The sequence below is a fragment of the Arachis hypogaea genome, chromosome 3, assembly GCF_003086295.3.
Source record: "Arachis hypogaea cultivar Tifrunner chromosome 3, arahy.Tifrunner.gnm2.J5K5, whole genome shotgun sequence".
Classification (NCBI taxonomy): Eukaryota; Viridiplantae; Streptophyta; class Magnoliopsida; order Fabales; family Fabaceae; genus Arachis; species Arachis hypogaea.
The window spans coordinates 8,987,786-9,059,520 of record NC_092038.1 but is presented as its reverse complement, the minus strand read 5'-3'; the positions used below and the strand labels follow the sequence as shown (position 1 = coordinate 9,059,520).

Sequence of the window (71,735 nt, the reverse complement as noted above, 5' to 3'; positions counted from 1 at the left end):
TAGTTAGGTCTATTTTTTAGATATTTATCCAATTCTAAACTTAATAAAATTATATTATTTTTGAATTACACTAAAATCAGGTCTAGATCAAAAAAGTCTAGATCTTAATAAATTTATATAAAAAATTATGATGTACTTATTTATAAAAAATATATATATATTGTTATCATAAAATTAATATTTATATTTAAACTTAAATTTATCCATAAATTTTAATTTCATATTTTTTAATTTATCAAATGTGAGTAAATTATTAAAAATAAAATAATAAACTTATAATTAATATAACATAATGTTATAATTAATTTAAAATATATATTTTTTAATCTTCTTAAAATATACATAAATTAAGTAAAGTCGAATTAATCTCAACTTAGATCCAAATCTAAATAATAATCGAATTTATTTATGAAATTTTTATTTAACTTTAGATCCAATAAAATTTTACTAAATTAATCTTCAAAATATTTAAATTTAGACCGAATCTTCCAATCGAAACCACATCGTATACACCCTTATCTGATTCTTTATTTTGTGCGTAATATTGCTGAAATATGGACTCATTTTGCGCATTACTAAATATAAGATTTGGTGGACTAACAAAACTCTCGTTCTCATAGTTATTTATTGATTTTGGAGATTTTATTTTATTTTTTATTATTTTATATTATATAATACATGTTAATAATCAATGAAAATTATCTTTTTTATCTGCATATTTAATTTTAACTTTTAAAGATATTAAACTATTTATTTTTTATTTTTTTAAAATTATTTTTATTTTACTCTTTTAATAAAAATTAAACAAAAAAAAAACACATAATACTACATTACTACAAAATTACTTAAAAAAAAATAAATTTACATTCATTCAACAAAAAGAAAGAAATAAATAAGAAAATAAAGAAAAAATGCAGTTTTAAAAAAATATTTTTGTGTATTTGCAGCTAATTTTAATGTAAAACTAAGATACTTATGGGCATTGTTTAAGAACTTTCGGCGTATGTGTACTAATTAATTTTGCATAATTCAAAATTCTTCTTCTTTCTCATCCTCATTTACTACAGTTTTTTTTTTCATCATCATCCACATCTTCTTCTTCTTTGTTTTCTTATTCATCTTTTTCTTTTTGATTTACCTTCTTATTCTTTTTTGTTTTACTCTTTTAATAAAAATAAAAACAAAAAAATCAAATAAAGAAAAAAAAAAATATTTGATGCTGCAAAATTACTTGAAAGATGATGAACTTATATTCATTCAACTAAAAGAAAAAAATAAAAAAAAGGAAAAAATACAGCATTAAAGAAAATATTTTTGTATATTTACAACCAATTTCGGCGTAAAACTAAGATATTTATGTGTATTGTTTAAGAATTTTCAGTGTTTTTGTACTGATAAGTTCTGCATAATTCAAAACTCTTCTTCTTCCTCTCCCTTGTCTTCTGCTACTTCTTCTTTTTTCTTTTTCATCATCATCACCATCTTCTTATTCTTTTTTTTATTCATCATCTTTTCTTTCTTGTTTTACCTTCTCAAGTTTCTTCTTGTTTTACTCTCTTAATAATAATAAAAACAAAAAAAAAATCAAACAAAGAAAAAAAAGGAAATACATAATGCTGCAAAATTACTTGGAAGATGATGAATTTATATTCATTCAACTAAAAGAAAGAAAGAAATAAGAAAAAAGAAGAATGAGAAAGAAATACAGCATTAAAAAATATTTTTGTGTATTTGCAGCCAATTTCGGTGTAAAACTAAGATATTTATATGTATTGTTTAAGAATTTTTTATGTATGTGTACTAATAAGTTCTGCATAATTTAAAACTCTTTCTCTCCTCCTCCTCCTCATCTTCTGCTGCTTCTTCTTCATCTTTTTTTTATCATCATCATCTACTTCTTCTTTTTTTCTTATTCATCTTTTCTTTCTTATTTTACCTTTTAAGTTTCTTTTGTTTTACTCTCTTAACAAGAATAAAAACAAAAAAATCAAACAAAAAAGAAGAAAAAACACATAATGGTTCAAAATTTACTTCGAAGAGGATGAACCTACATTCATTCAACTTAAAAAAAGAAAGAAATAAGAAAAGAAGAAGAAGAAGAAAATGCAATATTATAGAAAAATATTTTTGTGTATTTATAGTAAATTTTGGTGTAAAACCAAGACATTTATGTGTATTATTAAGAATTTTTAGTATATTTATACTGATAAATTTTACATAATTCAAAATTCTTCCTCTTCTTCCTCATCATCTTCAAATGTTTATTCTTCTTCATTTTCTTATTTTATTTTCTCATAATTCTTTTTGGGAGAAAAAAATTAAACAAAGAAAAAAAATGCATAATGTTACAAAACCAATAGAAAGAGAAGGAGAAAAAAAATGCAGCAACAATAAAAAGAAGAAGAAGTAAAAGAAGAAGGAGCGTGAAGAAAAAGAAGGAAGAACACAAAGAAGAAGGAGAAGAAATAAAAGGAGTAAAAAGAGGAAGAACGCGAGATATAAATGTTGGAGGAGGAACGGCATGATTTTATGCGCGAATGGCCGGCCGACCGATCCGACAGCCTCACGCAGCCCGAACCGGGAGGCGATCCGAATGTCACCTCCCCTTTCACAAGGCATCTGACAGCCAAGAAGGAAGGTGGGTTTGCTCATGTGAGGCCCGCCCTAGTATATATTATATAAGCGGAAGGCCCTACCCCTCTCAGGTACGTCACCTACCCTTTATCCTAACTGCCGCCTTTATACACACTGATTGAAGCGTCGGAGTCCTTTTGCAAGTGGCCCCTTCTCTACCTTGAATTGCCAATTTGGCCCTCCTCCGCATCGAATTGCCAACTCGGTGGGAGTGGGATCTCATACCCCAACCTCTTCCTCTTCATAACAATCCGGGAGACCCAACGCGCGAAGGTGAATTGGAGCCCGCCTCCCCACCGTTTCCTAAAAAAATTTGTAATATAAATTGTGTTACTTAGATTATGTTTTAGAGTTATGCTACACATACAAGTCTTTTTGGTTTACAAGTCTTACAAGTTGGGCCAAGTCTAACAAAAACTACATTCACCCATTGGAGCGTGATAACACGCGTGTCACTCAATTGTTTCCAAAGTGCGCTCTCACTCACCATTATGGAAGACGCTTATTCTTCTTCAACGTTCCTCTTTGTCCTCCTCCTCTTCCTTCTTCTTCTTCTTCTTCTCATTCTTCTTTGCGTTTCTCCTCCTTTTTCTTCGTGTATTTTATTTTCATCATTATTTTTTTATTACTGTTGTTGTTGCTGCATTTTTTTCCTCCTCTTCTTTCTATTGATTTTGTAACATTATGTATTTTTTTCTTCTTTGTTTGATTTTTTCCCAAGAAGAATTATAAGAAAACGAAATAAGAAGATGAGGAAAAAGAAGCAGTAGAAGATGAAGAGGAGGAAGAGGAAGAGTTTTGAATTATGCAAAACTTATTAGAATAAAAATGCACCCGAAAATTCTTAAAATACACCCAAATATTTTCGTGTTATACCCAAATTTGCTGCATTCTCTGATGCTGTATTTTTCTTCTTCTTCTTCTTTTCCTTATTTCTTTCTTTCTTTTAGTTAAATGAATGTAAGTTCATCCTATTCTAAGTAATTTTGCAACATTATGTGTTTCTTCTTCTTTTTTATTTGATTTTTTTTGTTTTTATTCTTGTTAAGAGAATAAAACAAGAAAAAATTTGAGAAGGTAAAATAAAAAAAGATGAATAAGAAAAAAGAAGAAGATGGTGATGATGATGAAAAAAAGAGTAGAAGATGAAGAGAAAGAAGAGGAAGAGTTTTGAATTATGCAGAACTTATCAGAATAAAAATACACTCAAAAATTCTTAAAATACACCTAAATATATTTATGTTACACCCAAATATCTTCGTGCTACACCTAAATTTACTGCAAATACAAAAAAATATTTTCTCTAATGCTGCATTTTTTTCTTCTTCTTTTCCTTATTTCTTTCTTTCTTTTAGTTAAATGAATGTAAGTTCATCCTATTCTAAGTTATTTTGTAGCATTAAGTGTTTCTTCTTCTTTTTTATTTGATTTTTTTGTTTTTATTTTTTTTAAGAGAGTAAAACAAGAAGAAACTTGAGAAGGTAAAATAAAAAAAGATGAATAAGAAAAAAAGAAGAAGAAGAAGATGATGATAAAAAAAAGAGTAGAAGATGAGGAGGACGAAGAGGAAGAGTTTTGAATTATGCAAAACTTATCAGAATAAAAATACATCCAAAAATTCTTAAAATACACCCAAATATCTTCGTGTTAAGTCCAAATATCTTCGTGCTATACTCAAATTTATTGCAGAAAAATGTTTTCTCTAATGCTATATTTTTTCTTCTGAATTGAATCACATCTTAGCCACTTGATTGGATTAAAAATAATAATTAATTTTGTTCTGATTCAATTGACAATCTGAATATAAATTATTTGTTATTTTCAACAAGGAGATAACTGATGATGGAGGAGAAAGAGAAAAAGAAAAGAGAAGAAAAAATTCTAATAAAAAAAAGAAAAGGAGGAGGAAGAGGTGGTATTGATGACGACAATAACGAGAGAGAAAAATTACGAAAAAGAAAAAGAAGAGGCACGGAGAAAGAAGAAGAAGAGGAGGAGACACGGAGAGAAAAGAAAAAGAAGAGGCACAGAGAAAAACGTAAAAACGCGTATATAAATGACTTGCATGACTTATATGAAAAAACGCTTGTATGTGGAGAATAACTCTATTTTTTATTAGTTTAATATTAATGATAATTAATTATAGTAAGAGTAAATAAGAAGTACATAAGAAGTAAATAAGGTTAATCACAGTATTTTTTTAGTTTTTGTTTTTATTTATTTTGATATTTTTAAATGAATGAAAATAAAAAATTAAATAAAATATTTTATAGTTAACTTTATGTACTCCTAATGTATTCTTGTTATAATTTAATTATCTTCAACGTTAAATTAAAACTAAAAAAATATTTTGTGATTAATTTTATATATTCCTTACATATTTCTATTTTAATTAATTACCATCAATATTTAACTAACAAAAAAATAAACAATATAACAAATTATATGAGAAGTGCAGCCAATTACAATAAAACAGTGAAAATAACAATTCAAAAATTTAATAAATCCATAAAAGAATAAATAACAGATACAGGTTGAAGAAGCATGGCGAATTGGCAAGTTAGGTGAATTATCCAACTTGCTACAAGTACCTGAAAAGAAGGGAAGTAAAGAAGGTAGCCCACCACAATCTCTTATTTGTAATCCTCTCTCTACTGCTATAAATTATTTGTCTCTTATCCTACTTTTATAACTGCATTATCAATTGAGGAGCTCAATTTATGCCGTTGTTCCTCGTATGTAAAGGTTACAAAAGAAAACTCATAAAGAAAGCTTTACAAAGTAAAAAGAAAATTATGTGATAGCAGAAAGAAGAGAGAACCAAAGAATATAAGAGTGATTATTAAATTTGGATAAATTGAATTATAATATAAAATTACGTACTCTATACATAAGAAAAAATATATATAGACCTCACAATTAATTTTGTTCTTTTTTTTTTAATACTTCTCAAACTGAGGTATGAATTCTAAAATAATTTCATGAGAAAGTTCCTAACATTCAATCAAACGTAAAGTAATGGTCATAATATAAAATAATGTGATAACCAAAATGAAACTACACATATAAGAAAGTATAATGAAATGATGAAGAAGTACTCACCATGCCATGCTGAGAAGTGAAATCAATCCCTGTGTTCATGGTAAGTGATGGATTGAAAATTATTTGTATATATAAAAAAAAATTTGTGATATAAATAATGTTATTTAAATTATTTTTTTATTAGTTTAATATTAATGATAATTAATTATAGTAAAAGTACATAAAGAATAAATCAGGTTAATCACAATATTTTTTTCAGCTTTCGATTTTCATTTATTTTAAAATTTTTAAATGAATGAAAATAGAAAACTGAATAAAATATTTTATAGTTAACTTTATGTACTCTTATTATAATTAATTACCATCAATGTTAAACTAAAACTAAAAAATATTGTGTGATGTATTTTTTATATATTCTTACTATAATTAATTACTACCAACATTAAACTAACAAAAAAATAAACTATAACAAATTATATGAGAAGTGCAAGCAATTACAGTGAAATAGTAAAAATAACAATTCAAAAAATTAATAAATTCATAAAGGAATAAATATCAGAAACAGAAACAGGTTGAGAAAGCATAGTGAATTAACAAGTCAGGTGAAGTATTCAACTTGCTACAAGCAGCTGAGAAAAAGAGAAATAAAGAAGGTAGCCCACCACAATCTCTTATTTGTAATCCTCTATCTACTACTATGAATTATTTGTCTATTGTCCCACTTTTGTAACTGCATTATCAATTGAGGAGCTCAATTCATGTGGTTGCTCTTAGTATGTAAAGGTTACAAAAAAAATTCATAAAAAAACTTCACAGAGTAAAAAGAAAATTACGTGATAGCAGAAAGAAGAAAGAACTAGAGAATATAAAAATAATTATTAGATTTGGATCAATTGAATTAGAATACAAGATTACGTATTCCATATACAATAAAAAATATATATAGACCTCACAATTAACTTTGCTCTTTTTCTTTAATACCCTCTCAAAATGAGGTATAGGTTCTGAAATACTTTGCATAAAGGAATTTTTGATTCATCAAGTCTCTAAGGAAGTGAAGGTCTAACTCTAAATATTTGCATCTGCTGTAAAGTATAGAATTGGCAGAAAGAAGACATGCATTCTCATTGTCACAGTATAAAATAGGTAGGGTAGGCTGACGAATATGTAATTCACCAGAAATTGCTATATTGAGATGATTTCAATTTGAGCTCCACATATATCTCAGTATTCTCTAGACATTCTTTTAGTGTTAAAAAGTTGGATTGTGAACAAATTGAGACACGATTTACAGCAAATATAATATTGGGTCTAAAAAAATTAAATAATACAAAAAAATTAAAAATTATAAAAAATTAAAATTAAAAAATTATATAGGAGTTGCTGTATTGAGATCATTTCAGTTTTAACTCCACACATATCTCAATATTCTCTAGACATTTTTTCCGTGTTGAAAAGTTGGATTGTGAACAAATTGAGACAGACAATTTACAGCAAATATAATATCGGGTCTAGTCATTGTTAAATACTACAAATCCCCAACTATGGATCTATATTTCATTGGATTATCAAATGGTTCTGTATCATTGGTGTATAGTTTTGAATCAGTAGCCATTGGAGTTGGTAATAGTTTAGAATTGGCCATTCCAGATATGGATATCAACTCTCTAGGGCAGGGACGGACTTACGGGGTGAGTGGAGGCCTTGGTCCTCAACTTTTTTAAAAAAAGATTAATACTAATAAGTTATTAAGTATGATTTAATTTTTTTAAAAATTTATTTAGTATTTAGTCTAATATAAATAAAAATTCAGTCTAACCTAAATATTAATGATTTCTAATATCTAAAAAATAAGTAACAATATTAAAAAAAATTTAAAAATATATTATTATTAATATTTTTTAATTAAATAAAATTCTTCAAATCCCATAAAGTGAATTTTTTTTCTTCTGGTGAGCGTCCTTTGTGATTCATTTGGTATTAATTCTCTTTGTTTCAACTACTACAACTGAGGACTCAGCTATGAATATTGTGAAGAATAACTCAGAAACAAAATGAAAGATGAATTTCTTGCTATTTGTCTTTTAATTATATTGAAAAGAAAATTGCTGAAAAATTTGACACAAATTCTATTATCAATGAATATTATGATACGAAGAATCGACCATTTCGTTAATAAAAAATACATACATATTTTTTGTATTTTAAAATATATTTTCTATCGGTATATTTTTATAATACATTTTATATTATATAATTTTTACATAATTTTTTAATATTATATATGTTATTGGCCCCATGATAATATTTCTGGATCCGTCTCTGTCTCTAGCATACTTTATCTAAGATATCATGATATATCCGTGAGAAAGATATGTAGCTTGAAGGACAAGAAAATAGTTGAACCTGCCAAAATCTTTCAAAGAGAATTTATTATTTAATTGAGTTATCAAATACTCAATTACTCTCGAATTGTTACTTGTTACAATTATATCTTTTACATAAACTAATAGATAATTTACATTAGTAGAATCGTTTCTAACAAAATAATAAGACATCAAATTTTTTATTTTTGAAATCAAAATTGTAAAGAATTTCTGCCAAAGTCTTGAACCAAGTCCGAAGTACTTGTTTCAAACCATATATAGTTTTGTTGAGTTTACAAACTAAAGTATTATTAGTATGAACATATCCTTGGAGTTGAACCATTATAAACAGTCTCTTCGAACTTGTCATTCAAGAAGACATTATTGAAGTCAAACTGTCACAGTGGCCATCCCAATAAAATTGCAATGGTCAAAATAATTCTCATTGTGGTTGGTCTAACTACTAGTGAATACATTTTTGCATAATCCACTCCTTGTTTTTGATAGAATCCCTTTGCTAACCAGCCTAGCTTTGTAAAAAATATTTTTTACATAATAAATAAATAAATAAGTACTTTTATCTTATTTTATCCAAACATAATTGATAAATAAAAAGATCTTTTTACATGAGATATCCAAATATAAAATTACTTTTACTTTTGTAAAAGATCTTTTAAAAAAATATCATTTAAAAAAAGATTTTTTTTGAAAATAGTACCCAAACAAATCTTTTATCTATCAATTATGTTTGGATAAAATAAGATAAAAGTACTTTTTGTTTATTTATTATGTGAAAAATATCTTTTTTTTTTAAAGAAAAAAAGATCTTTTAAAAAAAGATGTTTTTTATTTTCTAGTGCTTTTATTATTACTATTAGAAATTTGTCAAACACACTAGAAAATAAAAAAATTCATTAAAAAAACTCTTTTTTCATCAATTTAATGACGCTCAAACAAGCACTTAATATAAAATATTTTTGTAAATCTTAAAAATATAATTAGTATAATTAAAATTTAAAAAATTATTTTAATACAGGTGGTCAATTTCAAAATTTATTTTAGAATTTAATTTTTTAAATACTTTTTTTAATTTGTTTCTATTAAGATTATACAAAATTAACGAGATAATATCAGATATAATTAAATTGTCTTAATACTTATGGTGGATGAACGATGATGATCCAATTTGGAAATGAATCATCATACACCGCTATCATATTACAAATTATTTGATTTATGGTCATATTATATATATTTTTAGATATGATTTGATCTTATTTTTTTTATTAAGAAATATACTATTTTTATACAATTAGGACGAAAAATGAATTCAATCGAATCGAACTTTAATTATGATGAATTTGACTCATATTATAAATAGATGGTCTAAATTTAGACATATTATTTTTCTTATATTTTTTTAGATTTAAATTTAGCCTATTTAAAGTCTGACAAGCTCACGAGCCTATTTAAAAAGTCTATTTTATGAATTGTAAAACTTAAAAATTCTAAATTGATTCTTTTTAATTTTGTTTAACATTTAATATAAGTGAAAAGTTGAAAGTCTAAACAAAGAATAATTTATTATTAACAAAAAATATTTTGACGAGCCGGCTTAATAAATTTTGTAAGCTTTTTTAAAAAACCTACGGTCTGGCCTTTTCAATTAGAATAAAGCTCTATATTCAAACAAAATACTTAACCAAATTATTATAATAACTTTTCAAATCACGCACGTCCTTCTCCTTCTCCGTTTCCTTCTCCTTCTCCTTATCTGTTTCTTTTTTCTTCCAAATTCGTGCAAACAGGTTCTTCTTCTTCCCTTCTTCTTCTCCTCCTCCTTCTTCTTATTCTTTTTCTTCCAAATTCGCACACGCAGGTTCTTCTTTTTCTTTTCTTTTTTCATTAACGTCATCACTAATAACACCAACATTTTATTAACATCTTTATTAGTTCTGATTTTCTCTGATACCATCATTAAATAACTTTGGTTTTTTCTTAGTTTATTTCGGTTCATTTGTGTGTTAATTGAGGTTCACTTGATACTGCTAATAAGCATTGACCAAATTTGTTTTTTTTTTAAGTAGTTTCGGTTTATTTCTTAGTTTAATTGAGGTTCATTTGGATCCAAAAATGAATTCAATGTATTTTTGTTAATGATTGAGTCTTTTTAACTGTTTGTTCAAATTTGAACTAATTTCGGTTTATTTGTGTGCTAATTGAGATTCAATTGCTGGCTTGCTGCTGTTGATAAATATTGACCAAATCTTTTAGCAAAAAAGAATGAAATTATTCATTATCACTTTATTTAATGGCATTAGATTCCATTCCATTTCATTCAATTAGTTCAATTTTGAACAAACAGTAAAAAAGACTCAATCATCAACAAAAATACATCAAATTCATTTCTGGATCAAAATAAACCTCAAATAAACTAATAAATTAACCGAAATTACTTAAGGAATAAAAAACTTGGTCAAAACTTAACAACATCATCAACTGAACCTCAATTAACACACAAATAAACCGAAATTAGTTCAGTTTTGAACAAAACAGTAAAAAAAACTCAATTATCAACAAAACACATACAATTTATTTCTGAATCCAAATAAACTTCAATTAAACTAAGAAATGAATCAAAATTACTTAAGAAATAAAATATTTGGTCAATACTTATCAGCAGCAACAAGTGAACCTCAATTAATTTGCAAATGAATCGAAATTAGTTAAATTTTGAACAAACAATCAAAAAGACTCAATCATCAATAATACCACATCGAATTCATTTCTAAATCCAAATAAGCCTCAATTAAAAGGAGGAAAAGAAAAAACACAGCGATAACAGCAATAATAAAAGAATGACGATTGAGAGAAAATATGCGAAGAAGAAGGAGGAACACGAAGAAGAAGAATAAGGAATGTGAAGATGAAAAAAGCAAAAAAGCGAAGAAGAAGAAGGAAGAATGCGAAGAATAAAAAATGCAAAGACGAAGACGAAGAAGCGTTATTGAAACGCGTGTGTGTACACGCTGGTGTAATGAAAGTGGTTTTTGTTCAATTTGGACCTGTTTGGTTGGACTTAGACACAAAAATACTTGGCTTAACCAACCAAGTCCAATGCAGCAGAAGCCTAACATAGATGGCATATCTGTATGCCTCTTTAATGCTACACCTGGGTTCAAGTCCCAGCTAAAGCTGGATGTAGTTTAAGAACCCATAGTGTGTGTGACTAAAGGGTGTGTGAGTAGTGTATAATGAGCTAATGACAAAAAAAAAAAAAAACCACCAAGTCCAACCAAGTAGCTTTAAACTAATTCACCTCCACGCACCACTACCTCTAACAAACTATTGACTTAAAGCGTGAATATATATAACTGTCTTTTTTATACGAATTTTGTTTTTTTTTTTTTTGAATTTTCTCAGTATTTTTTACGTTTTCTACATTTTCTTCCTTCTCTATGTTCTCTTCTTTGTTCTCTGCGTTCTCTTCGTTTAAGATCAATGATCTTTTATCTTATTTGAAGATTTGGATCAATTTTTTTAAATCAAGTAGTGAAATTAACTTTGAACAGGTATTTCGTTCTCGAAGACAATGAATGATTCAAGTTCAGACTGTTAATTGAATCAGAGAGAATTAGATTATTGTTTTTAATCGAATTAAGTGACTGAGTAGTGGCTTGAATCTAGTTAATATAGTTTGTTACTAGTTTATGATTCTGTAGTTGAATAATTTTGTTTTTATTTATGAAAATTGTTGCTTATGGTTGATGGTTTGAATTTGAATATAATATAGGAGTTCTGAATCTGAATTATTACTTTGATGAATATGTTTTATTCCCAATTTTGGTGTATTTAGAGTTATAAATTGGTTTGTTTTGGAAATGCTTTCGGTGTATTTTCAAGTTTAGATTGTCAATTGAATTAGGGTGAATTGCATTATTGTTTTGAATAAAATCAATTGGCTGAGGTATAGTTTGAATCAAGTTAATATAGTTCGTTAGTAGTTTATGATTCTGTAGTTGAATAATTTTGTTTTTCTTTGTGAAAATTTCTATTCATGGTTGATGATTTGAATTTAAATGTAATGTAGGAGTTCTGAATATGAATTATTACTTTGATGAATCTGTTTCGTTCCCAATTTTGGTGTATTTGGAATTATAAATTGGTTTATTTTGGAAATGCTTTCGGTGTATTTTTAAGTTTAGACTGTCAATTGAACCAGGGTGAATTGTATTATTGTTTTGAATTGAATCAAGTGGCTAAGGTGTGGTTCAAATCTAGTTAATATAGTTCGTTAGTAGTTTATGATTCTGTAGTTGAATAATTTTATTTTTGTTTGTTAAAATTGCTATTCATGGTTGATGATTTGAATTTGAATGTAATGTAAGAGTTCTGAATCTGAATTATTACTTTAATGAATCTGTTTTGTTTCCAATTTCGGTGTATTTGAAATTATAAATTGGTTTATTTTGAAAATACTTTCGGTATATTTTTAGTTTATTGTATAAATCAAATGAATATGTCAATTCTTTTAGGAGCTTATGCGACACATTCAAAGCAAGGATATGCGTCATAGCAGCAAATCCCAATTCTTCGACAATAGCTTTCTTGTCATTGCTCATGTTGTGAAATAGATCATAAATGGATCTTGTAGAGCATCTCAAATCATGAGTTTTCTGTAAATAAATGAGAATTACATTATATAATTATATTTATACAAAAAAATTTGAGTTGTTCTAACATATATATGCTTACATGATATTTTGGTTCTTCTTTTTTTTGTGGTGCTCCTCTCAACAACTTTTCTTATTGTCATTTTTTCTGTAAGGAATAAAAAAATTAGGTTAATAGGTAACAATAACACTAAGTACACCTCAATTCACATGAAATATACCGAAAGACAAGCCAAATACACCGCTATTATTTCTTGGTTGCATCACCCAATGTCAGTTCAAAAATAGATACAACTCAATCAAACATGCACAAAATGACACCAAAAGTACTACAACACAATTCCATGAAAAAAAATCCCTAAAAAATGGACAAAAACATATGCAAATGACTCAAACATGCAAAAAAAAAGTAGAAGCACTACAATAACATTTTGTTGCCTAGTTATAACAAAAAAATAACAACGACACCAAGTATACCTCAATTCACATGAGATACATCGAAAGCGAAACCAAATACACCGGTATTATTTCTTGATTGCATCACCCAATGTCAGTTCAAAAACACATGTAACTCAATCAAACATGCACAAAATGACACCAGAAGCACTACAACAAAATTCTATGGGCTAGTTACCACACTTTTATTAACAAAATCTTTCAAAAAATAGACAAAACACATACAAATGACTCAAATATGCAAAAAAAAAATAAAAAATACTATAACAACATTCTATTGCCTAGTTACAATAAAAAGAGGACAACAACACCAACTACACCTCAATTCACATGAAATACACCAAAAGATAAACCAAATACACTGTTATTATTTCTTGATTGCATCTCCTAATGTTAGTTCAAAAACACATGCAACTCAATCAAACATGGACAAAATGACACCAGAAGCACCACAACAAATTTCTATGAGCTAGTTACAACAAATGTATGAATGAAATTCCTCAAAAATAGACAAAAACACATGCAAATCACTCAGACATGCACAAAATAATATCAGAAGTACTACAACAATATTCTGTTGCCTAGTTACAACCAAAAGAGGACAACAACACTAAGTACACCTCAATTCACATAAAATACACCGAAAGTAGTTACTGATTACTACACACAAACTCAATTCAAAACATGCAAATACTCAAACATGTACAATAACACATTCAAATTGCTCAAACACATGCAGATATATGTTAAACTATAGGAGAAACACTACGTAATATTTTTATACCGACCTAACAATATTATCACCAAATAAACAGTATAATGAGAACAGTAATATGTACTTTAACGCAAGAACACAAAATGAATCTACTAAATAAATAGAAATATGATTATCTAGTGTTTCACGATCGAAAATGCGAAAGAGGAAAGTAAAAAAATTGGACGATTAGTGAATAGTACTTTCAATAATCTTTTGTCTTCTGTTTCTGTGTTTTTTGGTGAAGATTTGGAACGTAGCTTTGAGATTTTCTTGAGTTTTCGCGAAGATTTTGAGAGATTTTGAGTTTGATAATTTCAGTTTTGATCGAGGGAGGAGAAGCATTTTCCATATTAACGTTTGCGCTATTGAATAGTTGCGGGACCGCGTGTTTACACGCTCTCTAATCTGAAGTTGATTTTTGTTGAATTTAAACCAATTTTATTGGACTTAATTATCAAAAAGATTTGTATATATACCATAACTGTATTAATATATAGCATTAAAGTAAGGTCTACAATTTTGTGATTAAAATTAATCTAGCATTAAAATTAGAATAATATATTAATGATATTACAACTAATTAAAATTGGAATTTTTAGCATGACATTAAAATTGGAATAACATATTGATGACACTTCAACAAAATTATATAATAAATAACAAATATCAAAAATAGAAAATATATATATATATAAAATAAATTAGGTGCAATTTGATCAATAATATTATTCTTATTTAAGAGCAAAATCTAAAAATATCAATTTAATCATCATTCTAAGAAAAGAAGACTTGAATTTAAAGATAATAAAATTTCCTACTAACAGTTAAATATATATTGGAATAATGCTTTTAGTACTTGCTTTATTGAATTCAGTTTCGGCCCAACCCAACAAGAGTAGGGGCGCTCTTGACGGACCTACGACCCGATGGGTTGCCGACCCGTTTAAACCATTATGCCCTTTGCATGACACGATACCATTCACTAACGTCTAGTCAGCTGGCAAAAGCTTCTAAATAGATGGGCCTGAACAGAAGGGCCTACTCGATAAGCAAGGATAATGGGGAAGGACCTAGCCCTTGCCCCAGCTACGTCACATCTTACCCTAATTTGACTGCCTCTTCGTACGGACGTTTACTTTAGTATCAGAGTGTCCTTGAAGGTGGTCCCACCCCTTGACTTGCCGACAATCGTGGATGCCCCTCCTCCTCGTGGCACTCGCATCCAGGTCATGTTTCTCACAACCAACCGTCTCACTCAGCAACCGAGTCAACGAACAATCGAAAACAATGGCTCCATCTGTGGGGACCTAACGTGAGCGAAAAATGGAACTTATTCCTCGTCCCGAGGAAGTACGAGAGGAAGGAGGTGCCACCGGGAATCCAGGGGGTCTCCTCATGAGTAAAGTGGGCTTGAGAAATTCTCGAGGATGTCGAGAAACCCCTTCTCGCTAAGGCAACTCCACGCTCAATCCCCAAAAAAATGCCCATTCGGCGGTACTAGTAGCGATAACTCTCGAATCATGCAGGAACTCAGACATAGAGTCCAGAACCTCGCGAGAGAACTGGCGGCGAGAAACCGCTACCACCTCGAGTACAGCTGGGACTCTCGCTTGAGCTCGGAGGCCAATCCGAGATACTCCCGCACCCAGTCTCTGTTAAGGAGATCGGAAGAGCGGTAACAGAGCAGGGAGAGGGATGACGGGCACAACCAGACTGACGATCACACCCTCACCCACTCCCAAGGCAGATTAGGAACCCGAGGCAAAAGAAAAGGAGAGCGAAAAAGGAAACCCCCAGACCCTGTTGTAGTGGGAGCTACTCTTTTCCACTCCTCCATCCTCAAGATTTGGCTACCGAAGAACTTTGATAAGCCAACGAACATGAAGTACGACAAAACCAAATATCCACAAGAACATTTGACGGCTTTCGATGCCCAAATGAACTTGGAAGGTGTGAGAGACGCCGTCAGATGCTGCCCGTTTCTCGTGACCCTAACGAGACCGGAGATCCGTTGGTTCAACTCCCTTCCACAAGGGTCCATCACGTCCTTTGCAGATATCTCTCAGAAATTTTTTGCACTGTTCACCACCTGAATAGCCAAAGTGAAGCACCCAATCAACCTGCTGGGGGTGACCCAACAGGTCGGTGAGCCCACGAGAAAGTACTTGGACCGATTTAATATGAATGCCTGGAAATTGACGGCCTCACAGACTCTGTGGCCAGTTTGTGCCTCACTAATAGCCTAGTGAACGAGGGCTTCAAGAAGCATCTAACCCCCAAACCTATCTGGACGATGCAAGAAATACAAGGTGTGGTAAAAGAGTATATAAACGATGAGGAGGTCAGCCAGGTTGTTGCTGCCAACAAACGGCAGCAAGCCACCGCACCGACACATCAGGCTGGCAACGTCGAGAAGCCAAGGAAAGCAACAAGAAAAGTGACATCCGGGAGATCGTTCAAGCCCTTTCCTCGGGTAGGAAAAATTCACGAACTACACTCCCTTGACCGCTCCTATAGTGGAAGTCTTCCAACAGATCAAAGACAAAGGCATCTTGGCCAAACCAAGACAATTGAAAGATCATACTGGGGGAATAAGTGCCTTTACTACGATTATCACAAAGATTTTGGGCATAGGACACATGATTGTTTTGACCTGAAGGACGCGTTGGAGCAGACTATCCGAGAAGAAAAGCTAAATAAATTCTCACGGTTCATACGAGAACCGAGAAGGAGAGAGAGCATTTTGAAGAGGACCGGAGTTGAACTATCAAGACAAGGCAAGACCCTCCCGAGAATCTAGACACAACTCTAACGGTGGTAGTGACTATGGTGATCGGTAGAAACGCCCACCAAAGTCAAGATCAACAGCAAAGAAAGATGCCAAGGTGCTTGTCATGTCATCGGGCGTGGCAACAAGCGGCCTCCCAGGGAGCTTTCCAAAATATTATTCAGCCCTGGAGACCCCTGGTGTGACGACCTCCCGAAGGATCCGCCAATGGTTACGGCGAGAATCGGGACCGGTCTAATCAAGCGAATCTTGGTTGACATAGGGACCGACTCAAACATCATGTTTCGAAACGTGTTTGATGCTTTGGGTTTCAAAGAAAGTGACCTCAAGGACCATCGTCATGGGGTCGTAGAGTTGGGTGACAACTACATCAAACCTGACGGTTCCGTCTTACCGGTCTATGTGGGCACTGGGGCGAGTAGGAAGTCTACGATATTATTGTATAAATATAGTTGGTCATTTTATAATGTATAACTATCTGTTACTTCTAACTCTGAAAAAAAATGCAAGTTTTAACTCCTATACCACCTTCTAAGATTATACTTTATATTAACTTTTTCAATATCAAAAATCCCGGTAATGATTTTTTAGATGTTAATGAGTCAAAGGATAATCTTTAATGAATATTTAGAAATCGTTTAATGTTCCGTTTTAAATTCATAAGTTTATAAAAATGTATTCTGAAATTTGAACTAAAATACAAAAGTTGAATTTCTATTATTATTCGTTTTGATTTTTTCGATATTTTATTTGAATTCAAATGGAGATATTTTTTATTAACATTTATGTTTTAAAATTAATACATAATAAGTAAATAATATATGTCAATAATCTATTACAAGTAGTAAATCAGATCAGGCTTATTCGATTTATATTGTTCCATACTAATTCAAATCACATTTATTGGATTTAGTACTATAATATATCATTCGAATTTAACCAATTTGATTTATACTTAAAATAATGTTTCCAAATAATTTGAATCTATGTGTTTCGATTTACTACTATATTGTGTAATTTGAATTAGTTTAATCCGATCTATATAAAAGTATGATTGGAGATATCTATATAACATCATTTGATTTAGATAATTCATGTAATATTAACATTAGTTTAGTTTATATAAGTGTTTTTTCCTAAAAAAAAATCTACATCAAGTCATTTACTAACTTTATCTGCATTGATTACTTTTTCGACATGTGCAAGATCACTTTTGGCGAGGATTTTGGCATATCACATTTTTTTCCCATTACTCTACGAACAAAATAATATTAAATGATTATGTAGTTTGTTCTTAAAAAAATTGGAATATTTTTCTATTTGTGCTCATGTTTATTGATTAAGTTTTATAACTAAATTGATTCCTTACATAATTTCATAGCCATTATGCAATTTACAGTAAATAATAGGGTTAAGTATGATTTTAACTTTTACAGTTTAGGCCAAAAATTTTTTTTATTCTTTTTTATAAAATCATCTCTTCAACGTAATTTTAAAATTATCTTTTTGGATAGATTAATTTTTTAAATAACAAAAATATTTCTTTTCTTTTTTCACCATCACCACCTTCCACTCAATACCACTCCATCACTATCTTTCATAAATCCAAAAAGAAAATTTAACTTTCAACAACAATTTCGAGTAAATTAAAATCAAAATAACAATTCATCACAAAAACCATCATCATTAATAAAAAATAGGAAAATCATCATCATTATTGTCAGAACAAACATTAACAAAAAAAGATTAAATATTAACAAGAACAACAAATACTTGTTTTCTTCCTTTAATTTTTTACCAAAACCAAAGAATCAATAAAAATAACAACAATTTATGTTCAGAAATTAGGGCTTGTTCTTCCTATTATTCTTCTTTTTCTATTAACAAAATTTATAACCATTAACAAAATTCAGAACTAAAATTCTTTTTCTTTCATTAACAAAATTCAGATCTAATTACAAAAATTAAAAATCTCCAAATTTATCTTCAATTACAAGAACTAAAAATTCATAAATCTAATTACTAAGAACAGTCAAATACAAGTTAGTAATTTATTAATTTGTATTTATATCTGGATCTGTAAAGTGAACGATTATACATATATTTAAGAAAAAAATTATAACAAAATTAGAAGAAAGAAGAAAACAAAAATAAAATTTTTTTATTTTTATTTTGATTTATATCTAGCATTTTTGGAAGGTTACACTTTTTCTTAGTGGCTAATTTTAAAGGTTACGGTCTGATTGCCATAGAAAGAGACATAGCTTTTTCTCTTTACAAATCTAAGGACATTTATCCTCTATAAAAATTTCAAAGATTTGATCAGAACCTTCAACTTCATCTAAGGCGGTAGCGATGTGGACGTTGTTGGTGGAAGTAGAAGCGTCGCTGGACTGCTGGAAGATGCGAGGAACACGACCACCACCACCACTTTCCAGAGGAGACGATGAACATGAGCAGTGGCGGAACCAGAAATTTTATAAGAGGGGGGCCAATTAAATATAAAATATAACAAAAAATTAACAAAATATGATTTGTAGCATATATATCAAAAAAGTAATTATATTATATAAAAGTCAATGTTCAACTACATACTAAAACTTTATGGTCCAAACTTTATGTATGCTCTACGAATTTCATCTTGTTGATTGATAGGATAATTCCAAATTTGCGGACGCTTTCCGGGATCACGCATCAATGTATCAATATTAACTTGATCTATTTCAGTCCTTGCTATTTTGGAAGCAGGGGGTTGAATATCTTGCTCAACAAGTTGTGTCACAGGTTGTTCAATAATATTTTGAACATTACTCAAAGAATCTGAAGCTGAATTTTGTTCATCATATATTCTCTCTTTTCTCTTGAAAAATGAGTAAATTGTTTTCATCTTTGACATTTTTAACTTAACTTGAACTATCTAACAAAAAAAAAACAAAAATAATTGCATATATATTATTTTCTTAAAAAAAAATATTAAACCTATTGAGCAATAACAAATAATTTTAGAAACACAAATATATAATAACCAAAAATAAAGTTATTGATTTACCTGATTATTTTTTGTTCCAAGTCTCACAAAAAAATAATTCTATTGAGTTTTGTCCTCACTTCAATCTTTGAACACTGTCCATTATAAAAAAAATAAATTAATTATTTTAAATAAATAATGTAAATAATACTTGACATTGTCATTCACTTAAAAAAAATTGAAATATACCTCTTTGAATCTTTGTTGTGCATTCAATGGTTAATATTTTGTTGTTCACTTCTCTTCAATGGTTTTTCTTCATATGTCTTGTTTTGGTATGGAAAGAAAATTAAAATGAGAAGAGTAGAAGACCAAAAGTTTGGGAATCACTAAAAGAGAGAGAAAAGTGACGCTATGCCTATGATAGTTTGAAATAAATATTTGAAAAATGTATTAGGGTTACTTTAATTAATAGTATGGGCTTGGGCTAGTATAATAGAACCATTTTTATTAATTATTAGAATGAGCTATTTGTTAACCAGAACAACAATAATTCAAATATCCAATACATAGTGCAGTTTTTAGTTATTTTAATTTATAAAATTTTGTAACTTATATTTTTTTTAATATTATATATAAAAAAATTTAATATTATTAATTATTACTATTTACTATTTTTTTTAAAAAAATTTGGGGGGGGGACCATGGCCACCTTAGGTCCCCCGTGGATCCGCCACTGAACATGAGGGCGAGGGCAAGGCGCGTCGCGACGATGTACCTTGCTTGTGTTTAGCGTGTTTTTTTTTTTTCTATTTTTTGAAATATCGCAATGTATTTTATTGCAAATGAGATAGGAAACTTCTTCACAGCTGTTTAGCTTGTTGAACCGTTTCATTAGATAGCTTTCTGAGATAAATAGTTTTGTGCCTTCATCAATTTTGTATTAAGTAATAAGACTACGTTCTTCTGAAGTATATTATGTATGTTTCTTCTGAGTTAGCTTGACTTCTTCTGAGGTAGCAAGATTACTCAGCTTAGCTTCTAAAGTTGTTTTCATAAATGTTCCATTTTTCTTAGTACGTAATTTGTTTATAGACACACTTGAGCAAATGTTAAGTAGCACATTAATAAAATTGTTAAATTATTAATTTTATTAATTATCAAAACTTAATTTGAGATATATTGGAGCGAACAATTTAGATAAATGGGTTGCCTATTAATTGAGGCATCGGAATCACATTTTATAGCCAAGAATATCATAGTCTCACTTTAAGCGTTTTTAAGCATTCATATCAAATTCTATTCAATTCAAAGTGATTTTCATACAAAACTTGAAAGCGATATTCAATTTTTTTGGTTCATGGAACTTTATTTGTATTCATTCACTCTTTGAAGAGGTTGCTCAAATTTTGTTTCATTGAGATTGTTAAGAGAAGAATTTTGTAGCTCTTCATGTTGTATTACTTAGAGTGTGATTCTTTAAGTAGTAAGACTTTTAGAATTTAGATCTTCTAAATTTTTTATTTTTATTTTAGAGAATGAAGTATAATTTCTCACTTTTGAATAGTTTCTCTCTCATGTTCTTTTTGTCTTATTTATAAAATAAATAGTGAGAGATCATATTTTATCCTCTAAAGTGAAATTCAAAATTTAGATGATCTAAATTTAGACTTTTGTATATATACTATAGTCAAAGAGGATGTTGAGAAAAGTACTTGAATTTGAAATTGCTTCAAGTTCTTAGAGCTAACATCCCTAAATCGAGTTGACTTAATAAGCGGTAATAGATCATGCGAGATGTATAAAAAGTGCTTGTTGTTGTAGTAATTTATCAAGAACCCATTAAAGCTTGGTGACTAGTGAATAAATTTCTGGCACATTTGTGAAAAGGACCGAATGTAGGACACAAAAAGAATGAACATAAATAAAATCCATTATTGAGTAATATCTCTCTTTCCTTATCTCTTTATATTGTATTTATATTTTAAGGTGGTATGAAAAGTATAGCTCATCATAAGTGCTTGAAGTTCTCTTGTAAACCCTTGGAAAAAGTACTACTATGAAATCATCGACGCATTTGTTTACTATGTGTTTCGTTATTCGAAAATTTATCATTGATTTTATTTACTCAATTCATCCCCACTTTGAGTATTTTGTACTTATCGACCAACAAAAGTGATCCGTCACCTTATAACTCAGTCTTTATTATGCATTATGAGTTATAACTCGGCGTTAACTATCATTCATTCTTTTTCTTGTAACTGACAACTTTATTACCGACTTAATGACCATCATTTCTATCTTAATGACCAAACGGTCATAACATCAATTCTATTCATCAATTTTATGCCTATAAAAAGAATCATTATATAGAATTATTATATACCTCTTAAACACTTACTGACTTGAGCGTCGGAGTGTCTTTTGCAGGTACCCACCCCCTTGTTCTCTCTTTGCCGATGTATAACTCATCCCGACGAGAAGCTTGAAGACATTCATCGATGGACGAGCTATACACCGGCCAAACTCAGCAAGAACAAAAAGCAATTTCAACTCAAAAGGCAAACGTCCTTCGTACCCAAAATAAGGAGCAAGATAATAGTGAAAGAAGAGTGTTTCCAATGTATCGTTAATACATCCATATTCTTCAAAGAAGATAACATGAACGAAGCGCTGCAAAAATAAAAGTGATCATATTTTTCAAAGTTCTTATCTCTTCTCCTCTTTTTTAACTTTACTCATCTCAAAAGAGATTCAAAAGTTTCTAATCTAAGCATTTTAAGTTCGTATCTTATTCTAAATTTACATTTGAGATAGTTCATACACGTTAAAAAATATCTTTAAATAAAATTTCAGAAGCTGTAAAGGATATTTGAACTCATTCTTACAAAGCTTGCTGTAAATTCATTCTTAATAATTTTTAGTTCTGAGAAGATTTTAGAAAATAATTAATATCTAAAGATTTTAGAATGGTGTTTGATCCTATCTGAGTTATTTTTAGGTCTAAAAAGGCTTGTGAAAAAATATTTGAAGTTCTTAATTAGTGTTTAATTTAATTTGAATTAACCTTAATTTTCAAAAAATTTATCGAAAAAATATCTAAAGTTTTTAAGTTGATATTTGATCTAATCTTGAAAAAGCTTTTAAAAAAAATATTTACTTGCACACTCATTCAAATAATAAAACTCTTCATATTTTTTGAGGATTAAACATAGATATTTTAACTAAACCAGTATATATCTCTGAGTTTGTTTTCTGAACTCGTTCTAGCTCTCTTTATTTCCAAGTTTTATCAAACACTTAATTTAATTTAGAAGTTGTTTTAAAACATTCTTTTAATTCTTTTAGTATACCTCATAAGCTTTTCTAAAATTGATCTGAGTTTTGTAAAAATCTCAGAAGTTATTGTGCAAAAATTAGTAACTTCATAAACAGTTTTAAAGAACTTTATTATTATTATCATAAAATTTTATAAATTTCAAAATTTTGCTACTCACTAGTCCAATATTATTATATGATGAGTGTCATAGGTTGAAATGTCTGCAGGTTCACAATAATATAGCTTTATGAAAGCATGCATTTAAATATGGTTATGTAACCAAGGAACGTGTTATGGTTGGATGATTCAAACAGAGGAAACTTGCGTAGGCTTATATTATTATTTTTTTTGAAAAGAAAAAATGTACTTATAGGGATTTCAAGTTCCATAGTGATATTACCGTTATTAATCAGTTAATCTTATCATGGCATAAAGTAAGATTGGCTTAAGGATGAAGAGTGAAGACGTTACACGTGATGTGAATCCCCACACCACGAATTTCTAGCCTTTTCCAAATTAAAGTCCACCATCCACATAATTTCCTAAAATTACAGGTACATTTCTCATAATATAACAGGTACCTAGGACATTCTACAATTCCAAAAATGCCTATCGAATGAGATGGAACGTTATAAAAGTGTAAGATTTATAAAAATAATATTATTTATTCTAGAATAATTTTGAAATTATTTATAAAATATATTTTACTATTTAAAAGAAATTAGTAGTCACTTCTAACTGTTGAAAGATATAATCCATTTAATCATAGTGATAATAAAAATCTCTTTAACAAATAAAGTATAATAAAGAACTAAAATTGTAATATATATTTAATAAGTATTGAATACATACCAAAAATCAATAACCAAATTAGTTATTAAGTAAAAGCTGTTTATCCTCTTAACATTCTTTGAGAAAATATAACTGTCCTTCTTAAGTTTAAAATCTGAAAATTTTAGTTTTATATGATAAGTTAGAATTTATTACCTAAATGATTATCTTTTCGATAATTTAATATTGATGATAATTAATTATAATAAAAATATATAAAGAATACATTAATTACCATAATTAATTAAAAGAAATTACTAGTCACTTTTGACTATTGAAAGATATAATCCATTCAATCATAGTGGTAATAAAAATTTCTTTAACAAATAAAGTATAATAAAGGGCTAAAATTAAAATATGTATTTAATAAGCATTAAGTGCATACCAAAAATTAATCACCAAATTAATTACTAAGAGTTACCAAAAAAATTAGACACTAAATGAAAGATACGCCAAGACCTTCATCTAACTTATCCTCTTGAAATTTTTTGAGAAAATATATTTTACTATTTTATAAAACATATTTTACTATTTAAAAGAAATTAGTAGTCATTTTTAACTATTGAAAAATATAATCCATTTAATCACAATGGTAATAAAAATCTCTAACAAATAAAGTATAAGAAAGACTTAAAATTGTAATATATATTTAATAAATATTGAGTTATTACCAAAAATCAATCACCAAATTAGCCACTAAGTAAATGCGCCAAAATCTCTATCTAGCTTATTCTCTTAACATTTCTTGAGAAAATGTAACTGCCCGGCTTAAGTTTAGGATATGGAAATGTTAATTTTATATGATAGGTTAGTATTTGTTATTTAAATTATTTTTTATTAATTTAATATTAATAGTAATTAATTATAATAAAAGTACATAAAAAATATATTAAGTATTATTATTTATATATTTTTTATGTGTTTTTTTATAATTAATTATTATTAATATTAATCTAATAAAAAATAATCTGTGTATAATTAATATAATTTAGTTGTATCAACAAACTTTTTACTTATGACCGTCACACAAAATTTTAAAGAATACATTTTATGTAAATTTAATTTTCAAAAACAAAATGTAAAAGATATTTCAGAGTAACTAATAATTAAGTAAAAGTATAATATACAAAAAAAATTAAACTCTTATTTGTCTGTTATAGTGTCATCAATTGTATTTGTATCTTTTCAAACATTTTTAAAAGTCACCTAATGGAAAAGTTTTAAAATCGTGCAACATCTAGAATCGGAGTCATATCTGATTTAATGTGGTATCCTCTAATCGAAAAAAAATTACCAGATCCAGACTGTAATTAAATTTTAAATGACATTAGTATTAAATATAGATATTTTTATAGGGCAATTCAATATTTGTTGTTAATGAATCTATACAGTATACACCTGATTGAGCGCATAATGATGATATGATAAAATCAGATTAATCACATGTCTTCTAAAATCTTCAATAGTGGTGCCACTTGCATAAAATGGTTAAACCTTAGTTCCCCTAAATTGGGCAGAATACACAAAATTACCTAATGTGATCCCTTACTTTTTCACATTTTCAAAGGATTCGCAACAGTCTAGCATAATCTCGTGAAACCATCTCCATTGTCCTATGCATGAAGAAATAACTAAATAATTGAACATAATTTTCTTAGTTTCATCAATGATAGAAGTAGGATATAGAACTAGCAATACTCAATACTGAAAATCTGTTGCTAGTAACAAAACTTTCTACAATTACTCTTGTTATATAGATTTTTTTTATTAGTTTAATATTGATAATAATTAATTATAATAAGAGTACATATAGAATACATTAATTACCATAATTAATTAAAAGAAATTACTAGTCACTTTTAACTATTGAAGGATATTATCCATTTAATCATAATGGTAATAAAAATTTCTTTAACAAATAAAGTATAATAAAGAACTAAATTGCAATATGTATTTAATAAGTATTGAGTACATATTAAAAATTAATCACCAAATTAATCATTAAGAGTTACCAAAAAAATTAATCACTAAGTAAAAGATGTGCCAAAATCTTCATCTAACTTATCCTTTTGACATTTCTTAAGAAAATATATTTTATTATTTTATAAAATATATTTTACTATTTAAAATAAATTAGTAATCATTTTTAATTATTGAAAAATATAATTCATTTAATCACAGTGGTAATAAAAATCTCTTTAACAGATAAAGTTTAAGAAAGAGCTAAAATTGTAATATGTATTTAATAAGTGTTGAGTGCATACCAAAATTTATCTAGCTTATCTTCTTAACATTTCTTGAGAAAATCTTAAGTTTAGAATATGAAAATGTTAATTTTATATGATAAGTTAATATTTTTTACTTAAATTATTTTTTTATATTAATTATAATAAGAGTACATAAAGAATACATTAACTACTATTATTTATGTATTTTTTATGTACTCCTGTAATTAATTATCATCAATATTATTCTAATAAAAAATAATCTAAATACACAATTAATATGATTCAGTTGTACCAACAAACTTTTTAGATATGACAGTAAATCACACACAAAATTCTAAATACTACTAATTTTTAATCCAACTGTGTGTCATCACTCTATGTAAATTTAATTTTTAAAAACAAATAAAAAACATATTTTAGAGCAACTATTAATTAAGTAAGAGTACAATATACAATAGATGCAGACAAAAATTAAGGCATATAAATATATGAGAAATTACCTCCCTTATTTGTCTGTTGCGTCATTAATTGTGTTCATGTCTTTCCAAACATTTTTAAGAGGCTCCTAATGGGGGAGTTTTAAAATCGTGCAACATCTAAAATCAGAATCATATCTTATTTAACGTGGTATCTTTCAATCCAATCGAAAAAAATGACCAGATCCACACTGTAATTAAATTTTAAATGATATATTAATATTAAGCATATATATTTTTGTAGGGTAATACAATATTTGTAGTTAATAAATCTATGTACCTGATTGAGTACAGAATGATAATATGATAAAATCAGATTAATAACATGTCTTCTAAAATTTTTAATAGTATTGCCGCTTGCATAAAATGGTTGAACCTTAGCCTAACAAATTGGGCAGAATACACAAATTTTCCTTATCTGTGATCTCTTTCTTTTTCACATTTTCAAAGGATTCGTAACAGTCTAGCATAGTCTCATCAAACCATCTTCATTGTCCTATGTACGAAGAAATAACTAAATAATTGAACATAATTTTTGTTAGTTTCACCAATGATAGAAGTGAGCTATAGAACTAGTAATACTCAATGCCGAAAACTATAGTATTTAAAAAAGTAAATCCGTTGCTAGTAACAAAATTTTAAGATTTTGTTATCTAGATTTTTTTTATAGTTTAATGTTAATGGTAATTAATGATAATAAGAGTACACAAGGAGTACATAAGGTTAATCATAAAATATTTTTTTTAATTTTCTATTTTTATTCATTTGAAATTTTTAAAATAAAAAAAATTAATTTTTTTTCATCTCTCAACTTTCACTCTTTCTCTCTCTTCTAGTTCATCAAACTATTAATATCACAGTTTGAATAGTTTAGAATATGAGATTTTTTTTGATGGTGCGGTGAGCGTGGGGAGCAATTAGATTTTGAATCGAATTAAAAAGTTGTGTGTTGAGTTTAAAAAACTAAAATATTGTTAAGATAAAGACTAAACATTATTGGGTTATTAGCCAAGAATATTTCAGTTTAAACAAAGTACTCATAACATCTCTCTCTTTTGATCCAAAGTTTGAGTTACCGAAATAGTGATCTATATCCAAACCCATTCATTCACTTAGATGATAACTAAGTGATTCAAGTTCCATTTCATTTGAACAAATCACTTCACACCACTGAAACCAAATTCTCCCTTCTCTCTCTTCTTTCTCTTCCAACCCCACGGGATTTCTCAAAAGAAAAGAAAGAAAAAAAAGCTCTGTGCTAGGACAAAATCAAGAAACTAAAAGTAGTTTACCAATTCAATCAAAGAAGAAGAAAGTCAAAGAGGCTAGGGCTAAAAGCAAACATAACTTTTGAAGTATCATCAGAGACGTATTCTGTAAAATTTATAAAATTAATAAGTAATTAGCCAATAAATTAATAATTAATTAGAAAAATTAAAAATATGAATTTTATAGTTTAATAAGATAGAGTTAATTAAAATAAGAATTTTGACACTAATTTTAAAAAATTTAGCCTAAAATTAGAACGAATGGACCAAACTGATTGGACCGAGCCCAAATTAGGCCAGGGCCCATCATATAAATAAGCCAACCCAGCCTTCTTCCTCTTCTAATACCCCATTCACGCTGAAGATGAAGGAGATGCAAAGAAGAACAAAACCTAACCCTTGCCCAAATTTCAATTCCAAATAACATTTGATTCAGAACTCCGATTGACGAGCCGTCAGCAGTCATGCGTTTGTTTCTAAATTCTCTACAAAATCCAATGAGAATTTTGGCAAGGACTTTGCGTTTTCTCACCCAAATCTTCTCCATTCAGTTTCGATTTTTGGGATTTTGGGTATTGAAGAATTATATAATTTTGATAGTTTAGGTGAACTCTAGCAGTGGGTAATTATTGGATTTTGCCCGTTTAACTCGTGGGCGAGGTGAGAATTTGTTGAACCCTAATGAATTATTAAACTAGTGAACCTTATGTTGATTATTGTGATATTACGTGGATTAGATTGTGTTTATTGTTAATTTGGAGCTTAATGGGTGGTGTGGGACGAAGTTCCAGCATTGGAGCTTGAAGCTTGTGGAATGGGGGAAATTTTAAGTGTCGCTGGCTTAAGGAGGAACCGGCCAAGGTATGGTTTTGATTTCTCGTATTTAATATGTAAGGTTTTGTGAAAATTTAGGCTAGAGAACCATAGGATAAGCTGAAATGATTATGTGTGTTGGATGCTTAGTATTAGAAATATTGACTGATGATATAATTTAAGTATGTGTTGGTTATCATGGTTAGAGTGGGACTATATGCTATTGGGTGTTTGATTATTGTTTGATAAGTTGAAGTCATTGATTGTATATGTATGATAGAATGTTGATTATTTTGTTGGTGGAAGTGAAGAACTTAGGGTGTGTATTGGGTGGAATTAAAGCATGATGCGAATGTGATTGTGGATGGTGAAAATAGTTTTATGAATGATGAATTAGAAAAATGAATATGAGTTTGTAGTGGTTTATTGATGTTTCTTGTTGATTAAGAAATGGATGTTTGATATGAGAATATGTGTATATTGAGGTATATTTGTTTGAGGTAAGGTGTGGAGGTCTTGGCATTTTTAAATGGTGTGTGGTTGTGTTGAATATGAGTAAAGAAAGTGGGATTAAGTTTAGTCTTTGTGAAAATTGAGGTTTGAGCTTTTTGTGAAAAGTTGGTTTTTGGCCGAACTTCGGCGAGTCATAACTTGGCTTCCGAACCCCAAATGGTTTCAAAATTTTTTTTTGTGAAAATTGGGTCCGTGAAGCTTAAACCGTTCGAAGAACAGATGAAAAATGATTTAAAACAAAAAAGTTATGCGTGTCAAAAGTTTGAGGTTAGAAATTAAAATTCTGCAGCTTTTGAAAGTTAGTGAAATTTTTGGAGAAACGCATGTCCATGCGTACGCATGACATGGAATTTTTGCGTACGCATATACCCCCTTCGCGGACAAACGCTACTGCCTAGTTTGCATGCGTACGCGTAATCAGGGGATGCATACACGTCTTGGCCTAAACGCGTATCGATCACGTGTACTCGTGGCCCCTGTTTCAGCAAAAACAGATTTTATATTTTAAAGCTTAAACTCGAACCTCTAGACTTCTAATTTTCGTTCCTTTGGCCTAAATATTGTCAGTAAGCCTAGTCTTAGGATGAAGATAGGAAATTAAGGAAACTTGGAGATGAAGTAAAAATTTAAAACAATAAGATTAAGCTATGAGAAGGAGGGTTACTTGGAAGTAAAGGAAGGTCTAGAGTAACTGAACTAAGGTGTTAATGATGAGATTGGGGATGACTATGTGTGGCCGGAATGGCCGAGATGTGTGTGTGGCCGCAATGGTCGAGATGCGTATGTGGCCGGAACGGTCGAGATGTGTGTATGGTTGGAATGGTCGAGAGGACATGATTTGGGTGCAATCCCGCTTGCTCGTTAACTTGAAAATGTATTCGGATGGCAAGTTAAGGACAAAAGTTCCCTCTCTTATCATGATAAGGGTGTGGGGAATGTGGAAAGGCACACTCCTTCATGGAACTATCCTTCCCTTCCCCCAATTCAGTTTTTCAACGTGTTTCATTGTGGTAAGGGAAAGGAGGAGCTGAAGCTTATTTGATTTAGTGTGATGGGTTGGGCTTGGGCCAATACGGGCCCGGTTCACCTGGTTCGGCCCAATTTTAGACCAAATCCTTTAAAATTGGTGTCAAAATTTTTGTTTTAATTTTTTCTATCTCATTAAACTATAAAAATTCCATTTTCTAATCACTTTGATTAATAATTAATTTATTCGCTAACTAACTATTTATTATTTACATAAAGTCTAGCGAAAAAAATACATGCATACATCACTATTATTTTTTTTGCATTTTTTGCTGCACACAAATTTTTATTGGAGAGCATAAGAAGTTATTAGTATAGCACATAAATTTTTGAAACATAACACTGAATTTTGCACATAACACAATTTATAGATATAGCACACATATTTTTACGCATAACACATATTTTTTTTGCACATAACACACAAATCTTTATACATAGCACAAATTTTTTTTGTTAGTTAAGTGAATCAATGTTCTAGATATGTAGCTCTCCAAAAATTTCTATGCTGCACATAAAAAGCAATATGCTATGCACACAAAATTTTTGTGTTGTTTACAAAAATTTATGTGTTGTACGTATTTTATTGGTTGGGTATTTATGTTTTGGCCATGTGGTCCTTAAATTTTTTTTTTTTGTGCTATATACCAAAATTTATATATTATGCATCAAAATTTCTGTGATCTAATTTTCTAAACATTTATAAGAGAAAAAAAGAAGTGAAGACGATGATAATGACATAAAAGAGGAAGAAAAAGAAGACAGTGGTGATAGCGACAATGACGACGATGGCGCTGTGACGGCAGTGGCGATAACGACGTTGAAGAAGGAAGAAGAAACACGGCAGTGGCGATAACGACGTTGAAGAAGGAAGAAGAAACGTAAGAAAAAGAAGAAGTAACGATGATTTATTTTTAAACAATTTGGTTAAACTTTGTTACTCAAAAGACTTGTACTTTAAAATATATTTTTCTATCCGTATATTTTCTGTAAAGCATTTTATATGATATAATTTATTTGTATAAATTTTACTTTAATATTATATATGTTATTGACCCATGGTAATATTTTGAATTCGTCTTTGTGTATTATATTTTGAAAATTTGTGTGCTATATTTTAAAAATTTGTATACTATGTGCAAAAATTTATGTGTTATATTAATAAATTTATGTTATGTAAAAAATTGTATATACTGTGCTTTAAAATTTGGGGCAATCTACCTAATTAAATAAATTCTGTAAATTGTTTACCTGAATACACAAAACAGAAACTTCTTACGTGCATGTGCAATTTCAATTTTATGTAAACCGTGGGAGCTAACCACGGTTTCTATTTTGTACGTAAATCATTGGAGGCTACAAGGTTTTATGTTGGGCATAATCCGTGGCGACCTACCACGGATTATGAAGGAAAAAGCTTAGGCATAAACCATGGTTGCTTCCCACGGTTTATGAAGAGGAGGACTTGAATGAAAACTCCATTGGTTCCCACAGTTTACATGCAAAGTGGTATAAATACATAATCTGTTGATGGTCATGGCGGATAATTTGTACTGAAACAAAAATTGAAAGAGCAAGGGGGTTGAGAGAGTTTCAGAGAGAGTTTTGGAAGGTTTTGGTGAGATTTGAGTGGTGGAGTCATGGAGGACGAAGCTCGCTTGTATCATGGTGCCTATCGTATAAAGTCACAGTGAATCACCTTGAGTCTCTTATGTTCCGATCAATAGCCTTGACCAACGCCTGACAAAATTCATGCCTAGATTCGAGTTGTGCCTCTGCTGTCTATCCGCGAAACACGAATAGTTCAGCAAGCCTCCCGTAAGTAGACTTAACCAACGATGTGACCGGGAGGTTGCAAGTTCCCTTTAACACGGAGTTCACACATTTACTAATGTTGGTTTTCATGTGCCCAAATCGTCTACCACCATCCTCATGTTGGGTCCATTTGTCGTATTCTATCCGGTTGGCCCATTCACACATTGCCAGATTCTCAGTCCGCATGATCTTAAACCAGTAATAAAACTCTGCTTCTGTTTTTGCGTAAGCAGCATTGACCAACATCATCCTAGCATCTTTACCTTTGAAGGTAAGGGCGAAATTTGCAGCCACATGATGAATACAATATACTCAAAAAGCGCGTGGAGGCAGCCATCCAGTCTCAGGGGCCTCAAGTGCAGCCTTGATGCCATTATGCCTGTCAGAGATAACAATGAGACCCTCCTGTGGCGTCACATGCGATCGTAGGTTGGACAAGAAGAATGCCTATGACTCTGCATTTTCTCCCTCCACAAGGGCGAAGGCTATCGGGAGGATGTTCGAGTTCCCATCCTGCGCTATCGCCAGCAGAAGCGTGCCTCCGTACTTGCCATACAAGTGGGTACCGTCAATACTCACGAGGGGCTTGCAATGCCGAAATGCCTCGATGCATGGTGGAAATGTCCAGAAAAGTCGATAAAAGTACACAGTTGACCCATCGACCTCACCCCCAAGTTGAACAGGAGAGGTCTTCAAGACAGTAACTGTCCCAGGCATGGTCGATTGTACCCCTAGCATCCAACGTGGCAACTTCGCGTACGACTCTTCCCAATCTCTATAGATCTGTGCCACTGCCTTTTGTTTCGCCATCCAACAAACCTTCCTGTAACTAGGCCTGAAATCGTAATCGGCTTCTATAGCTTGTTGCAAGACCTTTATGGTAACCGCAGCTTCTGCCCTAACCAAGGGAAGAATCCTCGCACAGATAACGTGGTAATCCAGCTGACGGTGATCGCTGAAAATGGAGGTTGCCAAGCAAGTGTGTGGCCCGTTGTACCTCCTAACCTCCCAAGTGCCCTTTCGTGCACGCAGCGCTACGCGAATCAACCAAGTACAAACCTTCCCGAACTCCTTGCATTTTCCATGATACTTCAGATGGTCTGATTCGATGAGTCTGTACTGAACACCTCGACAGATGATGTAGTCTTTCACACTCAAAACAACCTCATCTTTATTTTGGAATGATTGCCCAATCTGAAATTCTGTAGAAGAGCCCCCAACTGTAGGACCACCGTCTGCCTGTTGACCCAGAGCCTCCAAGTTAAGAGTGGAGAAGTGTGGAGGGTACTGCTGAGTGCCAGAACTTGAATGCCCATGCTCTGTATGTGGATTGGCACCTGTGTCATCATCGCTGTCCCCAACGATATCTACAGGCTCGTGGTCAGAGTCATCGTCACACATTGCATTCTCTACTTGATCAGGTTCTCCAAAGCCTTGCGCATCATGGATCAAGCCACCACTGGTGCCCACCAAATATGCCTGCCCCATAGACCCCTGGATTCTCCAAAGGTACAGAACCCTAGTATCTTCATCAGCCGCTAGTACAAAGTATCATACTTAACACTGATCGAGACAACTGTGATGGGAATCTTGTAGAATAGCTTCTTCACCCACTTGCTACCAAATACCCCAAACTTCTGCAAGATGTTGTTCTTCAAATCTGACAAAGTGCTTGATGAACTGATGAAAACACTCACTGGTTCTCTATCAGTGAACTTCACACCATATTTTTTGCTTCTTTGGATTTTTCCAGAGCAATGCACTAAGACAAGTGTACTATCTTCCTCACTTGCCATTGTGACAATAATCTCTTCACCAGCTTGAATCTTACTCACATATATATAGATTTTTCCTCCTCATAAACCGTTGCAGCTAACAAAGGTTTATTCCCACTCAAACTTTTTCATAAACCGTTGCTGCTTACCATGTTTTATGTGCATTTTCCTACCTTAATAAACCGTGGTAGCTTGTCACTGTTTATGACAAATTCCATTCACAAGTAAACCGTGCCTAGTAGCAACGGTTTATGTATTACATTGAAATTGTGGTTGGCTCCCACGGTTTACATAAAGATGAAATTGCACATGCACGTAACAGGTTTCTGTTTTGTGTATATAAGTAAATGATTCACTCATTTTATTTAATTAGGTAGATTACCCTAAAATTTGTGTACTCTCTAATAAAAAATTATGTATTACAGAAAATACGAAAAATGCAAAATGCGCTCTAATTGTGTACTAATGGAGAACATGTGCACTTGTGTTATTTTAAAAATATTTTTTATTATTAATAAATTAACTTAATATTGTTAAAAAGACTTATTTAGTGCTTCAAATTATACATATAGCATAATTTATAAATATATATACATTTCAAATGCATAAGAAATTTGAGATTTGATCTATTTGGTGCTTCAAATTTTAAATTTGTAAATAATCTAAAGATTGCATGAATATGTTAAATAAAAATATTATTTTATTTATATATAAAAAAAATTCTTAATCCAAAAGATTCTTATTTTATCTTTTTAAAGTGGTTATTTCGCTATCATTAATTTATTAAAAAAGATATGTTTAATGAGTATTTTTATTTTTTAATATGTTTGATAAAATTTTAATAGTAAAAATAAAAATATTAAAAAAATATATTTTAAAAATTATAATTTATATTTTTTTAAATTATCTAAACAAATATTTTTAACATAACAAACAAATAATATTCTTATATTATTATTTTTAAATATAATTACTGAATAAAAAATATTTTTATATAAAATATTCAGAGATAAAATTATTATTTTTTTAAATTAAAAAAAAGAGAGTCACTTAAAACATTTTCTTTTCGTAAAAATTCATTCCAACGTGTCCAAAGTCAAGTAAAGAAAAAAAAAAAAAAACTGTTTATAAGATAAATACTGGGAAGGTTGGTTTTTGTAAATGTTGAATTTAAAATCGGTTCGGAGAAAGAGTGTATCTGAGGATAGATTTTAATTTTGATTTAGGAAGTTAACGCGGGTAGTAGAAATTACGCATTGTTTCAGACGTAAAACCCCAAATCTCAATGAGAGACCTTTGCAGAAACTTCCAGCGTGGCAGGTTCTTCTTCTTCTTCCTCTTTTTTCTTCAAATTACCCTATTTGTTTTACTTTTAAGCTAATTTTATTCGTAAAAGTGTTCCTTTGTTTTGTTCATAGGATCCTAACGTTCTGAGAATACAGTGTTTCTGAATTCTGATTACTGCTTCTGTTTATTTATTTATTTATTTTTTCTTTTTCAGCTGTCAATACGGAGATAGGTGTAAATTTATACATGCTGTGGCACAACAAGGGAAGCCTAATAATAGTTTTCATGGTTTTGGGGGACAGAATAGTTTTTACCAACAGCAACAGCAACAGCAAAATGTTAACCCTTTTGGATTTGGGTCTAAATCTGCTTCACAACCACACCAACAGCAGCAAAAGACCAATCCTTTTGGCTTTGGGGTGCAGAACAACATCAACAACTCACAATTCAAAGGGACCCCTCAACAGAACCAATTTAAGGTTGTTACTTACTTGTTACTCTTTCCCTTGTGCATATGGAGTTAAAAGGGAGTGTTTTTTTCTTGAGGAGTTCTTGTTGCTCTGTGTGGTTTCAGTTAATCTGATCAACTATTGTTAGTAAAAGATGCTTTTGTTTAATGTTGGTCTTGATAGTGTGCTTTTCTAATTTGAATCAGCCTTTTGAAAACAAATGGACTTGGGGTGGCGCTTCGCGGCAATCTGATAACAACCCCCTACCGGCGAATCATGAGTAAGTGTTTCAATCCCCTGTTCCCTTCTCTTAATGCATTCACATTCGTGTGATGTCGTATCAAATCAATTTGGGAATCTAGGATGGCACATTGTTCCGCATATAGGTCTAGGCCTAAACGTCTACGATGTGCATAAAACATAGAGAAATATGTCTAATTATGTTGAAATAAATTCTGTAATCTTTGGTTGAAACTTGAAAGCCTTTGACCTATTTTGAAGATTAATTTGGTTTCTTAATGTTTACTCCAATAAGTTTTATGGCTTCTCTTTTGGAGGATACCTTATCATTGCTGCATTGTATGGTCCATATCAATGCCTCTACAGATCATGTGTTTTGAATGTCTGTGTTTTGCATTGGGTTTGCTTTGTTTTAGTTAAGTGATATACTTTACTAAATGTTTGTTGATGCAATTGAAGATGTACAGATCCTGAGGTCTGCAAGCGCCAGATTGCTGAAGATTTCAAGCAAGAGAGGCCACTCTGGATACTTACATGCTATGGTCATTCTAAAGGGTATATATATTTCTTGGACATATAATGGTTTGAAAATCTTAACGCAGACAGTAGATCATGTAGAGTAAGATACTAATTCGTCCAATTGGCTAAAGTTTATCAACCATTCACCTACTATGCAGCCCATCAAAGTTTGAAGATGAATTAACTCAACGCTGCACTTCTAAGAAAGTTAAAAACTGTGATATATTAATGCCTCTTTCAATGCATGCAGTGCACCTTGTGACATAGTTGGTGATATTAGCTATGAAGAACTGAGGGCAGCAGCTTATGAGGATGCGAAGCGAGGGATGAACTTGCAATCAATTGTAAGAACGGATGTAGTATTCCTACACTTTAAATGGATTTCCAATTTACGATACCCAGTGAGACTGGATATCTTACGCTTTTCTTTTTTCCATTGTTTCTGTTCTCTTTTTTGCGGCCCCCACCTCTCCCCCCTCTCCTTTTTGTTGAATGAAATCTTATCCACTCCATGACAGTAATTGCTTATTTTTCTGTAATAAAAACTCATTTTCGATTAAAAAATAAAAACTCTTTACAATTATTTCTTTTTGTGCTGATGTTTCAAACTATTAGGTGACATTCATACAATTTTATTATTTCTAACTTGAAAATATTCTTTGCAGGTTGAGAGAGAGAGAAATACACTGAATTCCAAGTTGGCTGAGTTCGAGAAACTACTTTCTGAACCCTACAGAATGCCATTTAATCCTGCTGTTAACAGTCAAAATCATCAGAATGCAAATCCGTTTTCAATGCCTATGCAAAATAATGGCCAGCATAATGCAAATCCATTTTCAATAACTACACAAAACAATGGTCCTGTGTCAGTCTCAAGCTTTAGCCAACTGGGTGCTTCATTGAACACGGGATTTGATAGGTAATGACCTGCTCATAATTTTTCCCGCGATGAGTTTTTTTTTTTTTTTTTGGTGGAGGGGGGGGGGTGTTCAAAGGTATTTAATAGTTTGTGCCCGGGTTTATTAGGTTATTGTATTATACCTCTACATGCATAGCTTTTCTAGCATTTTATACTATCTGGCCTTGGTGGTTCAAAGTATGGTGTTACTAGAGTGAGTAAAACGCAAGTTTGCTGTCATTGCTTTCCATTCAATGACTTTGTCCTTCTTCCTGTAATTTTCTCTTTTGATGTATTTTTTTCCTTTTATGCCTGCCTTCGCCTATAGTAATCTGTTCATAACATTCTTGCTAGGCCCTCTGCACAAGCACCGAACACTCCGCCACAGTCTAGTTTCTTCGGAAGTGGAGGTATATATTTACTTATCTAGTGTACCACAACTACAGTTTTCACTTTTCAGGTGCATATCTTCCCCATTTATGTGTGTTTAATTATGAAATGTTATAATAACTACTAGGAAACACTTTTACACCCAACACTGCAAACATAAGTGGCAGAGGCTTCTCAGGTGCTCCAAGCAGCCCCTTCTCTACCCCAGCGGAGTCAACAATGTTCCCGAGTTCAACTTCTCAGCAGTCATCCTTTGGCTTCAATGACTTGAGCTCCACTCCAATGTTTCAGACTACACCAGATGTTCAATCTTCGTAAGTCCTTGGTTGCATTATGTTAATTAATTCAGAACTAGTTACCACAATTTAACTATTTTTAATGTCACTGTTCACCCAAAATTAGCTCAACTTTTCTGTGTATTATTGCCTGGCCATATACAAATAGGGCATAGATAATCCCCTTCTAACTGTTCTATTATGGACCTTTTGATGAAAAGAGGCATAGCATTAAAATTTATGTTGCAAGTCACATCTCTTATTATCTCATAGATGAAATGTATTTTGTTTAGCCATCTACTTACAGTTTATAGAGTAGAAAGGCTCCTATTTACATTAGTATTAAACCTGGATGGAAACGTCAAATTTTGTTTAATACAGAAGCTTTTTGAGGTTATCTTTGTGGAATTTCAAAATGTAAATGGCTTCATATGTAAGTTACAAATTACATGGCATGTATTCTTGTTTTCTATTTCTGCAGAAGCATGTCCCAGGGAGAGAATGTTTCAACAGATCTCAGTATTTGGTTAAAAGAGAAATGGAATCCTGGAGAGGTAATCATCATCTTACACTGTGTTCTAGCTGTTAATGTTGGCAAACAAAATGGTCTTCTATTTTAATTAATTTTTATTCAAATCTCAGATTCCCGAAGAAGCTCCTCCAGATTCAGTTGTTCGGTAGAAATTCACAAACACAGCACTCTGTACTATGTTAACAAGATTCTACAGTGATGTTAGATGTATTTTTATTATGTTTGATTATGTCAGATCAAGAGCATATTAAAAATTGCTCTGGCTTTAGGATAGTTGATTTATATCAATTGATTTTGCAAAGAGCAAAGGCCTTTAATGTAATTCATAACTGTTAACAAAATATTCTGATCTCATTTTGAGCCAGAATCATAAAATATATAGTTCTTACATTGGATGCCATGGTTACAATGATATATAGATTGAATCTTCTTTTTTAATTTTCCAAATTTCATATTACGAGAATAAAGAATGTACATGAACCAGAAATGGCTATGCTGAAAATGGAAGACTTAATTGAAGCCTAAGTAATTCCATTGAAAGCATGCCTATTTTTACAACTAGAGTATGTACATAACTTTGAAATATGCTAAACAAAAGGAAACTACATATATCTAGATCAAAGAATATATTTTTTTTCTTCTTCTTCATAATCAAATGCAAAGAGCAATCTGATTAGACACTAGAAATGTGATCAGTGCCAATATGAGTAGATGTGTGAAATGTGAAAGATTCAGCCAATTTCACTGCATCTGAAACTCTAAGCCTTGTTCCTTGTTGACCTACAACAGTGGCTGCAACCTTAGCTGCTATTGAACCTATGCTTTTCAAATCAGACATGCCTCTTAGAACACCATAAAGTATGCCGCATGCATATGCATCTCCGGCACCACAAGTATCTACCGGAACACATGGAGACGGGGGAATGTATACGGCTTCACCCTTTAGACCGATGTAGGAGCCTCTATGACCGTCAGTTACCGATACTAGCGGAACAAAGTGGCTCAGATACCTTGTAACCGAAGCAGAGCTTTCCTTTGCGTCGAAATTGCAGAGCGCTCTGGCCTCATCACTGTTTGCGAAGATTAAATCCGCATGATTCCCGATAATTTCCCTGATGGAAGAAGAAATTGCAGCATGGAAAGGAATGAACTCTAGGTCTACATAAATCTATGGAGAATAATGTCAAGTAATAATAATCTTACCAGAAATCATCATAGTGTCTCTCAATGCAGGAGACATCTGAGGCTGTTACTGCAACTAAGGCACCGTTACTGCGAGCTTTCTGACATGCTTCTGTTATTGCTCTAACGGTATCGGGTAGTTCAAATAGATACCCTTCAACAACAAGTATGTTGGTCTTGGTAACCGCATTAGCCAAGATTTTGTCATAGTTAACAGTTGATGATGTACCCTGCCCCCAGATTACAAATATTAGCATCTTCACCATTGATATGGTGACAGAAAATAAACAAGTTGGAAGAGAAAACTAGTAGAAAGCCAAGATAACCATTTTCCACTCCTAGATTGATGCTTAAAAGTAGAAATAAATAATAGTGCATGAAAGAGTAACTGCTAAGTCTTTTGTTTCCTTCAATGTACAAAATGGAATACAAAGTGAACAATTCAACTCCAAAACAAAACTCAAGAAACTTTGGGCAACCTGCATAGCTTAACTATTCAACATGCCATTTAGATGTCTCAATGTTCTTCTCATTCTATGGATATACATAAAAACAAAGAGGATCAAAACTATACAAACCAATCCACATATACTTAGAAACAGATTATCAGTTAACAAAGAATCTACAAACTCTTCTGCAATTACCGAACCTGATATGCAAGCATTGTGCGTTGAGCATCTGGTGTTGTGAGAACTATAACTGTTCCGGTAGTTCCATCCTTGATAGGCTCAGAAAGAAATTGCACATTTGCTCGCCGTAATTTTTCCCTATAAGAAAGTTTGAAATAGAATGTAAGCAAACAACAAAGGAACTGGAAGAAATTTCATGTGCCGAGAACAAAGCAGATAGAATCATTGTCACAAGAACCTATCTCCAAAGAGTGTGTAAGCAGTATAGTGGGAGAAATGTGACACTTGATATTCTTTAGGTAAACACTTGAATACAGATATTAACACAATCTGAACTATACTTTTCCAAATAATGCAGCAACAAAATGTAGATCACAGTAGATAGAATATGTAAAATTGTGAATTGCGGCATCATAACATGATTGAGCTCCAAAGGAACACAAAAATTTTCGTCATTTTTCCCTCTTAGCATTGTCTTCCCCTATGTTATGGCCAAGGATTGTACTCTATCGTTATCCTATCTTTTAAATGTACAAAAATATCATTGCAAATTGATGAGAGTACTAAGTTCCAAATTAATCAATCTCTTTTTGCAAAACTAGATCAGCTACATCCTAAGTAAACTAGCACAATTTGATCAAACAACTAACGAAAAGAGCTCAGCAATGAAGAAGGCCAACCTGTAGAAGCCACCCAGGACATCACTTCCAACACTGCCAGCCATTGCCACGTTTATGGCAGGAGTCGTGGCAGAACGACTTCCAAGCCTGGCGAGGGCAACCAAGCTATTAGAAAGAGATCCACCAGCAGCTGCTTTATAGGTGCAACCATCCATAGCCTGCAAGACTCTACCCCTTTCCTCGTGATTCACAACCTTGCGCGTTCCCTTCTCCAATCCTAACTTGTTAAGGAACTCGTCATCTACTATGCCCGAGAAGTCTACCTAGAAGAACAAATCCCAGCAACAACAACAAACACATTAACCTTCACTCCCTCCTATTCTCAAAGCATCATAACTCATAAGAATTTCAATGGTAAATTATGCTTAGCTCCCTAAGTTAAGTGATATTATATATGCCATGTATTGATTTGTCATACCTACACCGAGCTCTCCAAAAAATACTACGTGCATACCAAAAATCAGCTACTAAATCAGACACCATTATGTATAAATACAGGTATTGTTTAACTCGTATTTCATATGTATTTTATACTGGTGAATGATTTGCCGACTGATTTTTTTTGTGTATATTTAGCATGGTTCCATTTTAAAATATCTAAAGGTACTTAAATGAATGTGAGTGTTTCGAATACACAAATCTATTTCTATCCCTACTCTTCAATTCATATCAATGAGCAATGCAAATGATAAATTTAAAATAAACAAAGAAAGAAAGGAAGAAAAGAAGGAATCACCATGGCTTGACCAAGTCCCAAAACATCCCATCTTTCAGGCAAAACCAACGAAGCAATAGCTTTGTCTTCTTCCTCTTCTTCATCATCCATTTGAGGACCCTTCATTCGTTGATTATCATGTTCTTCTTTAGAGGTGGAAAAGCAACGTAGGGTTAAAGGGGAGGGTTGTCTGCGCCTGAAGCGGCATATAAGGAAATGGCCATTTTGGAACTTGGGAGGAACAAAACATAAGAAAGAAGGAGGAGTTGGAATTTGGGGAAGAAAAGAAGAAGATAAACGCAGAGACAGAGACATGTTATTGGAAATTCCAATGTAAGGAACGAAAATGTGAAAGTATTTGTATGTCTCTGTGTCTGTTAACAGAGACACAGAGAAGAAGAAGAAGAAGAAGAAGAAGAAGAAGAAGAAACAGCGTTGCCCCCTTTTGATTGTTGCTAAGCCAACGCAAATGGAAGACACGAAAAATACTAACTAGATAAGGAAGTAGGCCACTAAATTACGTATTTACCCTTGGTCCCACTCTTTCTGGAAACAAATTCTAGAACAAATTCTTCTTACAGCCACCAAAAACGAACCTATATTTCTTTCTTTTTCTTTAATGTTTAAAAGATAAAAAATCCTTATTTACTAATTTTGGTAAAATTAAAAAATAATATACAAAATTGTGGTTTTTCTTATTTTTAACTAAATCATAAAATAGGAAATTTTTTATTTTCTTAAAAAATATTTCTTTGGCTGAAAACTGGTATTTTGTAAATGGAAGTAATTCTATTCACATTAAAAAAATAAAAATGTCTATCATTCTTTTTCTATTGACGGCGGGTTAGTTTTTAAGAAAACTAAGCAGTAAGCAGTAACAAATTCAAGACGAACAAAATTTGGTAAAACTTTGAAGAGTGTATTACTATTACATTATTTGGTATTGGACTACTGGTGGAGACTAGCAATACGTGTTGCGTTTTATCCTCTCACAAGTAACATCGGATTAACTCATTAGTCATTAAGAGTTTATTTATTTATTGGAAATGTTATAGAACTTTTATTTCTATATATCTTAATACGAAACTTTTTCAAAATGAATTTTAAATTTTTGGACACACACTAAAATGGGATGCCTTAATTCAAAGAAAGTATTTGTTAATTGTTATTGAATGTTTATCTCACTTTTTTATTATTATTACGTATTAAAAATTAATTTATTAGAAACTAATAAAAAACCAGTTTTTTACAATTAACTAAATTTTAAGAGACATTTTTTGGTTTTGCATATAACAAACCGAATTCAGAAATTCGGGTCGGATTTGGGTCGAACTCTTGGAAGCAGAATCACTCAATCACGCAGTGACACACTTTTTTCCTCCTTTCTCAATCATCTTCCGCCACGTGAATCAATTTCGAACCTTCGTTTTCCTTCCAACGTTGAAATTGCCACCACAGCACTGAAGAATAATCACAATCTGATTTTTCTCTGACACGATCGAGTTGAATCGATTCCATTCGATCTCATAAGCGATGATGTACCTGAAGAAGCCCTTGTGGAGCCAAGGGAAACCCGAACCGGATGCTAAGACGACGACGGCGGCGGATCGCGGCGGCGCCGTGGAGGAGCTGGTGGATTCGTTGCAGCAGCAGAGAGTGTACAGAGAAGTTACATTGGCTCTTAGAACAGGACTCAGAGACGCGCGTGCTGAGTTCTCGTTCCTCCGTGTGCGTGGCCTCCGTAACATCCTCAAGTTCCTCCGATCTGTCGCTGAATCTGATTCCACCATTGACCTCTTCAATAGAACACAATCCATTCCCCAATTGCAAGGTACCTGTTTGTGAATTTGCCATTGAGTATGCGTGTGCATTTATTTACATTCAATTTTGTTGAATTTGTGTTGTATTGATTGTTAGATGATGGTGAATGGTGCGTGGTGTTTGTGCAGTGGTTCCGGTTTTGTTTGAGCATTGTTTGAGAGAGACAGGGGATTATGAGAATGAGAATAGGGTGAGAGATTTGAATCATATATTTGGTGTTGAGCCTCTGAAGCTGACGAGTCCAGCTACTGATGCTGAAGTTGCACTTGCACTGAGGGTATTGGAAGGTTGTTGCTTGCTTCATCCGCAGAGTACAGCGCTTGCACATCAACACAATGCTATTCCGGTAATCGTTCATTTTTCTATCCATGTGTGTGTCTGTGTCTGAGTCTATGTTGGGAGGAGGAGGAAGATTTGGTAGTAAAGGGATCAAACTCGAGTTTACGTCAGCTCCATGAGCCTAGGTGAACTTGAATCCTATAGCTCGGATTGTAAACTTGAAAGAGATTATTTGTAAGATCGTAAACTCGATTTTGAGACCTAAGCTATACTCGAGAGTTTAATAACCTTATCTGGAAGCATGTTTCATTTACCTTATTGCACCTATGAGAATGGATTCTTTCCACTGTGATTCGTAGAGTCTTTGCTGTTGTTCCGGGTTTCATGAAATAGGTTTTCATCTATGCTTATTCTTCATTGAGAGTGAAATTTGCAACATGCTAAAAGTAATTTGTATCAAAGAGAGTAATAGATTTAAAAGAACAGTGGCATGAACAATCCGAATAGGAGACAGCGAAATTTACATGACAAACAAACTGTTGCTTTCTCTTGTGCTTATGGACGGTCTTGTGCTGATTAGTTCTTACCAAGTTACCATCAGCACATAACATTAACATAAGCTACAGCAACTGTTGCTACTCTGTCTTGGTGTATTCCAATGGGTTTATGACTTCATGTGGAAGACGCTTCAACCTTGTGGCAAACATTACAGTTCCTGAGTATATTGTAACCCTTTCCTCTTCTTCAATTAAGATAAGAACAATGTACCCTCGAGTTTCTTTGAGCATTCAATGCTAGACACCTAGTGATTACTGAAATGTCTACTAAGCCAAGAAACATATTTTGTTCATATCAATGGCCAACAAAGATGTTTATCCATAAAAGTATGAGACTTGCACTCCAATTAATCAATGCCACAAATATTGGCAAATTAGTAAACACCTTCATTAGGTGATGTGCATGTGCCTCTGTACTACCAAAGCCTTGAAACTTGCAAAAATGAAACTATTGGATACCAATATGTAATATTGTTACTATCTTCTTTGCAGGTTTTAATGAATATATTATCCACTCGCGGAGTACTTGAGCAAGGTGCATGCTTAGATGCTCTAATCTCATTGATGGTGGATTCATCATCTAATCAAATGGTACCCTAACTGTTGTTTACATGTAGCTTAGTTGTTCTATTTTTCTAGTTTGATCATCATGATTCTTTCTTTATCCAGATGTGTTACCAATAATTTGACATTGTTCTTTCTTCAATATTTGTTGTTTCTTGGCTTAGATTTACCAACTATTTTTTCTTGCCAGAGAACATTTTATTTGCTGTTCCGTTTTTGAAAATTTATCTCTTCTGATCATAATTTTTTAGGATTTTGAGAAATGTAGTGGTATTATGGAAGTTGCTGACCTTATCAGGGACAAACAAGTGGATGAGAATCTCAGGTACTGCTTTTTATCTCCAGTCTCGTTTGTATTATAGCCGATATACTTGTCTGCAATGGATCTTCATTTGCCTCTTTTTGAATTTTGATGTTAATTCTATAGGTTCTATATTTTCGCAGGCCGTGTTTTGTAGTTCTAGTAACATTGTTGTAGCTTAACTTTTCATTCCTTCGAGATATTATGCAGAGACTTGTTCCACTATCTTGAGATAACAAAGTAGAATAATGAAGAAAGTGGCATTATTCAGGTTAAAATGTGGAGAGTTTCTGTTGCTGCTCATTGGACATGTCAATGGAAGAGATGCTCCTCCTTTGGCAACTATACATGAAGATACAAGGCATCTACTTGGGGAGAAATCAGCCTCCTTGATATGGGCAGCTAGTCAGTTTGGCTCGACGCTGGATCCTGAGCAGAGGCTAACTGCTCTGCAAATCCAAGCTCGTAGGGTCCTTGAATCATTGGATTTGTACTGAATGATAGTGATACCGGTAACTTAGGAAAGCTTTCATCTTGTGATTTGAAATTATTGGCCGACAATGTAGTTTTTTTGCTTTCAATTACTGTATTTATGCTGCTTTTTTTTTGTAATTTTTAGCCACATTTGTAGTTGTTTCAGCATGTGGTTAAGAATTTAAGATGATTATGATTTCTTCAGCATTTATCGATGAAGAAAAAATTGCATCAGACCTGTATTGTATTTATATCTTCCGTACTTATGAATCCAGAACTAAATTAAGTTATACAGATTACGCTCTTTTGTTCCTCGTATGTTGGATTATGAAGGTTCTCCTGTGTGGACTAATAAGAGCAAGGTTAGAGATTTTTGTGTGCTTAAGAACTAAAATTAAATAAAAAATAGATTGGGGGGTTGCACCTATTGTAAGCAACTATGTCATATACATAAAAGATCAATCACTCGTATAAAATGCATATAGAATATGAATACACATTAAAAATATATAAAATAAATAATATATGTATATACATAAATATATAACTACTTTATTAACTAACTTTTATTGGGCACATTATTTTTTAATTTTTATTGCCAAACAAGGCTCTCAAAGCCGGTAAATAAACTGTTAGTAAATATCGAACATGTGAAACTATTGGACAATTTGATTTAATAACCCAGAAAAGGAATTTTATATTGATTTTATTTTATAGCTTTGGTTTCTAAATTATTAACCAGTTTATTCAATTAAGTAAAATAATTGAACCCATTCATTCATTTTTGTGTTATAAATATATATTTTAATTAATAGTTGTGGCTGTATTTGCAAGCTGAAAAATCAAAGTAGCAGAAAGAATAGAAGAGAGCGGTGATGTGAGGTTAGGGGGTGTGGCATTCCTGCAACTCCAATTTGAATCACCATGTCCATAAACTCTCTCATCTTAACCACACACCAAAGTTTCAATCTTTGCCTCAAAATCAGACAACCCACTTTTTCCACTTCGCGCCATATCCTTCTCATCTCAACCAAATTCAGGTCACCGCACTTCTTTGCATGTTCTTCATCAAATAATGGATCCGAACCCATTGTTATTCAGAGTGATACCTTTCAATTTCACACCCAAGTGGGTACCCCCAAAGTTTCCTCCTTTTCTTCTCCAGTTCCCAAGTTCAGTTTGAGTGACCAAGCTTTCTTTCTCCTCGCATTCATTGCCTGCACGGTATAGCCCCTTTTTGTTTTCACCTGATAATTTGGATTCACTTTTGAAGTTTTAATTTTTTGTTTTCCCATTCTAGATTTGAGTTCAGTTTTGTTTGTTGATCCTAATTGATGTTTTGATTCTTTTCTGTTTTTTTGGTTTCTGCAGACCTCAGTGGCATTCACTAGCCTTGTTTTTGCTGCTGTTCCCACTCTAGTTGTAAGTTTTATATGACAATGCTTACATATAATTATCTAAACTTTTTAAGTTGTTATGAATGTTGAATACAAGTAGTCACAAATATAAGAATCTATGATACTGATGCTTCCTTTTAATTCTGTAAAGCTTAATGATGTATTGAAGGTTTAAATTTTTTTTAATATTTGTTTAGGGTTCAATACTTTGATCTTTTATTTGGTTCTGTATGAATTTGGCTTAACAATGGTGTAAATGGTTGTAAAATTTGTTATGTTGTGCTTTTAAATTTTCCTTTCAGCTTTAGACATACCATTATGTCATCCACTATTTGGATAATCATTTAAGCTAAACAAACTCTCCAAATATATTGCATATAAACTCTTCCATATGTTTCACCAGGCAATGAGAAATGCTGCGATATCCCTTTCGAAGCTAGCAGATACTGCTAGAGAGGAACTCCCGAGTACCATGGCTGCTGTTAGGCTTTCGGGGATGGAAATTAGTGATCTGACACTAGAACTAAGTGATCTAAGGTGACACTGAATACATTGTTTCTGAATCACTTCTTTTAGAACCAAGATAGATATTTTATGTGGTTTTACTGATTTTGTACATTGTTCTAAGAAACTTTATGCTACCCATTCTTACATCAACAATACCATAATATAGTTAATATATTTTACCTGAAGTGGTTCTCGCTTACTTTCATCCTAGTTTCCTATTTGGCATTAATCACAGGACTTGAATGTGGTTTTCTTTGGTAATCCATTGACCCTGGTGCTTCATATATTTAGCCATGAAAGACTTGTGAGTTGTAATGAAATAGGGCCTAAGATGAAAGCTTCTAGACCTGTTATAAATATTGTTCCTTAAACGGTTTCCTTGAAGTAGTTCCAGATGGTGGATATCTGTACTTAATTTTGAGTATTTGAATTCTTGAGGAAGACTTTTTGTTACCTGGTTCCATTTATTTCTTCCTTTTTCTCATTTTCTATTCTTTTACATGCAACACTTAAAGTTGATAAGTTCTTTATAGTTCTTGTGGTTGGCTTCCCCACTGAAGTTGAACACTTGAACTGTCTGGAGTGCAATCCTTGTACTGAATTTTGTATATTTAATTGTCGGCTTTTAAATGAAAACTTCAAACATTTACTAGCTACTAGTTTGAAAAGCAGAAGCCCCCATTTATATAAATTCTTTCAAAGCCATAACTTAAAATAATGTTGCCTATGTGGATCTAAAATCATTTGGTGTTTGGAAATTAGCCAGGAAATAACAGAGGGAATAAACAAGTCAACTCAAGCTTTGCAAGCCGCAGAAGCTGGAATTCGGAACATTGGTTCAATGGCACAACAGCAAACCATGTGTATGTATTATGCCATAATCCTTTTATATTCCTTTTATGATTAGTTTTGACTACCACATTTAGCAGCTCTCTTACTTATCTACACAAACTTGAACATAGGAATAAGAGAAAACTGGAAATGGAAAAGAAAACTCAGAAATATTTGTGTTCATATTTCAAAGGACAAATGATACTTAAGTCTAAATTGTTCCTCCTATGGATGAGTAAAACTCTATATCATCTTTTGCCCTCTTTCTGCTAGGAACATGTTAAGAATTCCACAATCTCAAATTATGCAATAACATTCAATCTCATTCATAAATACCAACTAGATTCTATGGTTTGGTGTGATGCAGCAATGATTCAAGAAAGGGCAAGCTTGCCCATAATATCTTTGCAACCTGCTGTTGCTGGAGCTGCAAGGAAGACGTCGAGAGCGGTCGGGCAAGCCACAAAGAGCCTGATCAAAATCATATCAGGAAAGGGAGAAGTCACAGCTGAATATGATGAAGATGACATAACTTACATGTGAAGAAACCTCTCCATGGCCATGCCATGAGTTCTCAACGTTGTGAATATTCCATTTTCTCAATTCCTTCCACCCCCAAATACAGTAGTGTAGGTGTAGGAGCATATATACTGTGAACCAAATGAAACTGAAATACAAGTTTAGAAGTTTATAGGACTTGCTTTATTTGTGTAGCTTGATGCTATTCAGAATTGTTGCTACATAAAAGTTCTCGCACTTGCAAATTACAATGGTGCTGCATTACAAAGAAAGTTGTCAAAATTTAACTTCATTATTATTTTCTTAGAAAAATATTAAGAGTCAATACTTTAGTTTAAAAAAAATAGAAATTAGTTAATATTAGTTTAAATGCAAGACAAATATAAGATAAAAATATTATTGTTTTCCAATTTATATTATATACACATAATAATAATAATAATAATAATAATAATAAACTTATTTTGGTTTGATTTTATAAGCATGATTATTGTAGTTATTGATATTTTAAAATTAGCCTTTTAATTTTTTGGAATTGCAATTTCACTTATTATTTTAGTTCTCTACACCCCTTCACACGTTACATATTACGATATGACACTTCAACAATCCATGAAACAAGTAAGATGAATACTATCAACTTTACAGAAAAATAGTTGTATATGAATTTTTATTAATAAATAAATATTTTATTTTGCATATTTAAAACTTGACTTCTATAACTTACTAATAACTAATAAAAAATTTCCAATATTAGAATAATTAAACGTTTTATATCATAAAAAATCAATCTTTTTAGACATAAGGCAAAGTGGGGATGCATGCTAGTTGCCTAAAAGCGAAGTGAAGATATTAATTTAGGGTTTGGATCCGAGAAAGAGAGAGAATGGAGAAGAAGGAATCATGGAAGATATGCAAGAGATGCAAGGAAACTTATGATCCATCTTCCAACACCTCTTCTTCTTGCCGCTTCCACCCTTCTTTCTTCGTCTGTCGCCGTCACGACGACCAGAAAAGGTACCCCCTTTTTCCTTCCATTTTCATACCTCTAATTCTTTAAGGTCTTTCATTCATTTCCCCATTATTGCCTCAAATTTCCCCTAACTACCTTCAATTATTATTTTTTTTTGTTGGACATGACCTTCAATTCTTAGTTATTTGCAAAACACACTTCTTCTGCTTACTCTACTTGCTAGAATTTCATATGCTATATAGCCAATCACCATTTTTCTGTGTTGTGTTTAGTAGTCGAGACAAGACATTTGTACAACATTTTTGTATGTGGTGTGTCTTTGTCTTTGTATTTGTGTTTTGTCCCAATTATGGAGCATGGCATTCATGACAATGTTTCTATGTGAGTGATTTAGTTCATGTTAAGGCCTTAAAGCATAAGAGCCAATTTTATGCATGCAAAGCTATAGACCTATAGCATATAGGAGTAGTAGATTATAGATAGGGCTGTTCAAGAATACCCGGGTTGTTGGATAATCCGATGATCCGAACCAATCCAACCCATTCAGGCAAGATTGGTTCGGTCCATTGGGTTAACCCGAGCTAAACCGAGCAAACTCGGTTCGGACTTCGGATTTGGATGTGTATCCATGTATTACATGGTTTTTGTTGTTCCTTGGTTTCAAGAGTGGATACACACCCTGCTGCTTGTTTTTTCTATTTCTAGGAATATGATTGTGTCAAGCCATGCAATTATATTTCACATTTGGGATCATTGCTAATACAAGTTTAGGTAAATGTTGACCTGGCTTGATCTTAGGGTTAGCTAAGCTTCACCTTATCAGGCTAATAAACTTGAAAGTTCTTTTGTTCATTTAGCTGAAATTTGGGTTCATATGATGCATGCTATGTAAAATGGTCAATTAGTTTGTTGTTTCTTACTTATGAAGATACTATGAATTGGGACCCAATGATCCACCATATGCTGCCAAATTCTATGACTGCTGTGGGGCTGAGGACCCTGAGGCTTCTGGCTGCACCACCAACTTTCATGTCTCTTATGATGATGATTGATGTGTATATTTGCTAATCTCTCTTTCACATCCCATTACTCACTCCCACAATTCGTGGTATATGATATGATTTCCAAACTCACCTCTGTTACTCTTGCACAATCTGAATGTCTGATCAAAATGTTTTGTTTATTCCTCTAGTCATTATTCCGAAGTTGTGTGTAAAGAGATATAAGTATATAACTATTAATGAATACTCTCCTGTCAGATTAAGCTTTTAGAATAAGTAGTTTCATAACATATTACCATAGTTTTTATGACCAAAAAGTATAGAATTCGATTATTATTTATCTGAAACGAAAGAATTTCAGCATACTCAAAAGAGATTTTTATTTGAGGGGATGTGTTAGAAATATAACCATTTATGTATTTTTTTTATCTATTTAAATTTTTGAGACAAGTGATATCATTAAAACAGACATTCACACCTCATCTAATGGTAGATTAAATTTGAGTGGGTGGAGTTTTCCACACTTAATATATTCCCATAATGTTTCTCACAGGATTATGATCATAGATCATATGATTAAAGAAATATTTTTTCCCAAAAATAAACTAGTACTTGTTTTACTTTCTCCATATATTGAAATTTTAAATAGCGTCAATGTGATTCTTTTATGTATGTTATAAACACACTCCAGTATAAACAAGATTAGCATTTCAAATTTAATATTAATATCTGTATTTATAAGATCGTTTCTTTGAGAATTCATGCATCTATCATTGTTTAAGTTCTAATTATTTTACATTACAAAATTTGTGTATAATTTGTATTTGTTTAAAAAGCTAACGACCTGAGTAACATTTACATACATATACAAGTCAGTCATCAGCAAGATTTTCTTGATTAATTCAAAAAAAAAAAAAAACTTGAAGTGTTACTTAAATCAGAATTTTTGGTTCAAATTTACTCAATCTCAAATGAATAGCCGAATATCAATGTTTTTATATTAAAGTAGTTTCACAGTCAAATTGGAAAGAAAAAGTGTCATTGTTACACCTTAGCTGTTATGGTCCCACATTTAACAATGAAAATTTGATCGGCTAAGTTTATCCAAAATAATATTGAAAAAATAAATAATAGAAGAAAATCAAGAAGTGCAAGAATGTACAAAAATCCAAGTAGGTGTATATTGATATAAGCAAAAGGAATATAACAAGAAGGTTTGACATGTGGAATGGATGTGGTAAAATCTTTTGGCAGCTTGTTAATGAAGAAACTGCTGCAAAAGAAAAAAGAAATTAAAAAAAGGGGGAATATTAATTTAGGATTGTTGAAAAGAGTTTCAAGAAGATAAGAGAGGCTCATCAAAATCTGAAACAAAATAATGCAACACAGCATGCTTCCCATCTCAGAATTATGTTTATTGTTTACTTGTGCACCATCTGTCCTTTCCTCAAATCTGAATCTGAAAATCTCACTATTTTCAACTCTTTTTTATTTTTAATTTTGATCCCATGTGCATGCCAGTTGTATAAAACTACCTTGCTTGCACAACCATATATTTGTGCATATAAATGACGTGTTACTAGATTTACTATCCTAATTTATAACATTAATGTAAGGTCTTGTAATTTTCACACTTATGTCTAGGTATCTTTTTTATGATAATAAATTGCATATGCCTTTTATTGGTCTTATTTTTTATGAGGTCAAGTTGGTAGCAAGGAAGAGATGATGAGAAGTTACTACATAATGCAAATAAGCATTATTGGTTTTTGGGGCATGACATGTGTGTGGTCATGTGCATGGTTTTGTAAACAATGACTTCTAACCTAACCTAATATCTATTATCCATTTTGACATTAGTACTATTTGCATTACTAAATCATCATGTGTTGTTTTGGAAAATATATAAATCTGAACAACTCATGTTGTTGAGCTTATTGCCATGAGAAATAATTAATGATAGAAAATGGGGAACTGTTTTTATATAGGTTTTTTTAGGTGTCTTGTTTTTATATAGATTTGTTACTAGATCCTGCCATTTTATCATATTTAATTTTCAATGGAACCAAATTAGATGCCTTTATATACTTTTTTAAATGTTTGTAGATAATAATAATAATAATAATAATAATAATAATAATAATAATAATAATAATAATAATAATAATAATAATAATAATAATAATAATAATAATAATAATAATAATAATAATAATAATAATATAATATAACAACAACAACTTGACAGAATTCTGAAGTTGGATGATGGATGTATATAAAAGTAAATTAGCAGAATTCCAAAGGAAAAAATTTATTTTAAAATTAATTCGTATAAAATTCGTTAGTTTTATATTTTATCAAATGTGACACCGTTTTTTATTATTTATAAATATGACATTAACCTCTCATAACTCATGTGTTTCTAACTACCTATTTAGAGGATGTTATCAGTATAATGATTATATCTAGATAGAGTATGTTTATTAGACTGTAATTTGTCTGTGCAATTGTGGCAAGACATTGAACGAATTAAACTATGCTTATTAAGAGCAGCTTCACAAATTTATATATGTTTTTGAATTGGATTGTTACTTGAGACAAACTCACTCGCTTAATTTGTTCATGTCTAGAAAATAGAAACCAATTACCAACATTTTCAGCAAATATTATTTCATCTTTTCCTGATTAGAGAATATTAATTAGGTTATGAAATAACTTTTTTTGGTTGTCCACGGTATTTTTCAACCCGACAGGTCAATGACTAATCTGTCGCGAATAGAAGTTTCATTTAAGAGTTTGTTGCTGGCCAATGGATTGCTGCATGTACAAAGCGGAATTCAAATCCCGACACTTATTTATGCCAATAAATAAGCTAACCATTCGATTAATTCAAGTTGTTGCGATTATGAAATAACTAATATTGGCTCTTCTGTAATTCTACTTTAATTAGATATATTTTTATTAAAAAAAAAAGCAAAAGAACTCAACTTGTGGCAATAAACTTTTGTGTCACATGGAAATTGTGATTATGTATTAATACATACATACGTGTACATGCATGTGCACGTTCAACAAATAAATAAGATCAAATTGAAGGGCTTGATATTTCTGTTCCCAACTACTTCGCTTGTACCTAAAAACTCATTCTTACAATTTGAAGGAAAATGTATCTTTGCTTTTTTTTTTAACATAAGTATAGACATTATTTTATATACGTATTTAAGTACATGCTACTTCGATAATAATAATAATAATAATAATAATAATAATAATAATAATAATAATAATAATAATAATAATAATAATAATAATAATAATAAATTAATAATAATAATAATAATAATAATAATAATAGTAGTAGTAATTCCAAGTTATAATTATTGAGTATTCTGCTAATTTCAGAGAGGGGGGGGAGAGAGGGAAGAAGAAAGAAACAACTAATGTACAATCTCAATTATTTTCAATAATTAGCTTAATCATTAAATGAATATATAGATTAAAAGTCTACACATCCTCTCCTATATATATACTCATAAATGAGTATATTTAATTTTAGGGTCTGTATTTTGTTTGGTGACTATTTTAGGGTCGTCCCTATACTCATTGTCAAATTGATACAAATCAACTTTGAGTCAAAAGTCAACGACAGATCAGATTATAGATTATATAGTATAGTAATAATTCGAACGTAATAGGAAAAATGAATAATTACTGTCATTAATAATATAGCAACTAGCAAGTACATGTTAATGTTTGTACTTGATACATCTTATTTAAATAAAATAAAATAAAATTCCTGTAAAAAATATATATGAAAATGTCAATCATCGTGTCTAAACGGATCGACACTTGTAGTAAAGGATAATAATTAATTTCAAGTTTTCAACACATATAGTTGATTATATCAAATTAAAGTAAGACATTATTTACTTTACTTGATGATAAAATTAACTTCAACTCCAACACATTGATTTTGACTTCAAGACCGTTTTATAGTCATCAAATGCTTTTGACTTTGAGATAACTTAGAAAAGAATAATGAATGATACTAATTAAAATTAAACGGTTAAAACACACATTCAAAATTATAACAAAGGTTAACACTCACAATCAACATATATTATATATTTGTTATGCTGTCCATATATTCTTGAAGTGAAGGTGGCACCACTTATATTATAGGAAGAATTTTAATTAAGTATATTGAGAACGCCGGTGTTCCAATTATTTTAATCGTTGATTTGAATTATAAAAAATATATATAATATATATTAATTAAAATTAACGGTTAAAATAATTAAAATATTAGTGTTTTCGGTACATTTAATTTTTTTTATATTATATATATATAATTATATATAGATTCACATTCAAATTCTACCTAATGATTTTAGCGTAGTAATCATACTATTTGCAATCAATTTTGCCATAAGATAAAGGAATTGAAGTGTTGGTTACTAGTCAGCTTCCCACCATACCAAAGTTGATATATAAGCTCCACTTTGAGTAATTTAAACTAAATTAAATTAAATTCGTTTATTAAACTGTTTAATATCACACAAATCAGCTAGTTGTTTTAGTTATTCAACAGGAAATCCAGTGATGACTACCATAATCATTTTAATAATAAACCAGAAAATTTATGGGCAGCTGGAAAGGATTTGATTTTATATATATAATGCTTTAGTTAGTTAAGGCATCACTATATTTAAAAATGGAGAACTTAAATTATTATTTTTTTCACCATGCATATGTGATGTATGTGGCAAAATTTCCGATCCATAATAGACTGAATTATGCTGATGGTGATTAATAATTGAGATATTTTATATATTTTGTGGAGTTAAAAATTCTTATTCAATTCAGTGATTTTATCAAAAATAAAGAAAAAGAGGGATAAAAAATTAAAGATAGATAAATAATGGAGAAAAAGAAAATTATTAATTCTCATACATAAATAAATTGAATAAAAAAAAATTATACAGATATTCTAAACTGAATTTAGTTACATGTATATTTGGTTTTGATTTCTTATGTAAATCGAATCAAATAATTTAATTTATATTTTTTAATATTAGTTTATTCAATTTTTTATGTATATGTTATACTAATAATAAATAGTAAATTGAATTTATTTTATTTGATTTACATTAAAAATAAATAAATTATGCAAATAATCAAATTCAGTTTTGGATATGTGTATAATTTTTTTTCGATCAATTTATCTAGGTAAATTATCCAAAAATAATAAACTATATAAGAATTTTGAGAAATATTAAAATAAATAAATTAGCCAATGCATGGCTTATAATAGAAAATTATGTTACACAGAGAGTCACACACTAACAGGTCCTTTCTTAGCTTTGCTTCTGAAAAAGTTACTCAGTTAGTCAGTTGCTTTTTTGACAGATTGGGATAAAGGAAAAAGAGAAGAATCCACACATAATTAGGGTTACTTTTGTCAATTCACAATTCATGATTCATCTTATTGCACCTCAAAATATACCCACCACTCAACAAAAAAAAAAAAAAACGGTTGAGAGAGAGAGATATTGAAGAATGAGAAAAAGACAGAGACACCATTGCTCTGTGTGTGGCCACTCTGGAGACAAAGAAAACCGCCTCAAATTATTAACTTTTTTCTGTTCTCTCTCTCTCTGAATTCAAACCCCATCATCATAATCATCTTCTTTCTTTCTTTCTTTCTTTCTTTCTTTCTCATTCCAATAATTTCCAGCAGCAACAACAAAATCATTTCATTTAACTTCAAACTCTCTCTGATCCCCCCAAGAAAAGAAAAAAATTCCTTGTTCAGTTTCTCTGTTTCTTCCTCTTGCAATGTCAGAACTCTAGCATTCTCAGTGCAGTCACTGACCCTTTTCTCCAAAGTTTTCAACTTTTCTACTTTTGTTCTTGTTGGGACTACTTCCTCCACCACCCCCAACCATGGCTTCAAAAGCTACTAAGTAAGTGCAGAAGCATTTGAAGCATGCTTTCTTGGTGTTTGTGGTTATGCTTCTATGAGTTTCATGTGAAGATCTGAAATTTGGTTCCTTTCTTTTTCTTTTTTGATCTGTTTGGATGGTTGGGTTCTGCTTTATAGGGTTTGATCCAGTAGTTCTGATGTGCTATTGTGGAATTTTCACCTAAATTTTGTAACTTTTTTGTAAGTTGTATTGTGTTTCTCAGTTTCTTCTTTTTCTCATGTTTGATTACAGTTTCAGCTTGAGTTTTCTGTGTTCATGTTAGCTTAGGGCCTTTTGCATTAACTGATTGTTATATCACTGTCATTTTCACTCCGATTCTCATTTATTTTTGGCTTGCCAATGATTCTGGATGCTGAATTTTGGATTAGGGTCACTTTCCTTTTTTGTTTAGATCCATTAGTTGGAGTGCATATAACTATGCCATTTTGTGTCTTTTTGTTTCTTATGTTGTCATGTTCTGTTTTGTAAAATGAATTATTGATCTGTTACTGGCATTACAATTCTTTCTTATGGTAGATCCAATTTGTCTGAAACTCCCAACAAAACATCACTAGCAACTCCAAGAGGCAGCAAACTTAGCAGAGGAGTGTCCAAATCGGAATCCGAATCACCATCACCCTTGCAAAATCTGCGCCATTCCATTGAACGATCCCCGCGATCTGTGAATTCAAAGCCTGCTGCTACTCCTGATCGGAAATCACCAAAGCTTGCCTCCAACCCACCTGATGTAAGTTGTAGAATGCATTTAAGTATATGGATTACAAGTGACTAAGTGACCAAGTCTTTTAACTAATGTTACAAGGAACCGTTTTTGAGATGTTTAAGAATATTATAGTCTTCCAATTAGTGCTAATTATTCGACATTTTTGTATAAGAATTGAAATTCTAGATAATGCATGACTTTTTAACTGTGATTCTGAGATGTCTAGCATTTTTTAGGAAACTGCCAGAGATGTTTCTTTCATTATTCTTCATAGTTGATTTGGCAAACTATTTTATTTAATTGTGCTTTCCGTTAGAGATTATACGTATATGTAGTCTGATCTCTGATTGTGTGTTCCCTTGTTTTTCAGAAACAACCAACAAGAGCTGCAAAGGGTTCAGAGTTGCAGAACCAGTTGAATCTTGTTCAGGAGGATCTAAAGAAAGCGAAGGAGCAGCTCATTCACGCTGAGAAAGAGAAGCTTAAAGTAATTAATGAGTTGAAAGAAGCACAGAGATTAGCTGAGGAAGCAAATGAGAAACTCAGGGAAGCATTGGTGGCTCAAAAGCGGGCTGAGGAGGAATCTGAGATTGAGAAGTTCCGAGCTGTTGAATTGGAGCAGGCTGGAATTGAATCTGCCCAGAAGAAGGAAGAAGAATGGCAGAAAGAGATTGAAAATGTAAAGAGCCAGCATGCTTTGGATGTTGCTGCTCTTCTCTCCACCACCGAGGAGCTCCAGCGTGTTAAGCAAGAACTCGCCATGACTTGTGATGCAAAGAACCAAGCACTGAACCATGCTGATGATGCAACTAAGATTGCTGAGATTCATGCCGAGAAGGCAGAGATTCTTTCAGCTGAACTGACTCGGTTGAAGGCATTACTTGATTTGAAACAGGAAACAGAGGCCAGTGAGAGTAATACTATATTGAAGCTGAAAGCAGAGGTAGAAGCTCTTAAGCAAGAACTTGCAAAGGCCGAGGATTATGATGAGAAGTTGGCAGAGAAAGAAACTACTATCGAACAGCTCAATGTGGAGCTTGAGGCCGCAAGGATGGCTGAATCATATGCTCATAGTGTTTTGGAGGAGTGGACGAAGAAGGTTGAGGAACTAGAGATGAGGGTTCAAGAAGCTAATAAGTTGGAAAAATCTGCATCGGAATCTTTGGAAAACGTCATGAAACAGCTAGAAGGAAGCAATGATTTGTTGCATGAAGCAGAATCTGAAGTTGCGGCTCTTAAAGAGAAGGTAGGATTGTTAGAAATGACTGTTGGGAGACAAAAGGCAGATCTTGAGGATTCAGAGCATCGGATTAATGTGGCCAAGGAAGAAAGTCTTGAAATGACACACAAGGTTGAAGCTCTCGAATCCGAACTTGAGACAGTTAAGGAAGAGAAGATTCAGGCTTTGAACAATGAAAAGCTTGCAGCTGCTAGCGTGCAGACCCTACTTGAAGAGAAAAATCAACTTATCAATGATTTGGAGAATTCTAGGGATGAAGAAGAAAAGTGCAAAAAGGCAATGGAAAGCTTAACTTCTGCATTACATGAAGTATCTGCAGAGGCTAGAGAAGCCAAAGAGAAGCTATTGAGCAGCCAAGCCGAACATGAAAGTTACGAGACCCAGCTTGAAGATTTAAAGTCAGTTTTAAAAGCTACCAATGAAAAATATGAATCCATGCTTGATGATGCACGGCGTGAGATTGATGTTCTTACTTGTAATGTCGAAAATTCTAAGAATGACTTTGAGAACTCCAGAGCCGAGTGGAAAGAGAGAGAACATCAACTAGTCGGCTGCTTAAAGAAAACCGAAGAAGAGAATTCGTCCTTGGGAAAAGAAATAAATAGATTGGCTCTCTTGCTCAAAGATACCGAGGATGAAGCTAGTGCCAGCAGGGAGGAAGAAGCTCAGTTGAAGGAAAATCTGAAGGAAGTTGAGGCTGAGGCAATTAACTTGCAGGAAGCTCTTAAAGAAGCAACGGCCGAGAACGTGAAATTGAAGGAGAATTTATTGGATAAAGAAAATGAATTGCAGAGTATTATTCAAGAAAATGATGAACTCTGCACTAAGGAAGCTGAATCTATTAAGAAGGTGGAGGAGTTATCTAAGCTACTGGAAGAAATAACAGCCAGAAACCACACTGAGGAAAACGGGGATCTCACAGACAGTGAGAAGGATTATGATTTGCTTCCTAAGGTGGTTGAATTTTCCGAAGAGAATGGGCATGGAGGAGAAGACGTATTGAAGGTAGAAGATTCAGCAAATCAAGAAGTGCTCAAACAAGGCTTTCAAGAAGAGACTATTCCTGTGAATGGTAAGGCTGAAAAGATAGAATCTCCCAAACATGAGAATGGGAATGGAAAACTGAAGGAAGATGATGCTAGTAAGGAAAATGATAATTCAGTAGAAGTTGAACATAAAATGTGGGAGAGCTGCAAGATAGAGAAAAAGGAGTTGTCGCCAGAGAGGGATCCAGAGCCCGAGTCCTTTGAAGAAGAAGCCGATTCCAAGGCAGAAGCCGGCGAGAGCTTTGATAACATAAACGGTTCATCCATAGCCGAGAACAATGACGATGGCGCGACCTCTCCTTCCAAGCAGCAACAACAGTTGAAGAAAAAGAAGAAGCCTTTGCTTGGCAAGTTTGGAAGCCTGCTCAAGAAAAAGGGTTCAAGCAACCAGAAATAGAACAATGTTGCAACTTTGGGAGGTATATTGAACATTCAATTGGTTTGCATGTGTTTGATTATGATTTTTTTTTCTCCCACAAATTAGATTTCTAAAGGAATGATGTGTAATATTGTTTAGGATTTTCTTCTTTTCTTTTTTTCCCTCTCATTTTGATTGTGGTTCTCCATGTTAGCAGGAAAATGTATGTGATTGATGAGACTATTTTTTTTTTCTCTCCCTCTACTTTGCACCTTGCCCTCCTTACTAGATTTGATGAAAGAAGTGGCGAGTTTAATTGTATTCTTATGTGATCCCAATTCAAATCAAATTCTGGATAGAAGTTCAATGTCTGAGGCTCTGAGCCTCCTTTGATGTATAGTGATCCATTAAGTGAGCCACAATGCATTCAGATAATTCAAAGTATAATTCATAATTATAATTTTTTAAATTATTTAAGGCTAATATGTATATTACATTCTCATATTATGTACAAAGTTCACTTTAGGAAACACTTACATTCAACTTTACTATTTGACTGTTTCTCCATTTGAGTTGCCAATAGATTTTGGCATCTGTGTAGCAAATGAACTTTTCCTGTTTTCAACAAATATGAACTTAAGTTAGAACACTAAAGTTCTACTAAACTTTAAGGCTGCATTTGGAAACGAGGCAGAAACTAAAAAACTGAGATTAAATTAAGTTTTGTATTATATATTGAGATTAAATTAAGTCTATGTATTATTATTATTTTTTTTATGAGTTAAATCTATGTATTATATTATTATATTTGATATAAAATATACAGAATTAAGTTATATTTTGGTATTTTATTTGGTTCAAAATAAATATAAATAAGAAATAAGAATATTTATTAAAATATATTTAGCTAAGTAAAGAAAATATTAAATTTTCAGTTTTTGTTTTTAGAAATTTCAATTCTTTATATTCTTATTTTTTAGAAGTATTAAAATTTTGTATTTTGAAATTAAAATTTTTCTGATTAACAAAACACAATACTAAATTTCAATATCTCAACTTTAATTCTAGTATCTAAAAACAAATACTATCTTAAGAAAGTTGACTTGAATCTTCCAATTTACTTGAATCTTCTATGGAAGAGTATTATTTGGACATGGTAAAAAAAGTTGTGCTATCAACTACTTATGAGATTTAATCATTCAATTTTTTTTAATTATTGTTTTGCATTTTAAAATTTGTCTAAAATTCTAATGAAGTGCCTTTAGTTGTTGGGCCCAATAGGATTTAAAGACCATTTTCCAAAATGAAATAAAATAATGCAGATATAATTCTTTATTTAAAAAAATAACTTGTGCTGTTGTGCACCGAATATCTATCTTTTCCTTTCTTTCTTTCTATTTTTTGTTGGGTCTTTAATTCTTTATCTATCTGCTTTATGCTTTGTACCTTTTTGTTTGTCGCCTTGAATAAGGACACCCCTTGTAGTTGCAGAGTGTAAGAATTCTGGCATGAAATTTTACATATGACAAAGTGAAAACGACAAAATAAACAACCATATTCAATTACAATAATATTCTACAGTCTACACTTTCTTTTTTTATTTTATTTTATTTATTTTTTAAAACATGATAACCTAAACTGATTTGTCATTAACTACAACAAAATATCAATCAAGGTTATTAAAGTTGATATATTTCTTTTTTTTATATGATATCCCCCAATTCGATTAGCTAATAAATAATTTGTCGCGAATTTAAACTCTATTTAAGGATTTTGTTGTTAGCCAATAGCCAGTAAATATAGATGGCGGATTTAAACTTCCGATACTTATTTAAACAGACTAGTAAACTAATCACTAAACGAACTCAAATTAATTAAGTTGTTATATTTCCTTAAGTTGTTATTTACTTATTACATAGAGTAATATTTAGGAAATTAATTTTTTTCAACTAGTCAATTATTTAAAAATTATTTTATTTATCTTAAATTCTAAAATTAAAATTATAAATTCTTAACTTTAAATTATAAATTATAAATTTAAACTCTCAAAATAATTAATGTTGACTAACTAAAGTTAATTCTGATCTCTACGTATCCGATCCTCTTTTATGTATTACATGCTTTCTCTTTACAATTCTTTTTGTGCATGTCCTTCCTTCACCCTTTCAAACATGTTTGATGGAAAAATATAATCAAACCGACTATCTATATGCATTAAGTTTTTGGAGAATTCTGATATAATCGAACTGTCTAGCTATATGCATTAAATTTTTGAACAATTCTATATATGGTGCTTAATAGTTAATACATAGATGTCTAATTTGTCTAAAAATTAAGAAAAATAAAAATAGATCTCATCTTTTATTTTTCTATCAAATAGTTAAAAAATTAGCACCATAAAATACATTTAAATTTTTTTTTTTTATATTCATCGGTCATTATATGTATGTTATTTAATCAATTTATTTCTATTTACATTCAAATAAAAATGGAAAAATTAAGAATTAATGGTGCATATATAAATTTCACTTATTAATGGTGTTTAGTTTTAAGAACGATATTAAGACTATTAAATTTAACTATATACAAGTATATAAGATGATAACATTTTTTTCCCTTTTCTTTTACACTAACAACTTTTCTTTCGAAAGAATATTAGATAGGTAGATACTTATAAAAAATACTCTAATGCTTAAGTCAATAAAAAATTTAACAAAACTTAATGTAAAATATAGTTGTAGTGGGTTTAAATGTGTTTAAACGTGATTTAATAAGTTCCAAAATGAAAAAAAACTTTTAACACTTGTTTTGCTACTCATTGAAAAGATGTGTAATCTTCACTTTAACCAAATTTTTGGTTCATATATATAAAAAATAATAGATTTAATTATTTTTCCAGCCTTTATAATTTTATGAAGTTTTTAATTAAATTTTTATATTTTTTAATTGAATTTTTATATCATATTAGATTTTGTAATTAAATTTTTAACATAATAAAAATATTAGAATGAATGGAATGTTTTGTTAATCTTAACAAAATACTTCATTAATTTTAACAGAATATTCCGCTTAATTTCAACATTTTAATTACAGGAAAGACTTAATTATAACATCTAATATAGTATAGGAATTTAATTTTAAAAAAATATAAAAATTTAATTAAAAATAAATTTGATAAAACTATAAAGATGGTAGAATAATTAAATCAAAATATTATTATTATTATTATAAACAATAGTAAATTGATGTCATGTATTTTGGATTCCTTCAATTGCTTCAATGGAGGAAGTAATAATGCTACTTATGAGTTGTCTTTCTTTGCTTGTTAGACCAAAAATCAATAGTAATTGTCTCACCAAACGGATAACCAAAAACTTGTCTTTTTACCAAATGCTAGACACCATATCATACTAACTTCACCTTTTGACTTAATTAAATATAACATTTATGCTTTCTAAGTCTCATTTTCAAGAGAATTTTTTCTCAAAAGTAATTAATTATTCAAATGCGTGTTTGAGTAAAGTTTTTGGTTCATGTATGTTGTGAGTATAGTTTGACTTTGTTTTCCTGCTTTACATTATGATTAGTAAATAGAAACTTCTTTTTCGGAACTCATCGTTGCTGCCCCTTCTTCTTCAAGCTACTAATAAACTCTTCATTCAATTTAATAGTAATATTTTCCTCTCCTGATTATATATTATGGGAGCTTAACAATTGACTATATATTATATTATAGTTAATTAATTAATTTCAGGTAGTAAGAAGCAAATAACAAGTGACATATAGTATATAGATTTCCAACTTGTATAATTTTCAACCACACAAATCTTAGGTCCTAATTAAAGATAAAAAATGAAATATTATTTTAGTCTCTAACATTTAGATTGAATTATTTTAATTTGGTTCTTAACGTTTTAAATATTCTATTTCAGTCTTAAAAATTTTCAATCATCCTATTTTAATCATAAAAAAATTTAAGCAAATTTAATGCTATTTTATCATTAAATTTGACACAAATAATTTGTATATTAAAAAGCGAATAACATTTGATTTTAATGTATAAATAAAATTGATCCACTAATAACGATCACTAATATAAAAGTTTTTCTTTTGATTTTAAAGTGTTGGTGATTGATTGTTAGGATTTGGAATTTTTTACAAAAAAAAATGATGAAAAAAAGTATTACATACAAAAAGGTTTTAGTTATATCTTTCTAATATATGAAAAAGATATGACTTAACTACTAATATTATTAACATTCACGTCACTTATTTTATTATAGTGTCAATTCTAATGATAGGACCACATTGAACCTATTTAAAATTTTTTGAGATAGAAATAAAACATTTAAAATATTAAAAACCAAAACTTAATTAAGATTTGGCCCAAAATAGTAATTTAGCCAAAGATAAATTATGAAGTTTATATAATATACAGTTTATTAAGAAATATATTGAACTGCCTATATATTTTTGAGTGAGTTGAGAGCTGCAATTTATGCACGTGAATTGAACATGAAACACATGCAATAATAATGGCTTGCATTTTGTAAAGTGAAAATTACAATAATGTCCATATGTTGTACTATAAGTCTAATCTTCTATATACAATATATAAATCTTATATCAATCAATCCATCCTCACAAAACAGTATGTTGATCCTAAGCTAGAGACAACCAACAATGATAATTTAAAAAAAAAATCCCATTATTGTTGTGATGAACCTTGATTGTTGAGTGTTGACTATGGCTGGTTAGATTCTTGACTGCAAATATTAGAAGAAAAAAAAGCAACAAAATGAGTATATGTGTTGATTTGATGCCTTATTATAATAAAATAAGTGAACTTAATTAAAAAGAGAAAAAGAATAAGATTACTTACTCTATGATGTGTTTCCAATAAGCATCACTTGCTTCCTCATACATGAAATCTGCCCACATTTCAAAGTTGTTGGTTGAAGTTGGAGAATTATTATTATTATTATTATTATTATTATTATTATTATTATTATTATTATTATTATTATTATTATTATTATTATTTACTTTGTTGGAACATGCATGATGAGGTGATGAGGCTGAAACCAGATTTGGAAGTGAATAACAATTCAATGGTGTTGTAGGAGAAGAAGAATTTGTGCCATCAACAACAACTTTCTCATTATTATTATTAACATTATCATCATGAGGAGGAGCTTCAAAGTTTTGGAAATTGGGCTGATTTTGACAAGGGAAAGAATCATTACTGCAAATAAGGTTTTGGAGCATAGATTCATTCAACCCTAAAGATTCATAAAAACCATTTGGAACTGATGATGATGATGATGATGAGGTTAATGGACCAAATTGTTGATGATTGAGTAGTGGCTCCAAGTTTGGTGCAAGATTATTATTATTAGTAGTAGTAGTAGCAAGGATTTGAAGCATGTTTTGGAGGATTTGGAGTTTGGCATTATCAGAGTTAATAAGAAGAGTACTTAATAGAGGATTATTATTGTTGTTATTGTTGAGAATGTTTGCAGCAAGAAGCAAGTGTTGAAGATTGGAAAGAAGTTGAAGTTGATTATGATTATGATTATGATCTAATCTTGGACGATGAGTCACTGGATCTAACCCCATTCTTAGAAGCTTCTTTCTAAGATTAGTGTTCCAGAAATTCTTGATTTCATTGTCAGTTCTTCCTGGTAGATGACTTGCTATTGCTGACCACCTATAATCACACAACCAAATCTGATTTAAATAAAAAAATATTCTATCCATTTGTTTTGAGTAATATTATTACATAATTAATAAATATTATATTTATAAAAATTTTATACACAAAAAATATATAATTTACACATATAAATTAATACAATTTATATTTATATTTTTTAATATTTATGCACATAAATTAATAAAATTTATTTGTTAAAGATAATTTATAAATGATTTACTAATTAATTTTTTTATTTTTTTTATGAAACACGTGTCAAAACTATATCTATCAGGTGAAAATATAGATTTTTATCAAAAGAGTAAAAAATAAATTAAAAAAGAAATAAAATATTTTAGGGTTAATAATTACTTATTGCCAAGAAGTTGATGTAAGTTGATGATGAGTTTCTCTTCTTCTTGAGAGAATTTTCCTCTCTTGATATCAGGCCTGAGGTAGTTAGTCCACCTCAGCCTGCAACTCTTTCCACATCTGTTTAAACCTGCAATCTTAGGAAGCGCTCGCCAATTACTTCCATGGCCGTTTTTGTTTATGTAATCCACCAATATTCTATCCTCTTCCGGTGTCCATGGACCTTTCTTCAACCCACTCTCATCATAACCACTTCGTGATCTCCCCATTTTCACACTGCCAAAAAAAAAAAAAAAACATTTAGTATATATAAGAATTAGAGAAAAAAATAAATAAGTTCTTAACTTTTGCATTCAAGGACGATAAATTTTTGATTAATTAAAAATATAAAAATATTTTTGATTTTTTAAAATATAAGATACCTAATTTTTTTTGTCTAAAATATATAAAGATAAATTGATCTTTTAAAGAGACTTAAATGTCTCACATTTTAAAAAATAAAAAATATTTTTTGTATTTTTTATTAGACGAAAACCTTTAAAAAAAATCAAGAATTTATTTGTCGTTTACTCAAGTACATTAATTCATTCATAACAATAAGAAATTAAAGTAAAATATAATGAAGAATCCAAACCTTGTAAGAATGTTGTGAAGTGGAGAAGAAAGGTTATAGAGTAATTAGAGAATAGAGTAGTAGTGTATGTTGGAACTTTGATATTTATCAAAGACACAAGCTAAGTTAGTATATATATAGGGTTGTGATGTATATGTTTGAACTTTGAATATAATTATTATTAATTTAATTTTATGATGAAAAATTCCAATGCAAGTTTTGTTCTTAATATATGTGCATGTAGATGAATGATAACGACACTGAAAGACACTACTCTCATTAGACTAACAACGTTTACAATGTTTTCATTTTCAAAGGGTACGGTAGAAGTAGAAAGATAATTCATAATTCATAATTCATAATTAGCAAACGATCTAAATTACTTTTTTAATGAGCAGTTGACCAAAATGGAAAGTGAAACCTATTTAGTTTATCGAAAATAGTTGGTAGCCAAAAAAAATCAACTAAAAATAGTCCTAATTTATTTTATTTAGTATTTATTAATTGTTGTAATAATTAATAAATGTTAAATAAAATAAGTTCTGACTATTTTTTTTGTCTTCCTAATCTTACCCGTTATTTATAATTTCGTTACACATAATTTGGATTACTAAACTTCACATTGAATAGTATTTAAATACTTGAGAATCTATAAGTTTGAATTCTCAATTTGACTTTATAATTTTACGATTAAATTCATATTTGTGTAGTTTTATGAATAACACCATCATACAAAAGAAGATGAGAATTCTACAGAAAACTTCTCGTCGGCTTTTAATTAGCCTTTAGATCTAAAAATATTAATTATATACATTTTTTATATATTTACTATCAAACATTTTAGAAAACTTTACTAATCTCTAAATCAAATTAAATTTAATCTTCATTCTTAAAACTAAAATCTCTCTCCCTCACCAAATCTACCTAAAATTAATGATATAAATAGTAGTATTGTTAATTAACATTTCATAGCATCAATATTATTATTATTATTATTATTATTATTATTGTTATTATTATTATTATTCAACCACGAATTATTAAAAGTAAAATGATGAAAATAAAAATATAGCTAGAGTTTAAGTTTTAAAGATAAAATACTAAATTGGTCTATTACGTTTAGGCGTAATTCTGTTTTGGTTCTTAAGGTTTAAAATGTCCTATTTGAATTCAAAAAAGTTTCATTTAGTTTCAATATAGTCCCACCGTGAGGTCAAAGTTAAATAATTAACGAAATGTACAGCAGTATAAGAAAGATCGATAATCTGGAGGACAAATACAAGCTCCAAAGGCATAAAATCAACGATGGATGCATCAATACATTTATTTATCATTTTTCTTACAATTTAAATGAAATATTTTCTATATAGCTAAGGAGAATGATAAATAAATGTATTGATGTATCCAAGGTTAATTTTGTACCTTTGGAGTTTTTGTATTTGTTCTCCAAATTATTGATCTTGTTCTTGTACTGCTGTCATGTAGGATATTTCATTAATTATTTAACTTTGACCTCATGGTGAGACTAAATTGAAGTTAAATGAAACTTTTTTGGATTCAAATAGGACACTTTAAACTTTAAGGACCAAAATAGAATTACGCCCAAACGTAGGGACCAATTTAGTACTTTACCAAATTTTAATTAGGATTTGAATTTAGAATTTTGAATTTAGAGTTTTAGATTTGTGATTTAAAATTTAGAATTTTGTTATAAATTTAAATGTATTGATTTTAAGAGTTTAGAATTTTGATTTTATTATTTTTGTTTAGATTGTGTTTTATTTTACATTTGAATATACTGATTTCTAGAGGGACTGATTTTATATTTTAAATATAAGATAGAAAAACTATGAGAAATTAAATCTAAAGATGTGTTTCTTGTTTCTTGCACTCACTTAAATGGATCTTAATAGTCATCATTGGAATGAATAAAGGCTAAGTTTCACTTTTTACTTAGTTGTGCTGTTTCAAGGAATGTTGTACTTATTTTTTGTAAATTAAATATATTTTAATTCTTTATTTATTATATTTTTTATTAATAGTTTAAATTTAAAAGAATAACTTATATTATTATGTTAACCATTTTTCTGGAAATATTATAAAAAAAAGAGGAGTCTTACTAAAAGTTATTAAAAAATATTTTTTTATATTTTTAATAGATTAAATATATCAAAACCTAAACTTCTTTATTATGTTATATATACTATTAAAATATTTCTTATAGATACAAAATAGCTGAATCCCAAATTAAATAAAAGGACAAAATAGCCCTATACTCTCTACTTCTTGAAGGTGGTATTACCATTTACCATTTTGCCTAGTATACATCAATGCATCAATTCTCGATAAACATGTGGAGAATTTAATGTGCTAAGAACAACAATAATATGTGGCGCGTGCATAAATTAAAGATGATTCGATGTTATCTAAAAGTTGACAAAACAAGCTTATAAATAGCTTCTCTACCTTCTCTTTTGTACCTTTCTAGTTTGTCTTTACTTGAATTTCATTGTTTTACGTTCAAATTTCCCATAGGTCAATTTTAAGTTGTTAGCTTCACCACATAATAATCATCATATACAGAAACTATGAATAAAAATAACCATGAAATTATTAATTAATTGGATTAAGAGATTATGAATTTCTAATGGTGTAGATGGAAATTTTCAACCTGATCTTGGCTTGTCCAACAAGGAAAAGGCACAAAAATAGGTACATATACGTATAGCCATAGCCACCTTCTCTTTACACCAAGTTGGCAAAGGCTAAGAGATAACACATCATCGGCAACAAACTTAAACAACCAACAAGGGTTAGGTTTCCACGTGGCAACCATTTATAGACTCTTAAGCTCGCTTTTCATGGCCCATTTGGAGAAGAAACCTCTCTTCCTATGAAAATATCGAATATGTTGTTGTTGCTTGTCGGGGTTAGGGTTTATAGTTAGATTTATGTATTTTTAATATTAACAAAATATTATTTATACACTAAAATTAACTACTAATGTATTTATATATAAATACATGTGTAGTTTAATTTATTTTTAATGTGATATATTTATATTTTAATATATATTTTATACTAATAATTAATTTTAATGGTTAATTTTGATGTACACGTAATATAGTTAATATTATTTATGGCCCGGAGACCAAAAGATTATTAAACTTGTATATTATTCGAGTGTGGAAAACATGCATTGTATTTTTGATATTTGAATGCTTTATTAAGTTCTAAAAACCTAATTAGGTAAACTGATAAAACTAAATGTTTAAAGGTTGAATCGAAATTAAATAAAATATAATAAAATAATATATTTATATAAAAAATATCTAATTTTTTAAACAAAAATTAGATTTTATTATTTTAAACAAATTAATTATTATTAAAAAAGTTAATTTAACTAGTTAACTGATTTTTTTAAATAATTTTTTAATTTTTTTACCAATTTACTTACAGTTAATTTTTAGTTTTGACTAGACTAGTCTAATGGTTAATTCTCAATTAATTTGGTCGAATTAATTATATTCTATAAGGGAGGCGCGAATTGAAGATAGTTTGCAAAATCAAATGCCGGCGGTTAACCAGATCGCCATGAATATGGGCGCCGAGATTGCATTTGGCGACGGTTTTCAACAACCACTAGTATAACCGCCGCTAAATCAAAATTTCGCGGCACACCAATAAAAAATCGCCGTCAAATAAGACTGACACGATTGCTTTATATTTACCGACGGTTTTCAAACCGTCGCAATTTATGTCGATATGTCCAACACTAAATTGTACTATAGTTTCGCACAAATTTACTAGCGATTGCAAACCGCCACCAGATGTAACAGTTTTCATAATCTTTGAACCCAAGCAGAGGTGGTTTAAAATCGCCGCTAATTTAAGAAAATTTTTAAAAAAGGAAATTTGCGTTTTTTTCAAAAAAATACGCATAATTTATTTAAAATATTATTGAATTATTTTTTAATTTTTTATTATTTTAAGAGTGAATATTTTCAACCTTAGAATCTAAACTTGTAGCAAAAATAAAATTAAAATATAAGCAAAACGAAATAATATATCCATCAAAATACCAAGATAATAAATCTCTTTGAATGAGGTGCTCAGTCTAATTCAATAAAAAGTTTGCTTCAATGCAAAATATCTCCAATCCTAATATTCTATTTTTCACTCTATCATTCCACAAAACTCATCCCTGCGGCGATGTCTAGTGGCAGCTCCTCACCCTGTCGTTGAAATAGATAAATCAGAGCACTCTCCATCGCCTTCATCTTTTTCTTAACTGCTGCTGCGTCATCCTCCATCGTCTTCCTCTTCAACTTCTTGCCTTCCAGCTCTGCCTGCAGTTCAAGAAGCTTCCTCTGGGTCTCTTCTAGCTGGACTCCGTTGTCCAGCACATGTGAGTTCGGACCGAAAAGTTGACTAGGAGTCGGTCCGAAACCAACACCACGCACTCTTCCCGGTTTTTCTTTTTCAAAAATTCGAGCAATGGAATCATTTTGAGACAACACTCTAGCAGACGCATCCTCTTACTCAATTTTCTCAATTCTTTTCTACAGTCACAAATTAGCAAATACAATCATGTTGTGGATAAGTCCATCTCATGTCAAGAACATGCCAAACAGGAATATTAATTATATCACTTTCATCACAGTAAAACAGACACAAATATTACGATAAAAATTGGGGCACAACAGACAACAACATAAAACAACTAAAATAGAGTATATGTTTCATAGGATGCCAACCACTGTAAAAAGAAATAAAGGATAAGTGAAACTGAATTATTTAAATTCTACCCCAACTGTCTCTAAGTTACTATTTAGTTGAAAATGTCGAGAAACATAGCAAGGTAAATCTGTAACAATAATTAAAAGTAAGGTGAATCAAAAAATTGGGGGGTTTCTGCAAAATTGGGGTTCTCGATTAACGGTTATAACATGA

General features: G+C 30.7%; 7 protein-coding genes and 1 long non-coding RNA gene across 8 annotated transcripts; 5 read left to right on the top strand and 3 right to left on the bottom strand.

The window, feature by feature from the left end:
• Positions 1–19,225: 19,225 nt before the first annotated feature.
• On the bottom strand, positions 19,226–20,130 carry LOC140182522 (uncharacterized). Its single transcript, XR_011878262.1, has 2 exons — positions 19,934–20,130; positions 19,226–19,839 (listed from the first exon to the last, which is right to left on the bottom strand). It is a non-coding gene; the product is annotated as an uncharacterized lncRNA (long non-coding RNA).
• Positions 20,131–34,831: 14,701 nt separating this feature from the next.
• LOC112789328 (zinc finger CCCH domain-containing protein 16) lies at positions 34,832–38,750 on the top strand. Its single transcript, XM_025831174.3, has 10 exons — positions 34,832–35,068; positions 35,250–35,514; positions 35,691–35,764; positions 36,184–36,279; positions 36,494–36,587; positions 36,909–37,162; positions 37,496–37,551; positions 37,659–37,845; positions 38,288–38,360; positions 38,449–38,750. Exons 1-10 carry the CDS (start codon positions 35,034–35,036, stop codon positions 38,485–38,487), a joined length of 1,173 nt encoding a protein of 390 aa, XP_025686959.1. The 5' UTR covers positions 34,832–35,033; the 3' UTR covers positions 38,488–38,750.
• A 4-nt stretch (positions 38,751–38,754) lies between these two features.
• LOC112789327 (uncharacterized) lies at positions 38,755–42,011 on the bottom strand. Its single transcript, XM_025831173.2, has 5 exons — positions 41,566–42,011; positions 40,830–41,092; positions 40,170–40,287; positions 39,542–39,750; positions 38,755–39,450 (listed from the first exon to the last, which is right to left on the bottom strand). Exons 1-5 carry the CDS (start codon positions 41,857–41,859, stop codon positions 39,012–39,014), a joined length of 1,323 nt encoding a protein of 440 aa, XP_025686958.1. The 5' UTR covers positions 41,860–42,011; the 3' UTR covers positions 38,755–39,011.
• A 700-nt stretch (positions 42,012–42,711) lies between these two features.
• LOC112789325 (uncharacterized) lies at positions 42,712–45,834 on the top strand. Its single transcript, XM_025831171.3, has 5 exons — positions 42,712–43,375; positions 43,494–43,711; positions 44,694–44,792; positions 45,017–45,090; positions 45,338–45,834. Exons 1-5 carry the CDS (start codon positions 43,078–43,080, stop codon positions 45,561–45,563), a joined length of 915 nt encoding a protein of 304 aa, XP_025686956.1. The 5' UTR covers positions 42,712–43,077; the 3' UTR covers positions 45,564–45,834.
• A 1-nt stretch (position 45,835) lies between these two features.
• Positions 45,836–49,066, top strand: LOC112789326 (uncharacterized). Its single transcript, XM_025831172.2, has 5 exons — positions 45,836–46,764; positions 46,912–46,962; positions 47,341–47,474; positions 48,207–48,307; positions 48,643–49,066. Exons 1-5 carry the CDS (start codon positions 46,465–46,467, stop codon positions 48,816–48,818), a joined length of 762 nt encoding a protein of 253 aa, XP_025686957.1. The 5' UTR covers positions 45,836–46,464; the 3' UTR covers positions 48,819–49,066.
• A 511-nt stretch (positions 49,067–49,577) lies between these two features.
• On the top strand, positions 49,578–51,025 carry LOC112789324 (uncharacterized). The gene is made up of 2 exons (XM_025831170.2): positions 49,578–49,811; positions 50,696–51,025. The coding sequence occupies exons 1-2, from the start codon at positions 49,681–49,683 to the stop codon at positions 50,817–50,819; spliced, it is 255 nt and encodes an 84-aa protein (XP_025686955.1). The 5' UTR covers positions 49,578–49,680; the 3' UTR covers positions 50,820–51,025.
• Positions 51,026–56,239: 5,214 nt separating this feature from the next.
• LOC112789322 (WEB family protein At3g02930, chloroplastic) lies at positions 56,240–60,571 on the top strand. Its single transcript, XM_025831167.3, has 3 exons — positions 56,240–56,734; positions 57,272–57,482; positions 57,829–60,571. The coding sequence occupies exons 1-3, from the start codon at positions 56,715–56,717 to the stop codon at positions 60,139–60,141; spliced, it is 2,544 nt and encodes an 847-aa protein (XP_025686952.1). The 5' UTR covers positions 56,240–56,714; the 3' UTR covers positions 60,142–60,571.
• Positions 60,572–64,980: 4,409 nt separating this feature from the next.
• On the bottom strand, positions 64,981–66,883 carry LOC112789323 (uncharacterized). The gene is made up of 3 exons (XM_029297361.2): positions 66,804–66,883; positions 66,170–66,445; positions 64,981–65,812 (listed from the first exon to the last, which is right to left on the bottom strand). The coding sequence occupies exons 2-3, from the start codon at positions 66,436–66,438 to the stop codon at positions 64,981–64,983; spliced, it is 1,101 nt and encodes a 366-aa protein (XP_029153194.1). The 5' UTR covers positions 66,439–66,445; positions 66,804–66,883.
• Between the last annotated feature and the right edge of the window lie 4,852 nt (positions 66,884–71,735).

Excerpts from the sequence above, each read along its gene's own strand:
- LOC112789328 (XM_025831174.3), top strand. The coding sequence starts at position 35,034 with ATGAGAGACCTTTGCAGAAACTTCCAGCGTGGCAG. Across the intron at positions 36,280-36,493 it reads TGCTATGGTCATTCTAAAGG|TGCACCTTGTGACATAGTTG; the intron begins GTATATATATTT and ends CAATGCATGCAG. Across the intron at positions 37,163-37,495 it reads TTGAACACGGGATTTGATAG|GCCCTCTGCACAAGCACCGA; the intron begins GTAATGACCTGC and ends CATTCTTGCTAG.
- LOC112789327 (XM_025831173.2), bottom strand. The coding sequence starts at position 41,859 with ATGTCTCTGTCTCTGCGTTTATCTTCTTCTTTTCTTCCCCAAATTCCA. Across the intron at positions 39,751-40,169 it reads GCACAATGCTTGCATATCAG|GGTACATCATCAACTGTTAA; the intron begins GTTCGGTAATTG and ends ATCTGGGGGCAG. Across the intron at positions 39,451-39,541 it reads AGACACTATGATGATTTCTG|GGAAATTATCGGGAATCATG; the intron begins GTAAGATTATTA and ends TTCTTCCATCAG.
- LOC112789325 (XM_025831171.3), top strand. The coding sequence starts at position 43,078 with ATGATGTACCTGAAGAAGCCCTTGTGGAGCCAAGGGAAACCCGAACCG. Across the intron at positions 43,712-44,693 it reads ATCAACACAATGCTATTCCG|GTTTTAATGAATATATTATC; the intron begins GTAATCGTTCAT and ends TCTTCTTTGCAG. Across the intron at positions 44,793-45,016 it reads ATTCATCATCTAATCAAATG|GATTTTGAGAAATGTAGTGG; the intron begins GTACCCTAACTG and ends ATAATTTTTTAG.
- LOC112789326 (XM_025831172.2), top strand. The coding sequence starts at position 46,465 with ATGTCCATAAACTCTCTCATCTTAACCACACACCAAAGTTTCAATCTT. Across the intron at positions 46,765-46,911 it reads TCGCATTCATTGCCTGCACG|ACCTCAGTGGCATTCACTAG; the intron begins GTATAGCCCCTT and ends TGGTTTCTGCAG. Across the intron at positions 47,475-48,206 it reads CTAGAACTAAGTGATCTAAG|CCAGGAAATAACAGAGGGAA; the intron begins GTGACACTGAAT and ends TTTGGAAATTAG.
- LOC112789324 (XM_025831170.2), top strand. The coding sequence starts at position 49,681 with ATGGAGAAGAAGGAATCATGGAAGATATGCAAGAGATGCAAGGAAACT. Across the intron at positions 49,812-50,695 it reads CGTCACGACGACCAGAAAAG|ATACTATGAATTGGGACCCA; the intron begins GTACCCCCTTTT and ends TTACTTATGAAG.
- LOC112789322 (XM_025831167.3), top strand. The coding sequence starts at position 56,715 with ATGGCTTCAAAAGCTACTAA. Across the intron at positions 56,735-57,271 it reads ATGGCTTCAAAAGCTACTAA|ATCCAATTTGTCTGAAACTC; the intron begins GTAAGTGCAGAA and ends TTCTTATGGTAG. Across the intron at positions 57,483-57,828 it reads TTGCCTCCAACCCACCTGAT|AAACAACCAACAAGAGCTGC; the intron begins GTAAGTTGTAGA and ends CTTGTTTTTCAG.
- LOC112789323 (XM_029297361.2), bottom strand. The coding sequence starts at position 66,438 with ATGGGGAGATCACGAAGTGGTTATGATGAGAGTGGGTTGAAGAAAGGT. Across the intron at positions 65,813-66,169 it reads CATCAACTTCTTGGCAATAA|GTGGTCAGCAATAGCAAGTC; the intron begins GTAATTATTAAC and ends GTGTGATTATAG.